Here is a 61048-nt window from a genome sequence, read left to right as displayed (position 1 = left end):
CACATAAAGTTCGAAGGGGGTGAGACCGCGAAAGCCTGGAGGTATGAGCTGCTTTCTCATGGAGAGATTTTGCACTGACGTCAGGTAAGTTTAATTCAGTGTTCAGACATGGTAACTGTATCCCTCCCACGTTTGCCATCATGCACACATATTTCCACAATTTCCCTGTCTATGCATGTCAGGCTCATACACCAGCAGATGTATCCACACATCTTTACTCCAGCTGAATCAACAGTGTTCCCATATAGCCAGCAGGACATCTTCTGCTGTAACAGCCTATGGGGCAGAACAGGACAAGAACAACCTGCACCGTTGGGGTCCAGAGCCAGAACCCAAATCAATGTAATGCCCCAGTGCTCTTGGATTAGAGCAGTGATCACACAGTGAGTCTGCAGCAAGCACGCCGTCCTTTGCTCTATGGGTCACAGAGTCCAACTGAGGAGAAAGCCGTGTAATGTGAACCATTGTGGCTAGATGAGAAGTGTCTGGCACTAAAGTCCAGAGATACAATCTGAAATGCGATAAATGCACTATGGCTATGAGGCTAGCAAATCAGATGGCCGTAGCTTTAGCAAATTTTCCCATTTTGATTGTCATCTTTTTTTGATGCTCCAATATCAGTGGGTAAAAGAGAAAGCTGAAGAAACAAGAAGACTTCTTGTTTTGTATAGCATTTCACCCACACCCAAGGTTTTCTGAACTTTGTGTGAAGTTTTAAGCCCCACTGTTACAGTTTGGCCTTCAAACGTGTGCTTAATCCTTTATCTCAACTTTACTGTCTCTGTCATTACTGTTCCACAGCCAAATGTGTTTCTACACATGTCTAGTGAATAGTGCAAGGACATTTAAGGGTATTTACAATTCAATGGGATGGTACAACAGTGTGCAACATCTTTCCCACTTTGTATAAGACCTTGAAATGGGGAATGTCTGGAGTCAGCAACCAGCAGACAGGCAGCACCACAGGGAGTGATGATATCACCAGGTTGAGCTGAAAAGCACAGCGCCAGTGTTTCTGTGTGTCTGTGCATGCAAGACAATATGCTACCAACATTCTCACAGACTGAAGTATATCTGCAGGTAGAACATTTTCCTGCAGTAATAAATGCACAAACAGCAGTGTAAATGTTGGCTACAGAGGCAGACAGAAAAAAGACACAGTTCAATCTTCTTCTTCTTCTTCTTCTTCTTCTTTTTTGCGGCAGCACCACAGGAGTTTTGAGTGTGTTTGGCCTCCTTTGAGACCATGCACATAATCTGACCTATATGCGAAGTCCTGTCGGCCAGTGAGCGTTCGATCCCCCCTTCCTCTGGCTTGGATTTCAGAAGCGCGAGGCAGAGCGTGTGACTAGCTCATGTGTGTTTCGAGGAGGGAGGGGGGGACTCAACCCCCAATTTGAATCAGGGGTGCTGGTGTTGGTGTTGGGGAGGTTGGGGTGGCGGGTACAAAGACGAGAGTGGCAACTGTGCCTTCTCTGCAGCTGTGGGCCTACGTGAGCATCAGCAGGAACGCTCTCGCTCTTCGTCTCAACCCCCCTCCCTCACTCGTTCCCTCGCTCTCATCTCAGTCTCCCTTTTCCTTTGCAGCTCCTAATAGATTTTTGACGACCCCCCCTCCTCCTCCTCTCCCTCCCTCGTGCCCAAATCCTGCTTGTTCTCTCTTTTTGTTTTCTTCTATCATAACTCCCTCACTTCTCTCCCACGTCATGTTTCCAAATGGCGGGGACCTTGACAGTGAGAAATGTGTCGTGTTCGGCCCGGCCAACTGATATCTGAGACGACTGAAAGGGAGAGAAAGGAAGGCAAAGATCCTCTTTCACACATACACATGGGCAATCTGGCCTGAAATGACCTAGAAGGGAGTGTGTGTGTGTGTGTGTGTGTGTGTGTGTGTGTGTGTGTGTGTGTGTGTGTGTGTGTGTGTGTGTGTGTGTGTGTGTGTGTGTGTGTGTGTGTGTGTGTGTGTGTGTGTGTGTGTGTGTGTGTGTGTGTGTGTGTGTGCATGCGTGTGTGTGTGTGTCAGCAAGTTTACTCTTGTCATATGTGCGCACATGCAGAGGCACGCATGCCAATGCACACACTCATGCGACTACGCCGGTATCTTAAGATTGTGTACAAACACAGGGTTTTAAGGCCAAGGTCAGAGGTGATACTGTGCACAAGATTTAGCCGAATGAGACAAGAGAGGAGGGGAATGGAGAGAAGGAAGGAGTGAAGGTGAGGATGCAAAATTGATACAGTGAAGAGAAATAGGATAAAGTGTGTGAGTGTGTGAAAATGGGAGGTGATGTCAGAGGAGACTAAACCATAACAAAGAGATAAAGGACAGAGCCGAATGGGCTGACTGTCCTTCTGCTTCTCAGCAGGTGCTTGTATTGGCAGTGGATGGGACTGGAATGCCCATGTTGGCACGTCCACACAGCCTGAAGAGCAGCGCTGACCTCTACTGGCTCAATGCGGACATGAACATGTATTCGTGTTGGCTGGATTATTAAGTTTTCCTCCTCTCCGTCTATATTTTTCTGTACATTATGCAAACTAATCATAGAGTTTAGTTTTAAGTCATCTGCATAAAAAATCCTCATGTATCTTTGCCTGAAAAACACATGATCTCAAATGGCGTCATGTTAAACAGGCTGTTGGCAAGCTGCTGTAAGAATGTATCAAAGATTATTATCTCCAATATTCTACAATGAACCGGCAGCTAATTTAAACTGAACATAATCAAACAAAAACGTTTGCCTGATTGAAAAGCGAAATATACGATTTATTTTGTTAAAGACAAAAACACATAATTCACCAAGTCATTTCTTATGAAAAAGTTATAAAAAAAAATCTTCACATTCAAACTTTCATATCAATAATCCTGAGCAATGCGGCATCTGGATCCTAAAACAATTATCCTTTTAACAAAACACAAATTAAATGTAATCATCATTCAGAAGCATATCCTCCTCGATAAGAAACACATTTGCATGTATCTAAAATCATCACAACTGTTCTGGACCCTTTTACTTTCATATCAGTGACATATCCAGATGCAAAATGTATCTCCCTGAGCTTACAGTAGCTGCACTTTTAAGACAACTCAATTTGGACATTTCTATTGGCACATTATGTTTAAGTGAAGTTACAACATATACAAATCAAATACGTTGAGCACCTGAAGATGTAAGATCTTGTAAATTAGCCGTTTATCAAGAGCCACAGCTCAGCACTGCAGAAAAAGTGATGTAATTTATTGTTAAAAAACGGTAAAGTTAAATTAAGGGAAGCGATCAGAGGAAGACACCGGGAATGGCATTTTCGTCACCGCCGTAGGCAGGTCCATGAGGTTTTCCCCCTTTGTAGAATTGGCGAAGGTTGAGTTTGGCCGGCGCAGAGACATACCACATGACCACGCCTGTGGGGTTCAATGACACCACGAAGTCTGTGGAGTCTTTCAGCGTCAAGGTCTTCTCCGTGAAGACATCATAGATCTGACGGAAAAGGGGAAAAATTGAGTGTTCGTCCTACCGTGTTGTAGCTAGTTAGAAATAAAAGGGGTATTATTAAAGGGGGAGTCGGAGATTCGGGAGAAGTCTTGTTGTCAAAATCACTTTTACTCAAAATCAGAGAGGAATATCTCCTCATAATCCACTACCTGTCTGTACTGTGTGTGTGTGTGTGTGTGTGTGTGTGTGTGTGTGTGTGTGTGTGTGTGTGTGTGCTAAAAAATATCTGTGTTTATGCACAGCCTAGGATCTGAAAATGGGTTTGTTGCTAGCTACGGTGGTTTACAGAGCCTAGGCTGCAGAAGAATTTTTTTTTTTGCATACACACACAGTACGTACAGGCGGCGGATCATAATGGAGATATTCACTGATTTTGACAACGAGTGTTCTCCAGAATCGCTGACTCCACCTTTAATGATGTGTGTTCGGTGAATTGACACGAGAATGCAATGGGACGCGGGCAGTATCCTTTTAGACAAACGTGCAACTGACTTCAACTCCTGCATTTAGATTTCAATAAAGGAGACGAGAGACGAGCAGAGATGTCACATTACCTTGCCTGAGTCTAGGGGGCTTTCGGAGACATACCTTGTAGCTGCCGGTGGTGTAGTTGAGTTTGCTGAGGGACGTCTGGTAGCGGTAGGGCATGTCAGTGCGACGACTGAAGAATACCAAAGCACTGGCCTTGTTGGACAGGGGGCGCCAGAACACGTCAATGCCACTCTTCTCCTGTAAATAGGAGATTGAGAAAGAAAATGAGAAGACGTCTCAAGCACCGCCAAGAAAAGCTGCAAAATCCCATGGCTAGAGTGTGTCACCTTCACAATGCGTCTTCCCTGGATGCCCATGGGGTCCTGGTTGATGCTGATGGCCACTTTGTTCATCAGAATGCTGCGGGCCCCGCTGCTGATGGTGCGCAGATCGTTGGACATGAAAAGGGGAGCGGCCATAATGGACCACAAAGCCATCTGAGAGCGAGACTGGTCCATGCTGAGGCCGAAGTCGCCGACAACCAGCTGTGCACCACGAAACCGCACAAAAACCGAGAAGGACGACAAAGGACGGTACAGTGTTTACTGTTAAAGCTGTAGTACTATTTAACTAATGTATTAAAAGGTTCCTATTGATAACTGACGGTGGACTACAGCTGGAAATTGGCCATGTAGGCTAAAGCTGCTACTCTTACTGCAGTTATGCCTTTAACACAGTTATACAATTTTTTCTTAAAGGTTAACTTGAGGATATTGTCTTAGTTTGACCATATACTGAAGGATTATGTTCAGAATGAAAAATACTTGACAAGTTCCATTGAGGACTTTGAGGCCTTTTTATTTAACTAAACTTAACTGTTGGTTAAGTCCTAACCTCATATATAGACCATATGGTAAATAGAAAACAGTAAATGTGTGAATATAACGTCAGTTATTATGTCAGTTAGACAGACCATATCTGGGTCATTCCACCTTCCAGGTCCGGCTGCAGGAATCAGAACATCCTGGTTGCCAAAGAACCAGTCAACAATGTTGAGGACACTGTCCCACGAGTCCTGGATGTCACCATAGTTACGCCACAGGTTGCAGATCTCACCCAGCTGAGTGTAGTTGACCTGAATTTCACATTACAAAAAGTACAGAAATAAATACAAAATAAGTTTTCATCACCAACATGAGGTAAGTAAAATGGTCATGCCTTAAGCTTCAAGTGGATAATGAAAACGTCATCATACCTTAGGTGGAAGGCCACCCTGGTAGGCAGGCCAACTGCAGGAGTAGCCAATGGGACGACCCGTAGCATTTAAAGCCTTTGACATGAGAGGGTAACCTGTCCCACAGAAAGAAAACAAGGATCAAACATGATCAAGGCAGGCAATACTACATCAAATACAACCAAACATTAGTTACATCCCCTTTTCTTACCCTGCTCTTGCTCTGTGGCATTAGAGTAACATCCGTCAAATTTGAACATATCCACCTCCCAGTCAGCGAAGGTCTGAGCGTCTATCGTGATCTTGTCCAGCGTGGTGCCTGGGTAGCCCCCACAGGTGTGTGTGCCAAAGTCCCCGTAGATCCCCAGCTTCAGACCTCTGTCGTGCATGTAGCGTGACAGTTTATGGATGCCTCCCGGGAACCTGAGGAAGAGAGATGAAAGTGGGCAGTTACAATGTAATACCATAGTGCACATTTAGGTGACACAAATACAAATACAAAAATTGGAAAAAAATAAAAAATAAATTATATTAAAAATACATCAATGGATGCTTCTATAACATGCAAAAACGTACTAAGAACCGTGTGAATGATCATGCCTCGACTACAACTGTATGTACGTCCTCAAATAGCAATAAGAAAAAGCCTACATTTGTTCATTTGTGTGTGTGTGTGTGTGTGTGTGTGTGTGTGTGTGTGTGTGTGTGTGTGTGTGTGTGTGTGTGTGTGTGGATTATTTTCAATTACACCTTAAAGGGAAGTCATTCTTATGTTGATGCTGCATAATAATATATTATAGACCACACACACAGCAGAACTACTGACTAAGATTTTTTTGTTATATGATTGCATGACTGTCACATTGGAATCGTGTGTGTGTGTGTGGGTGTGTGTGCGTGCGTGCGTGCGTGCGTGTGTATGTGCGTGCGTGCGTGGTTGAGCTCAGTTTGGACTGGGCCTTTACCTTTTAGGGTCAGCCTGCAACCGTCCGTCTTTGTCTCTGTCCATGGAGGACCAGCAGTCGTCTATATTGACGTAGACGTAGCCAAGTTCCCTCCAGCCGTCTTCTGAGAGCCTGTCCGCCATGTCCATGAACAGATTCTCACTGGAAGACAAAAATGTCTCATTGAAAGGAATGGACTAAAGAGGCAACACATCGGATTAGTACAATATGTAAACCTGCAATAACAGATTTTTTTTTGCACACCCTTTGGGCAATCGAAAGAGCCACTTATTCACAAACTCAGACATCACAGAGTAACATTAGCATTCACATGGAGCCTGGAAAATGTCATTTCAGTTGTATTTCAAGTTGTAAGATTGCATGAAGCGCCCGGTTCAGAGCAGATTGATCCTATTGTTGCGGGTGTAATTTCCTCATTTGAAACAGTGACATGCATTTGGCTATGTATACTTTGCTTTGTTACACACCAATATGAGACATCTCTTATTTTTTAATAGCTCCTGCTTTTAAAGAGAAGCATTCACAGTCACGGTGTTGTGTAATATCCGCTTCATGTTGCCTTGCCTGATGCAGTTCTTGGGGTCGTGCTCGCAGTCAATGTCACAGCGAAATCGCTCCCATGCCAGCCAGCCCATGGGAGGCGTCCTCATCAATCCATTGTCAAGGGCCAACGTGGCCACAGAGAGCGAGGATGCAAACAGAAGCACGGCCAAATGCATATTCTGGAGAGGAGAAAAAAACCATCGATCAAAAAGGTGTCCTCCTGACCTGACTGTGTACAAGGTTGAATACTGTCAATATGTACATATGGGGGATAAATGACAGGCATCTCTCACACACATACACCTGCTGAGTCTCAGCTGACTGGGTGTGGCTTGGTGTTGCCTGTCAGCAACAACCTGCCAAGCAACCTTTACATCAACTGACTAAATCAGATCCAGATCCTTTTGTGCAGACTTAAGAACATACAGTCCTTCCACAATGATGGATATGATTCATGTGTTAAAAGGCCTATGTCTATTAATTATAACATGTTTTAATACCTGGAACTAAATTGAACCTTTTCTATTATAATAAGTATGCAACAATAGACAACAATACATAAATTGTAGGCCTATCTTTAAAAAATATATATTTGAAATTAAATTTCTAAATGTTTGTCTGCATACTTTTAAACCTACAAAGTTAGTAAACAGATGATCGTGGGCTACTCACTGGTGTGAAGCTCACTGACCGGCTCTCTCAGCTATTGGGAGGAAGGTGAAGGTGGACGCGTTGAATTCTCCTCAACTCCCTGGGTCAGAGACTCTTCTCTTCTGTCAGCTCAGGAATTAAATGAATCCCGTGATGAACACCTGTCCAACCAACTGTAAAGCATTAATAAACCAGTAATAAACTGCTCTGCTCCCACAGAAAGGAAGAGAAAGTCACGTGGTGTCGTAACAGTTCAGTCAGCTGACACCGGAGCAGGAAGTACCGGCCGGGCCGCGTACCATTATTATTTTTTACTTCACTCGCCTCAGTTCCTTTCTTCCAATGTGTCCTTTCCCTACTTTGCCACTGCAGATATTTTTCCGAAAACAACAACGGTAAGCTGCATGGCTTTATTATTGGTTGATGAGTCATTTGCCGATGCTTTATATAGATCAGTAAGCCATTAATGAGAACACTGTCAGGTTGCCAGGTTAGGAGAAGGCCTATATCCTCCTCCAGCATGACAATTTGCCAGTATTTGTGCCCCTCGGTGCAGGTATAAATGTAGAGAAGATAGAGAATGGTACTGACAACCATAATTGAAAAAAATAAGGAGATTAAAAGTTGTAACTAGTTTTCATTACTTTTAATAAACAATTTATAAAGAAGCCTGCGGTCATTAATGCTACAGGAAGGCTTTCCACAATCTCTCAACCCAAAGTCATCCTTATAAATAAAGTCAAATGTTACAGTTAACCATATAAGAGCCATTAATGGCAGCTGTAGTAAACCATTTAGAAATTGTGGCTTATCAGAACGAGGCATGCATCATCACATAGGCTAATTACTATCATCTGAATTCAAACCTAGTCAGCTAGTTGTATAAAATCCATATTGATTCAGTGTCGTGCAAATTATTTCAGCTTGTCTTGATTGATGAGTGTCTCCTACAACACATCAAAATAAAAACCAAGAGTTGCCTCTTGAAAAGGTTAACCGTCACACAAAAAAACATGAGTGGAAAACACTAAGAAGCTGAACTGAAACTGTATAGTAGACAGGTCACATCTTGATAAACTGGTGCAGGCCTAATGTCAAAATACCACTGCTGAAAGTATGCCAGATAATATTACTTTGAACCATTTGGCCTTTATTGCCAAGTTTCTTGTTAATGTATCTCCAGTGAAAACATGATTTTGTACATGGTACAAACAACATGATCTCACTGATGGAAGTCCTTTATCAGGGCTGCTTTATAAACATTTATAAAATACCTGAAGAATAAGAGTGATCCTTAACCAGTGCACTTAGTCTGATAGTCACTGTACTTTACAGCAAGATGGTCCTTTGTTTTAATCACTGAAACAGAACATTATGTATGTAGTTTAAATGTCTCTAGGGGGCTGACATAGCAATGGCTCGGACACCTTTAGGAATAGCCAAACTCAGCTTGTGATGAATTTTTTACCTGACTAACCGTGCCAGCATTCAATGTATTTACTTATAAGTGTGTATTATTAACACATACAGAATAAGTCAATACTGACAGGCTTGTTAACACCCATTATTTACTATCTATGGTTAACACCAGTCATCTGATGCACTCTGATGTTGGTTCTGCCCACTGTGGTTTGACAGTGACATCAGACAGGAAAAAGGTGGAGCCTGTGTGAGTTCAGTGCAGCGGGAAGCCACAGGCAGCCATGGCAGAGACAGGCCAGGGTAAGACAACTCCGGAGACACTACTACACATGGCCACAGAAAGAGCTAGACTTTCACTTCACATTTCCAACACATGTATCAGATAGCCATGCAGCTGTTTTCATGTGATAGACTCAGTTGACTCCTGAGCAGGATTTAAAAAGCTGCATCTGGGTCACAGAGCCTCTGTAGTGATACCTTCCAATAAAGCAGGGTACAGGCAGAGAGCACATACACCAGTGCCACTGCAAAGGATAATACTGTATCAGGTCAGGTGTATTAGGTAGAGAGACAGTCCGTTGAAATGTTTGTTGATCTTTCGTGGTGCAGACAGACTTCCTGGTTTTAAGTTTCAACAAGTGGTTCAACGGTCGTCTTAAAGTGACAGGAGCCCGGTTACAGCATGTTGGAAACAGAAAGTAAACAAGTGACACAACTGTAAAGTAGAAGCAAAAAGAAGCACATAAGAGCTCCATTACAACTTCATGTCCTGTAGTTCATATTAAAGTACAGTTGTATTATGTAAATACACTCAAATATACTTTTAAGTACCATTCCAAAAAAAAAAGAGAAGTAGCAGTTTATTGCGGCAGCTCATTTTATGCTCTTCATATACTGTTTGGTAGTTTGATTAAATGACCTATGATATATTTTTATCATTTGATTTGATCACGATTTAGTTGGAAAAAATCTTACTGTGCAAAGTTGCTTTTAACTATCTCTGTCATAGCAATTTACTGAAGAAAAAAGTACACTTTTCATTGCTAATACACATACATTACTTTAATAATATAATGATTATAATTATGTTTATTAAAAAGCACAAGTTGTGCTAAGAGGCACATGTTTACTAAGAGGCACAAGAAATAAAATAATGAATGTGACAACAGAGATCAAATAGTACGGACATTGAAAATAAAATAAAAATAATTAAATAATTAAGCCAAAAACTCTGCATCCTCAATTTCCCACAATGCAAATAGGTAAATTATTTCATTACACTCCCCCCTTCTGTTAAAAACTTTATTCTCCAAGTCAATCAATCCAAGGTATACTTTCCACCAGCGGTGAACATAATCAACTAACATCCTTGTGTTTTCACCCCTGCCAGGTCATTTTGGTTCTGTGAAGACCATCTTACAAAGTGCGGCGGCGGGTTTTGCTTTCGGAGAAGCTGCGCTGTTTGCAGTGGATCCCGCGCTGGCCCAAGATGGCGTACTGCTGAGCGCCGCCACTCTGGCTGCCCAACGAGCCGGTTCCACGGGTCTGGGTGTGGTGGCTGCTTGCCTTGTGTTCACATCTGTGCTCATTTCTTTGGGAAGCGGTTTCCTCCTTGCTGCCATAGCGATGAAGCTATGGACCAAAGCTGGCATGAGGATGCCGTGGGTAGTAGAGGCCACGACGGGAGCCTCTGTTGTGGTGGGTGCTGCCACTACTGGAGTGCTAGCGGGCATCCTACCACCGTGGATCAACATGGCGGCCCAAAGCGTTCTGGTCCTTATAGTCTACTCCTACTCCAATATTAACGACATGACCACAGCACTGTTAATCATCTTCACCACTCTCTACCTCAGTGTCATATACGGACGAATGGGCTTAATGGTTGGACTCTTCGTGGCAGGGTTGACCATCTCTGTGCTCTGTGCCCTTCGAAAGGCTCTGACGGAGAGGATGACTCAAAGGCCGCCGTCGGAAAGAGGCTGCAGGCTCTTGGAGAGGATTTTCTTCTACTCTGTGTTCGTGGGGATCCTTGGGTTTTGGGTAGGTTTAGGGGCCGGTGAGGCGGGAGAAGGTTCCAGAGCAGAGGTGGTTGTGATGCTGGAGTCAGTCCTGTGGGTGGCGTATCTGTCTGCAGGGCTGCTGGGAGCTGGTCTGGGAACAGTGGTGTCGGTGGGGCTGGGTCCAGAGGCGGCCGGAAAGGTTGCCGCGGCATCAGCTGTAATATCATTAGTCGCCCTGAGAGCAATTGTGCACCTGAGTCCTTCCCTAGGGGCCAGGGGCAGCATGGGGGGGACGTTGGGAGTAGCTACGGCTGCAGGTGTGTCACTGGGAGCTGCTAGCGTGGCAGCTAAACAGGCACTCAGCGGGTCTAGAAATTCCGCTTTGGCAGTTCTGGGTTCAGTTGCTGGTGGGTGCTTTCTGGCAATGCGAGGTGCAACTCTACCGACATCCGAACTTATTACAATCGCCCTCGTCGCAATGGGGGCATTTGTTTTGGGTGCACCAAAGAGCCCGTTCCACACTCAGGTGAATCTACAAAGGGGCCTCCTCACGGGGCCAGAGCTAATTAAAGGGATCGGCATGGAGACGGTCACCGCAGCAGCAGCCCCTATTGGAGCAGGGGCACTTGGGGCGGCAGCGCTGGCTACAGCAGCTCTGGGGAGACTGGGGACTGTAGGAGTGCTGGTGGCTATAGTGTTGGCTTTAGGAAGCACTCTTAGTGGCATGATAGGAAAATCAGCAGAACCGACAACAAGTGCACACACAGACTGATTGAGTTTACACCATGGTTTACACCTGCTAGTCCTGCTAGTCACCAAAGTCAGGGCTGAACACTAAGGAACAGAGTATGTGAGATGAGGCAGACATCTTCGTATTACTGTAAATCTACAGAGAAGACAGAAAAGTATTTTTAATTAATTCCTTTTAAAAGTGAGCCTTATTTGAGACTATTATGTGATGCCATATTTCAAATCTAATCTTTTATCTTTTACTTAAAAAGAACATTTGCTTTGTGTTTCTATGTCTAAAGATGTATTAGTGTGGCTACAAGTGTTGAATAAAATGGGATGATAAATGTTAACCAAGCCCGCGTTTGTGTACTTATTCACTCACTGAAATACTGATTTCTGTAAAACGTTACAGCATCAAATAAATGGCCAGTTGTTTGACATTTTGTAGCAGCTTTTAATGATCCCTGTACCTAACCACTTCACACCATCATTGCCACATTTCCCAAGACATGATTGCAAGCTGGCGGTTACTTGGGTTTCATCTTAGCAACAGTGACAGAGGATTTGCTGGGGTGGGAGGGAGTGGGAGGAGAACAGATCAACATCAGAAGACTGCAGAGCATCTCTAAACAGATTCAGTTGTGCAGATTTTACCATGATCAAGAGAAATATGGATTTATACCTGAAAATCTGATATCCCATCTATAGGATACTCATATTACCCTCTTTGAAGAGATAGGGGGAAATCCACCTGGTTTGGTATGCCATGGCAGCGGACAGGACTTCAGCAACAAGAAAGAAGAGGTTGCAGGAAGTCTTTCCACTGAAACAGCCAGGGGACATAGCAGTGGCTCACACACCTGTGGGAAGCTGAGAATCTGGTACACTTTTAAGGAATGGCACCATGATGTAAATAAAACGTGGTAATCTTTCCAAAAGGTGAGTGATGTTTTAACTTTGGGTGCAGCCAATGGTTAAATGAATAATGAATACAGCTTTAAAAGTGTTACTTTACTCAGAGATGGGACTATGTTCTGCACTGAAATGTTTCCAAATCAAAACTTTTGTCTGACAATGGTCTCCAAAATGAGCACAACAATGTGACGCATCAGGACATTTCTATGGAGTATGGCATTCTGTGCTCTTCAGGAATACTGTATTATTTCATGAACCTTTATTAAAGATGTCAGTGAATCGGGTCCATACAGCAGACCCAGAGTGCTCGGTGGAGTATTCAGTGCCTGCTCCCAGTGATTCCAGCAACGGCGCGCGTGAAGTCACCGTGCTCCGACCGGGATGCTGCCGCTGCCTGCCGCGCGCACTGCGCCTCTCTTTTGCGCCAGAATCACTGGAGAGGCTTTACCAGAACTATTTCCGCCGGCAGAGGCAGGAGAACCTGCTCGTGCTGGCGATGTTCGCTGCACTTTTCAACGGCTTCGTCATCGTCATGTGCGCGGTGGTGTACACCGAGGACAAGCTGGCGATGGTGGTGGTCGCGGCAGTGGGGCTGGCCGCGGACGTTGCGCTCTACGCGCTGTGCTGGCGGCACAAGCTCCCCGCGTCCCCGGTCTCACGTGGAGCAGTGCCCTACATACTTTGGCTGATGGTCACCGTCCACGTTTTATGTTACATGGGTCTGAACTACCAGCGTTTCCCCCAAGCCAGTGACTCCGTGGGCTGGCAGGCCTTTTTCAGTTTCTCTTGCTTTCTGACGCTCCCACTGGACCTGCAGCCGCTGCTTCTGCTGGCGGGCCTCTCCTGTGGGACACACACGCTCGTGCTGGGGGTGACCGTCGTTCAAAGGTTTGAAGAAGACAGTCGGCAGGGGCCCATGCTGGTGAGACAGGTAAATAGATGGACCGCAGTTAAAGTGATAAACAAGCTGAAGACGCTGGGAAACACTGTTTGAGGGAATAATAGCCCTCTCAGTTGTGTGTGAAATACAGGTGGATATGTGTTTCCCTTGAAGAAAAATTAATTTGGGGTACATCATGCACAAAGTGTTTCATGCATGTACCCTAACTTTCTTACGTACACAATTTTGTAACTCTTCCCCTTTTTGTAAAAAAAAGTGAACTAAGCTTTAGTGCCACAAAATGTAAGATGCTCTCATCGTATCACTGTGGCCACTTTTAAATTAAATTGTCAATAATGACTTACCATTATCACCATAACTATTCAAAATCAATTGCTTTAGTTTTGCGGCACGAAAGTACATTCATGCAAGACAATTTACTGTATTTTGCATCCAATGTTGCACATATTGCTGGTGCCACAAAATGCAACCCGTGACCTAGGAAGCCCCCTTCTGATCTTAGCATTTTTTCAAGAGTTGAGTCTTTTTCCACGTGGCTCCACATGTTTATTGGCCCTGTGAATGAATTGGTGTCCAAAGTGACACATGTACACACACACACACACACACACACACACACACACACACACACACATCCTCTCTCCCCCTCACTCCTCAGCTCCTATCCAGCGTGATGCTCTACCTGTGCTCGGCCACGGTGGGTGTGATGTCATACTACATGGCGGACAGGAAGTACAGGACAGCTTTTTTGGAGGCTCGTCAGTCACTAGAGGTCAAACTCACACTGGAGGAGCAGAGCACCCAGCAGGTTAGTGGGGCAGACACACACACACACACACACACACACTCACAATCACATGTATACTTTGCTTAATGAGATAATACATTTTCTTATTTGGGACAAACATCCACCTGCACATACACACAAACACACCTGTGAGGCTGAGCACTCTGTGCTGCCTAATTATAGCGTGTTTTCCTCAGCTCATGGCTAATAGGTTGATTAGAGAGACACTTGTTTTCACCAGCAAAGTCTCTGGTGAGCTAATACTCTGTGACAACCAACATAACCTCCTCCAAAATCTGTGGGAGGATGTGATTTGATTTGTTTTAAAAAGCATCACCAAAAAAGAATTTTTCACCCTTTATATTGTATTTGTTTCATTCTACCAATTATAGGTTACTTAGGTGACTTACAGGTCAGTTCTTGACTCTGGTTCATGCTATCATTTGGGTTTCCAAAATCTTAGTCCCATAAGGTGATACATATAAAGAGGATAATACGTAAATGTTTATTCAGACTTTCAGTGCAATCAAACTGTGAATAAACTGGCAATGATAGCGTATTCCCAGCCATTTCAGGCTAGTGTGTGTTTCTGCTTGTGCAAGTGTGTCAATATCTCACAGCTGACGCAAATCCATTACTTCAATGTATTGAAGTCAAAGGTAATGTGACGTATGTTTTCCTCAACCTTGGTTCATAATTCACTTAATTCTTCTTTTCCACTCTCACCTCCTTTCCATCATTCTGATTGTGACCAAGAATGTGAAAAGAAGTGAGCAGGCCCCTGAGAATTGTTACTAGGGGGATGGAAAGGAAGGCAACAAGGGGTGACATGCGTTTAAAGATGGAGAAACAGAATATAGAAAGAATTCCCAAAGTACTTTTTTTCACTGGGGTTTATTTGTTTTGATAGAAGACAGGTAAAACCAGCCAACCAGAACACATCTGAACAGTTGATGTCTTGTGGGATACTACCTCAGTCATGCTTCACACACACACACACACACCTTCAAATAGAGGCCATTTGTTCTCTATTCTCAATAGTGACGTGCCAAACTCACTTTTTTTTTCAAATGTGTCTCCACATAGGAGGAGCTGCTGCTGTCCATTCTGCCCAAACACATTGCCGATGAGATGCTGGAGGGCATGAAGAACCAGGCCGATCAGAATGAGGTTCAGCATCAGCAATTCAACACCATGTACATGTACCGCCATGAGAACGTCAGGTCGGGATCTTACAGAGCTTTTTGAGAGGAATATTTCCAACTGAGGAGTTGTGATGTTGATTTGGAATTATTTATTTATTTATTTGTTTATTTATGTATTTGTTTGTTTGTTTGTTTTTTATACCGCTTGTTAAATATTGCAATTTATTGACTTCTGTTTCAGTATCCTGTTTGCTGACATAGTAGGCTTCACCCAGCTGTCCTCAACCTGTAGTGCCCAGGAGCTCGTCAAGCTGCTAAATGAGCTGTTTGCCCGATTCGATAAACTGGCAGATGTGAGTGTGATGCTGCTGGTAGGAGTACGACCATTGTTTTATTCAGCTGATAGTTTTCCATTGTCTAATGCACTTTGATTAAAGCATATGCATAACTTCTCTCGCTCTGGCCCTCATCTTGCAGCAAAACCACCAATTGAGGATTAAGATCCTCGGAGACTGTTATTATTGCATCTGCGGTCTCCCCGACTTCAGGGAGGACCACGCTGCCTGTTCCATAAAGATGGGCCTGGCGATGGTGGATGCTATCTCGTAAGATTTCATTATTTTTTACTTCTACGATGAAGAGAAATATATGACAATAATATGACTCACACACCCAAAGGAGAGCCCAGATTATAATATTCCTCTGCGAGACATACAATTGCAGAATGGTGAAATGGTGGTAGGCAATGCTTTTAAGGGGGTAGAGCTCAAAAGAAGCTTTAATATGGTACAAGGTGTAAGGTTGCAGTCACTTTTGACCTTTGACCTCCAAAATCTAATCAGTCATCCTCACGTGTAAGTCTGTGCTAAATTTGACAAAATCCCTCAAGGCATTTGTAAAATATTGTGCTCACAATTTTTGAGGTCACAGTGACTTTGGACCTCCAAAATCGAATCAGTTCATCCTCGAGTCCAAGTGTGAGTTTTAGCCAAATTTGATGAAAATCCCTCAGAGTGTTTATGAGATGCTGAGGTCACAGTGACCTTGACCGTTGACCTATTTCTAATGAGTTCACGCTTGAGTCAGAGTTTGTATGCAGATTAATGCAAACTAAATTTGAAGAAAATCCCTAAAAGCGTTGCCCTGATGGACGAAAGGACAACATAAATAACTCTGGTCTTCGGCTAAAGCTTGCGCGAAGGCATAACACATATATACATACAGTATAGCTTGAGTTTAAGACAACTGGGAATCACAATAAAGTAAGATAAGTTTAGCCAAGAAAAAGTATGAATTGAAGGAAGATATCAAAACGTTAGAGTAGGACGGTGGGAACTTAATCTTCAAATTGTATACTGTGAATATTAGGTTAGCAAGGGAGAAGAAAATAAAACAAGACAGATTCTCTTCTGTTCCCCTCTTGTCTCTCCAGGTACGTGCGAGAGAAGACTAAAACTGAAGTGGACATGCGAGTGGGCGTTCACACAGGCACCGTGCTGGGAGGAGTGCTCGGGCAGAAGAGGTGGCAGTTTGACGTCTGGTCCACAGATGTCACCGTAGCAAACAAGATGGAATCTGGAGGGATTCCAGGGTAACAGAACTACACTTACTCTGTCATGCTCAGCCATCAAATTCTTTAATGTGTTTTAATAGCAAGTGTTTTTTTTTATTGTTGTGTCATCCAGGAGAGTGCATATTTCCCAGACCACCATGGACAGCCTTCATGGAGAATTTGAAGTGGAACCGGGCGAAGGCGGAGAGAGGTGCGAGTACCTTCTGGAGAAAGGCATCGACACTTACTTGGTTCTAGTTCCTAAACAGGTGGAAAATCGGCTCAATGGAAATGTGAGTGCTTCAAACTGTTCACGCGCCACATTGATTAAAAAGCTAAATTGTTATCATCTTTAACATTTATCATCCACACATCAATGCATTTTATGGCATTTAATCGCATTAAGGTATGTTTTTTCCTGCTTGTCCACCCATCAGAAACCAGGCACATTGTCCAACAGAAATTCAAACCAGTTGATCAACACCACAGCCACCAATTGGAACGCGGCCTCACCTCAGTCCACACCCACCGAGTCTAAAAAGGAGGTGAATTGTTGTAACAATGTCTTCATGTCAGTTCACATGGGTTAAGAGTGTGCATTAGAGAGAGACACACACACATTATCCTCCGTAACCTTTAAGTGCACAAACATGCTTCAACAAATCTCATAAGTGCACTAGATAATTGTACCTCTCTGGTCTGATCTCTCTTGTCTTGCTGACGACCTCAGAGGAATAAGATGATTGAGGAACAAGTGATCAACAGACGACTGCAACAGGAACTGCTGGAGCGGGAAACTAAGCAAATGTAAGGCAATTAGTACAAGGACATGAACGTTTTGCAAATCAGACTGTTAAAATAGCTGAGATGAATAAATAATAAGTACATGAATAATAAGATGAATAAGTACACTGTACTGTATAGATGGCAAATTAATATGTCGTGAATCAGCCACCTTAAAGTCTTTGTTTTGCTCCTGTCTTGTGATTGTCCCAACCCTCTAGCCCTTACTAAAGTAGTTTCCCCTCTTACCATGTGTGCTCTCTCACAGAATGAATGATCATCAAATCAACCCGGCGTCATTGCGTTTTGTGGATGGGAAGTTGGAGAAGCACTACTCCTCGGAGAAGGAGAAACGGAGCGGAGCGGCTTTCTGCTGCTGCATCGTGGTGCTCTTCTTCATCACAGCAATGGAAGTGTTCATAGACCCACTGTGAGTTCACATTACTCCGGTTTACTACATCTCCCACAATGCATTTAATACACACTTGATGTTAAAACTAAATACGTACAGACATGGACATCTGTGAATTCATACAGTATATGAATGAATGGTGCCTAGAAAATTAAAATATCTGACCAAGAATGTTACCAACTGGTGTGTGTTGATACTCTAGGTTGGCTGTGAACTATGTGACTCTGGCAGTAGGAGAGGTATTGTTGCTTATCCTTGCAGTGTGCTCCCTGTCTGCCATCTTCCCCAGGGTGAGAAAACAACATTTGTATCCGTAGTTGGGGTGATGGTAAATAGAACTCATTGTTTTTTTTGTACTGCTTAACCATGTATGATGCTGGTGTACATGGTTAATAAGAAAGAGTACTCCAACACTTAGGGATTGATGGCTGTTTGTCACAGATGTTCTCCAAGAGGTTGGTGTCTTTTTCGATGTGGATTGACCGCACACGGTGGGCAAGAAACACATGGGCCATGGCGGCCGTATTCGTTCTTACCATGGCTGTGATCGCTGACATGGTACGACTTCACCACACTCTGACACCACATTGTGTGTATGTGGAAAAGCAAAATAAGTTGTCATATAGCAGCTCCTCTAATTTATATAATAGCTGGATGGAAATGAATGTTTTTGGCTAATGCAGTGAATTTAATACCTTAAACTCCTTAAATTAATCAAATGTTGCCGTTGCTGAGCATATTGCCATATCACCCAACCCGTGTGTGTGTGTGTGTGTGTGTGTGTGTGTGTGTGTGTGTGTGTGTGTGTGTGTGTGTGTGTGTGTGTGTGTGTGTGTGTGTGTGTGTGTGTGTGTGTGAGTATGTGTCTTTCCACTTGTGTGCTTCCACTTTGTCCTGATCAAACTATCACTGTCGTTTATGTGTCTGACTACATGTTCCCAGCGGGGTCCATTAGTCTTCTGTCTCGCTGCCTGCCGTCTCATGTGTCTCAGCCCCTCAGGAGCAGCCTGTTAACACACTGTTGCCTTCTGACTTCTGACAGGAATAGAGGACGCTAAAGTGAACATTCATTTTTTTTCTGTTTTAGCTGTTGTGTGGGGGTGACAGTTGTCCACGGAGAAAAAATGTTTGCCACATGTTTTGCTATTACTATTGTTGCTAGTCCACAGCTTGTGTCTCAACATATACATGATATCCAATATGCCTGCAGATCAAATTAGACACTTATTTTGACTCTGTCAGGTTCCGGTTTGAACAGAGAAATAAATCAATTAATTTGTTGAATTAAGATGCAATCACATCTAACTATGAATACTGGGAGACAAAATATGACGCTTACTAAAAAATGACATATGCAACCCATCTCTGACGTTGCAGCTGAGCTGTGTCCCACCGTTCCTCCGAGTCTTCAACAGCACCTCCGGCCCCGTGTTGGAGTCATTGGGTGACCGATCCTGCTCAGAGAATCCCAAGCACTACAGCTTCATGGCTGTGATGTCACTGATTGCCACCGCCATGTTGGTACAGGTCAGCCACCTGATTAAACTGGGACTCATGCTGCTGGTTGTCACAGCAACTGGAGCCGTTAACATCTACAGCTGGCGGGACATTTATGACCTGTATGACTACGTTCACTTTGCTTCATACAGGTGACTGATGGGTAGGATAGGTCAAGGAACTGTGTGTCTTTATGTAATTGTATTGAAAACACGTAAATACAGTGTGATTGACTAATAGAGATGGATTCGGCTATCTTTATTTATTCTTTAGTTATATTTTCACTTATTCTGCCTCGTATCTTTCTGTTTCAAGATCATCCATAGTGCCTTCCAAGTACCTCATGACCATGATGATCATTGTCATGATGATTGGCTTCTACTTCTTTGCCCGCCATGTGAGTATCACACACACTGTATCAAACTTTTTCTGACCCACAGCCTTTGTTTTTTTCTTGTTACTTTTTCCTCTTCTTCTACAAAATAATGAATACCCATTTAATCTTAAAATGACTTGACTTCCATTCCTTTGGTGTTGCGTGTAGCTGGAGCGTCAGTCCAGGAAGCTGTTTCTGTGGAAGATTGGCGTGCACGACCAGAAGGAGAGAGTGTTTGAGATGAGGCGCTGGAACGAAGCGCTGGTCACCAACATGCTGCCAGAGCATGTGGCCAAACACTTCCTCGGCACTAAGAAGAGAGATGAGGTACATGTGAGCGTGTGTCAGGTGTCAGTATCATTACATACATGGGTGTTTAGGGGGTGGAATATAGAGAAAAAATAAATGTGTGAGGAATGTCAAACAACATGATGCTTTTTAAAAGCCACAACAGTCTTCATCAAGGGGAATAGGAAATGACCAAAGCAACTTAATAAAGCTTTGCTAGCTTCATTGCATATCAGTGCCATCTTGTGGTTTATTCCATAATTACATATTACTGATCTCTGATGTATTCTAATAAGACAACATACTTTATTAATATTATACGTTATCAAGTTAGGGGTTCAGCACATTGCTCAAGGGCACCTCACTCCTGGATGTGAACTGACAACTAGTCCAGAACCATGACTTGTCCAGTCCAGGCTAGACACTTCAGTCCCCCTCCCCCCCCCCCCCACACACACAGACTGGTCTGACCTACTGCCAAAACAATCAGTCAATCAATAATCAGTCATCAGGAGCTTTTATTTTTTATAAATAACTATTCATCAAGAAAAAGGATTGCAATAAAAAGAATAACATCACATCATTTGTCATCTGTAGGAGCTGTACAGCCAGTCTTACGGTGAAATAGGTGTGATGTTCGCGTCCATCCCCAACTTTTCAGATTTCTACACTGAGGAGAGCATCAACAACGGAGGCCTTGAGTGTCTCCGGATTCTCAATGAGATCATCTCTGACTTTGACAGTGTGAGTCCTGGTGGAGTTTGCTCAGCTGGTTGCACATGTTGAGAACTAAATGGTACAACTATCATCAACCTGCAAGGGGATATAAGGAAAGCCCTCAACTCGCATTGCCTTACTACTGTATGTTTACTTTTCTCCACAAGTTACTAGACAGGGAAGAGTTCCGCTGCATCACTAAGATCAAGACAATAGGAAGCACCTACATGGCCGCCTCAGGACTCACACCAGAGAGCAACACAAACGGATACAGCAGCCTCAGGGTGCAATACTTTTACAAGTTTATCTTACAAATACACCCAGTTAGAAGTATTACAACCCGTTGTACCATTTTATTATCGGTGCTGCATATATTGGCAATAGTAACTGTGAGAGTTGTACTGTCGTTCCACAGCCAGAGGACCAGTCACTGATTGAGCGCTGGCAACACCTCTCCGAGCTTGCAGACTTTGCCTTGGCTATGAAGGTCACCCTCAATAACCTCAACAAACAGTCCTTTAACAACTTCATGCTGCGAATTGGTTAGTGTGTGTGGCTGTGTTTGTGTGTGGCAGCCTGCCGGTGTGCACATTTGAAAGTGTATACAGTATGTTCATGTTCCATGTTGATTCGTTTAAGGTCTGAATAAGGGGGGAGTGTTGGCTGGAGTGATTGGAGCTCGTAAACCTCACTATGATATCTGGGGCAACACAGTCAATGTAGCCAGCAGAATGGAGTCCACCGGAGTGATGGGAAACATCCAGGTAGCGCTCACACTCACACACACACACACACACACACACACACACACACACACACACACACACACACACACACACACACACACAAATTTGGACTCACACACACAACAGATTTGTATTGTCCAGCCCATCCTGCTCTACTGTTCCACCTGCTTCTTTAACATGCTCACTGTCAAAAACCGGGTCAAACTCACACGTGTCACAAACATTGCTGCCAAATTAATCGGTCTCCCCACACCCACACTGTCAGAGCTCAATGTCAAGGCCATCTCACGCATCGCACTTACAATAGCACAGGACAACACTCACCCACTCAACTGCCACTTCACTGTCATGCCCTCCGGACGCAGGTACAGGTCCCTGTTGTGCCGGAGGGCTCGCTATGGCAAAAGCCTGGTGCCTGCAGCCATAGCAGCCCTCAACAAAAGGCCAAGATAAATCACCCCAGTCCCACCCTGTTTATATATCCTGTATGTATGTTTACTTTGTGTCTGTCTATTGTCTGTCGGCGTGCAGCCCATAAATGTACATGTGATGTGGAAAAGAATTTCCCCTTGGGGACAATAAAGTCTAAAGTCTAAAGTCTAAAGTCTAAAGTCTAAAGTCTAAAGATTTTAACATATTGTGTTTGCTCAACTTTTTTAACTTCCAGTTTCAGATATGGTCTATCTTTTTCAAATGCCTGCTCCTCCGCCCTCAGGTGGTGGAGGACTGCTATGACATCCTGAAGGAGTATGGCTTCCGCTTTATCCGAAGAGGGCCCATTTTTGTCAAAGGGAAAGGGGAGCTGCTAACCTTCTTCATGAAAGGAAAAGATAAACCCAGCAGCGGTGGCGGCCCAGTGACCACAGCCCTTCCACACCAAGTTGGATGCCTTTCTTGACTCTTTCCACCCAGTGAATTAACACAAGGATACGCCTGCCAATGTGTCTCATATACCCAAGTTATTTAGATCTTTTTCATATCTTGTAGCAATGTAAAGCATATGGAAGTAGATCGACAACAAATAAATAGTACTAAGGTGAACATTGCAACATTTCAGCCACAAAGGACTTTAAGAACAAAAACTGCTTCTGTATAGTTTTGTATAATTCAGTAACACAATTCACCTCAGAGAATTGATATGTTACAGATGTTATCACTTAGCACCTGATCAAAATTATAATCTTGGAGCGGACATTCATTCCTTTCACTAGTTGTTTTACCTTTAACTCAGGTTTTGTAAAATAATGTAGCTTAATCACACTATGTTTATACTGTGTTAATAAAACATGTTTGCACTATGTTTTGAGATTGTTGAGATGCAACAAGATCAGTGCTTGAATTGGATTCTACACACATCATCTGCACATGCAGAAATGAGCCTCCAATTTCACACCTCAGTAAAATGTCTGCTGTGAAAAAAGGTTGAATTAGGTCATTGAATTAAGTCATAGATTTCAGTTGAATAAATTCAATAATGATGACGATGCTCATTATTAAGTTGTTTTTTAAAGTGATTGGAATGTAGCCTATCTGTATTTATATAGGCCTATGTATGTCACCTTACACTCCATGATAGGCCTATATTTAAATACATAGGTAACATTACATAACCATGTGTCTAATATTTTCCATGTATGCTAATGGTCGAATCAAGTAAACTTTTATCAATATCCTTTCAGAATAGGCCTTTTCTAAGAGATGATTACGCGGGGACCAAGTTAATTATGTTGTTTAGTTAAATGATACAGGTGGACACTGTGGAGAAACAATATGAGGTTTGTGTGTGCACTATGCTAATTTGAAATCCAGGATATATTAAAATCAAAGTCAAATCTCGAGAGACATTCAAATTAGTTGTAATGTGATGTATTATTGTTGTCAGTTCATTGTTACGCTAAATAGGACACCCTTGGATTATAATTCTACCCGGAAGCCTGGTAGTGTAGGAATTTCCGGTGACGTCAGGACGTCAGGACTCCATTAGAGCTGCAGCTGTTTAGAGAGAAACAACAACAAAAACGGGCGAACTGACAGCGCTCCTACAGTGACAGTCCGCTCTGAGCCCGACAACGAGGCCTCAAACCTGGAAGCTTCAACCTTATTTCCCACCCGGAGCTCCGCCGGCTTCTAACCACGGCCGCTCTCGGTGAGGAAACTCTGGCCTCCGCTTCCTCCTCCTCCGACTCGGACACCGGCGGAGCGTCTCCGCCCCCGCGGAAGAAGCACCGAGCCTCGGCGGCGGAGGGAGCAGGAGAGCCCGGGGCTTCAGCAGTTGTAACAGGCCTGTCCGGAGTTGCCTTGGGACTTGCTACACACTCTCCACTCTCTCAAGCCACCTCTACTATCCACTTTAACCGAAGTGTAGTCAACAACCTCAGCAGCAGCAGTATGCAGGCAAACGGAGCAGGACAGGGACAAGAATCCTCGGAACAATCCTGTCTGAACAGCGCACAAAACGGGGAGTCATCCTCGGCCGGCGGAACCCACTCCAACGGGCTTCTCTCCGCCACAGACAACGGGAACAGTGTCGGTACCAGTAACGGCTCTTCAGCCGGGCCCGGTTCGGGGACTTCGGCTACCTCTACGGCTTCGAGCTCGGAGGTCGGCTCGTTGAAAAAGAAAAAACGACTATCGCAGGCGGAGGAAGATGTCATACGATTAATAGGGCAACATCTCCACGGACTAGGGCTGAAGTAAGTTTATTCAAAGTCGAGGAAAACTCCGCAAATTCCTCAAGCGTTGGAGTTGAACATATTAAGTGTAATCTACACGACTGGTGTATTGCACTGAAGTGCTAAATAGCAGCTGGTACAGGCACTATTCGTGCGCCTGACAGACACAAACATGGGGGGATGGGGTAGTTAGCCTCTGAGCTCGGCTGTCGCTAGAAAGAAGGGGTCCATCTTGCACAATAACATTTAGCCTCATAGCTAACAGCACTAGCCTGCGTTGCTGTGATCGTGTGTACTGACAATAAAGCTTTTCTAAAACATAAAACACACTATGACATGTGTCTGCTCTACACGTCTGTGGTGGTATGTTTCATACGCGAGGAGCGGCATGAAGCGATAATGAACGTTAAAGATTCCGCACTGATCAAAGGCATTACATCATCAACCGTTAATAACGTTTATTCTGAGAAAACAACATCCGTTCACTTTTTATGGTTTCCATGCATGTAATCACTGTAAAGATGATGGACAATATCGATTTATTTTATTGTATTGAGTGCAAAAGCAGGATTATCAAGTTCGCATTTGACATGTTTGCGTATCGAGGCTATTGGGGGAAAAATATGCTGGTTGTCAACGTAGTTTTTTGCCAGTATGTTTGGTGGATTTCTTTATTTGTAAGCTCTGCTGGATCTTAGAAAATAACTTGATTTAAAAGGTGTTGTAGAAGGAAATAGATCGGCCACATTGTTATAACTGGCATGGTTATGAAAACTGTCCTGGTTATTTTGGTATTCTGAGCGCACCCTTTGCACGGCGTGAGCCGTTCTCTATCAAATAAATCCCCATTTTAAACAGCCACCTAATAAGCATGATAGATTTCGTCGTAGATAAGTATCTTAGTCTTTGTGTCACCGTGTCAGAGCAATGTGTCAACACTCGGTCACAAACAGTGACGTGCGAGTATTGGGGCATGTATTTATTCAAAGACAGCAGTCAATACTGAGGGCGATAGTTGAACTTGAATTGAAGAAAATCTGTTGGTATCAAGGCGGCTGAAGAATGCGCCTTCTATCAGCTCTTTTTGATGGAAGCCCGTTTGAATCTAATTATAGCATAGTAGGGTTTTTTTTAAGAAATGCATGTCTATCCCTCTCCTGGCTGTGGTAGTCACTGTTGGATTGCTCGACATCTGCAGATCTGTGGTATCCAGAATGTTTGTTGCTGCCATTACAAGGCATTGTAATAGACAGTCCAACATGGTAATGTTTACAGAGAGAGGAGGGTCAGGGGGAGACATGGCATTGCCTGGTATGCAAAGGAGTCCCTACACGTAAACCGGGGACATGCAAGAAAAATCAGTGTAGCAGCTCAGCTAGGTGAGAGGCTATGTATACACAGAGCTGCTGCGCCACTCCATTGATACCTGAGAATGATGTCATAATGCTGAAGGTGTCAGCCAACCCCCATCCCCAACCCCCGTTCATCATGGCACACATCCCAACAGATCTGTTTGTGGTGGTGGAGTGTGTTTTAGCAGAGCGGTGGGTGTTTGGACAGATGGTTACAGTTCACGGTTCACAGACTGAGAGGATGATGTCAACTGCAGTGAGTGGATGCTCGGTTCATGTTGGTGAACCTCCTACTGTCCACAAAAAAAAAATGCTCTGGTGACACAACCATAACATTTCCTTGATGCTATTCCATTGCTGGCAAATGGCATTGATATTGTCCATGTTGCTGAAATTGGTGTCCCACTCACTTATTTAAACACAGCCCAGTCCACCAACTGAAATGCCACAGGTGATTAGATCATTAAGAAAAGCTGGATAATCTGCCCAAAAGGGCTGCTTCATTAAATCATTTACTAACTTTGCAACGCCATACTGAGCTGACTGGTGCTCTAAAGTTTATCTTTGTGCACAATTCTTAAATGTAGTTTGTTGGGGGCGCCTTTAGCTCAGTTGGTAAGGCGTCCCCCCCCATGGGCCTCGGCCAGCAGCGGACCCGGGTTCGATTCCAGCCCGCGGTCGTTCTCTGCATGTCACTCCCCTCTCTGCCCCATTTCAACTCTGTCTCTACACTATCAATAAAGCATAAAAATGCCATAAAAAATATCTTAAAAATAAAATAAAAAATGTAGTTTGTTATTTCTAGAAACCTATCAAAGTGATCAGCTCCAGTCCCTTCTTATATTCCATCTGTCTTGTGTCTATATGTCAGCCTAACTCAGGCTGCCTCTCTTTCTCTGTGTCTCCATAGTCAGACAGTGGACCTGCTGATGCAGGAATCGGGCTGCAGACTGGAAAACTCCTCAGCTACCAGGTTCCGCAACCATGTCATGGAGGGGGAGTGGGACAAGGTGGGTCTTGGGTTTAGGTTACCATGGTTACATTAGAGCAATACTTCTGATTGGCAGGGAAACCTTTCTAGTGATCTGTTGTGCATAATGTACTTTCAGATCAAGATCTTGTGCGGTTAAGAAATGAGCAGCCGCACACATCCTTTGCAGATCATCTTATATGACAAAAACATGAAATATGATTCCTGTTAGGAAGCCTGGGGAATAAATGCCTTTTTATCCCTATGATTAAAAACACACAGCTCCATTGTTAAAACCACAGTTTACGCAGCTTACAAGAAAGTGACCATAAGATGTGTATTACTGCTCATGTGATTATTATTATTTTAGTTTTTCTGTGCATGCATTGAAACTGCTGAGCTAACCTTTTTATCTCTCTCCCTCTCTCGCTGTCTCTCCCCTCAATCACCCTCCCTTTGTTTTGGTCCAGGCTGAGAATGATCTCAATGAGCTGAGAGCACTGATGCATTCTCCCAATGCTATTGTGGTAAGCTCCCCTTGCCCAAACCTGAACTGCACTGAATGACGGCCGGTCAGTTAGGAGGCACAACTGGAGGTTCTAGAATGGTACCATTTAAAATGCAGGGCTGCAGGTTCTTGTTTTGGAACACTGAAAGCTAAAAATGTTCTGGATGCCGCCTCGGAAAGTGAAGCCGCAGGATTGGGACAGCACATTAGATTTAGGATATACATGCATGATACTGCTGTTAAAAAGCAAACTGGGGTTTGACAAGCGTGTTTTATTTTCTGTTCTTCTATCTTTTTACTTCATTGATTTAAAACTAATACACTCAACATAGGCCAGTTTTTTTTTTATTCAAAGAGTTGATTTACCCAGCTAACATTAGCAGACAAGGTGAGCTTTAAAAATGGCCACTCGTGCCCCAGCAGAGTGCCTGCCGCTATTTGTCAGAAGTCTGTCTTGACTTCCATTGCCAGTTGGGTTAGGAAGATAATGGTCTAGGCTGCTTGTTTTCAGCTCTACTATGTACTGCCATTTTAGGTCTTGAGGTGTAGCAGGTTGGTGTTTTCATTGTCAACAGGACTTCAACTGCAGTTCTAGGGGGCAGTTTGCTCTATCCTAGGCCTCGTCAGAGAGTTAGGAGATGTCTGTGTGTTGTTTTCACTCATTATTTGCAGACTTTTGTGGGTGGATGTTTTCGTCAATTTATGTGTAGTTAACTATGCCTGCACCCGTTGGCAGGGCTGCTAGCTCCTACTGCATACCTAAGATAAGGCAGAGACTCCTACTTAACACAACTGTTAACTTTGACCAGCAGCAGTGGTGCCATTTTTTATTTGAAGGAGGCTATTAATCATGTCATTATCATTTATTCTTTGGGCACATCTATATATATATCTATGTATATATATCTATATATATATATATATATATATATATATATATATATATATTATATATATATATATATGTGTGTGTGTGTGTGTGTGTATATATATATATATATATATATATATATATGTGTGTGTGTGTGTGTGTGTGTGTGTGTGTGTGTGTGTGTGTGTGTGTGTGTGTGTGTATATATATATATATATATATATATATATATATATATATATATATATATATATATATATATATATATATATATATATGTGTGTGTGTGTGTGTGTGTGTGTGTGTGTGTTAATGAAAAAAAATCTGCCTTGCAATACGCTACCACCAATTTATGTTTTAAGGCAAATAATAAAGGGAATACATTTCATATGTGAATTTTTTTTAATTGTAATTTTATTTCTGACAAAGTAGTTTTTTTGTCATTCTTTTCTCTTTATTTCTTTTCCTCTCTACTTTTATTTTCAGTTTATATAAAATCACTTCTCTGTACCTATGTCTCTGTTCTGCACAGCGTATGAAGTTCCTGCTGCTGCAGCAGAAGTACCTAGAGTATCTGGAGGACGGCAAAGTCCTGGAGGCTCTGCAGGTGCTCCGGGGAGAGCTGACGCCACTCAAGTACAACACAGATCGCATCCACGTACTAAGCGGGTACTGAAGACGTTAAATATTGCATCTTGTCTCATGGCACTCATCACACAGTTCACCCCATCTACACAAGTACACAAGCCTACACGCAGCTATTTACCAATGTAGCTCTGTGGTGAGCTGGTTAGTCAACGGAACTTACTGAACTGATTCCTCGAGTAACGGGACAGGTTTTAACCGGTCAAATCCACAATGAAATGATAAAGTATGGTAAATGTCTGACAGCTTTTCTATAGCAGTTCAATTTTGTTACACAGCTGCTATTTCTCAGTTTACATTAGAACATATACAAGTTGTGGATAGGATCTGTATTCATTTTGAATAGCTAGGGAGAACATGACTGTAGGCAGTAATCATTGGGCCTTTTTAAAAGCTAGTTTCAGTATTCACCTGTTGTTGTTTTTAGTCCTTAAACACACCAATGTAGATCGCTCTCACAGCATGCTAAAATCAATGGCCTTGATCAATACATCTCAATGATTTTTAGTTTGTCATCGAGTTGAATCTCCAAAATACATAATATACTACAAATTAGTTTCTCTGACATACACTATATTGTTGTCAGTACCTATTGGACCGTCTGATCAATGCACAGTGCCCCTGCTCTCAGCAAATGTATTCCTCTTACTGAATCAATATGTGTGCATTGATCACTATACACTGCCTACAAGCCTGTTCGCCCTAACAGTCTGTCAGTCAAAACACACAATAATGTATTGATCCGTCACTTGTCTTGGCTCAATCAGTCGGCTGTATCCAAGTGTGTCCTTGACTCTGTCGTGACTTTTCTGTCAGCTCAAACAATACTGCCATTAAATACACTGTGGGCCAGTTTCACAGACATGGTTTGTGCCTGGACTAAATGGAATTTTGAATGATGATTGTCCATTAAAAGTATAATTTAGTCCAGAACTAGGCTTAATCCATGTCTGCGAAACGGGCACTGTGTTTCCTCATTTAAGTCTCTAAAGCCTACGCTGATTGTCACATGTAAAGATCTTTGAACCTCTGTTTTCACTTTGCATTAAATATGTACCAGTTGTAGTGTTGGTAAGAAGTGTGCTACTACAGTATTAGTATAATGTCCCTTTACCACTATACTGATCACTATTTTGTGCTCCTGCTGGTCTTACGTATCTTCGTCGTTGTTTCTATTTTGTAAATTCTACTGTGTTCAATTGGTTTCCCTTTTCATATTTTGTTTAGCTTGAGCTGTGTGCCTTTTGTCTCCCTGCAGGTACCTAATGTGCAGCCATGCTGAGGACCTGAGGGCCAAGGCAGAGTGGGAGGGCAAGGGCACAGCCTCACGCTGCCGACTGCTGGACAAATTACAGAGTGAGAAAAACAAACATGTCCATACACTAACTTACGCAATGCATGACTATTCCACCACTGCACACACACACACACACAACCCATATGCAAAGGTCAAGTTGTTTTGATTTTGATCTCTTCCATTGTAGCCTACCTACCACCTTCTGTGATGCTGCCCCCTCGACGGATGCAGACCCTGCTGCGGCAAGCGGTGGAGCTGCAGAGGGACCGCTGCCTCTATCACAACACCAAGCTGGACAGTAGTCTGGACTCAGTCTCTCTCCTCCTAGACCACGTCTGCAGCAGGTGGGTTTGCAGCAAAACTAGCACACTGTCCGGTGTTATGATACTCCAGCTTCTGATATTTATGTCTCAGTTGACCTCCAGCTTACTAAAATGGTGAGGCACATGTACTGAAAGCCTCTCTTTACCTATCCAAATTCTTTCCTCCGTCAGAAGTCTTTACTCATTAACCCACTCTTTTATGTCTTTCCCCTGGTACCTTACTCTAATATGGCTGCAGCTCATTGTTCTCCCTCCTATCCTTGTCTTATTAATTTTTTTGTAAATTTGATTTTGACTGTGATTCAACGTGTTGAGGTATAGACAGTATAGGGATAGAAGACCTACTGATTTTAGCCTTTGCTCTTTCTCCATGTCGCAGGAAGCAGTTCCCCTGTTACACCCAACAGATTCTGACAGAGCACTGTAACGAGGTGTGGTTCTGCAAATTCTCAAATGACGGCACCAAGCTAGCCACTGGCTCCAAAGACACTACTGTCATAGTTTGGCAAGTTGACCCGGTGAGTGTGACACATGCCTAACTAAACACACATTACCTCCTTTTTCTATGACTAAGTCCAAAGCTCAAATTACCTCGCAGGAATGTAGTGGTCGGAATCGCTACATTAACAGACATTTTATATTTTTTATCTTGCGGTAAATAATGACTATAATAACAACTCTTTTATTTCCTGTCTCCTTATTGAGAAAACATATGGTAATCTTCATTGTATCCTTCACAATTAAATTTGGTTGTTCCTGTTTATGTAAGGGGAAGCAGCATTGGTGTCTATTTTTATATAAAGTGGAAAGCCTGTTTATCTTTTTTCTACTAAACAAGAACCCTTGGACAAACACAAGCTAGTCACAGAAGTGGCTTTTCTTCATGTTGACTTTTTTTTAAATACCTTTTTTTAATAAAGTGCACCTTCAGGACCTGGGATGAGGAAAATGTATTTTAATTTTGTGTGAAATTTAAATGACTTGTCAACCTTTTCTGGGTGAAGGAGAGCCACCAGTTGAAGCTGCTGCGAACCCTGGAGGGCCACGCGTACGGTGTCTCCTACTTAGCCTGGAGCCCGGATGACACCTACCTGATCGCCTGTGGACCCGACGACTGCTCCGAACTGTGGCTCTGGAATGTCCAGGTAACCGCCATTGTTTTGATCTTTCTCTTCAATATGCTAGACCCATTTTTTATTTAATTTTTTTCATGTGAACATGATGATGATGAGGAAAATGTGTAAAAAGAATAGATTGAGATGAAGACGTGAGGGATCTCATTAAAAATTCAGTCAACACAAGTAGAAGAGAAAGACATTCCTTCAGCCGTCCCATAGATACTGTGTAGGCTGTGTGTACTCAATGACCTCTCCTCTACCATCCCCTCCCCTTTCTTTTGCTTTTATCCACCCTTCCCCCCTTCAAATGTTTCTTCTTGCTGTCTCCCCCCACCCCTCCCCCCCTTTATTTTTTCTCTCCTCTGTTTTTCCCTCGGTCTCCACGCCAATCTCCTTGATGACCAGACGGGGGAGCTGCGGACCAAAATGTCCCAGTCCCACGAAGACAGTCTGACCAGTGTGGCCTGGAACCCCGATGGCAAGCGCTTTGTTACAGGAGGACAGAGGGGACAGTTTTATCAGTGTGTAAGTGGATGGAGGAGGGGTTTATTCCCGCTTTAGTTTCAGCAAACAGTTTTGTTTTGAATGGGTTTGTGTTTGTGAGAGTAAATATGATCAATATTTAATGGTAATTTTTTCCCTTAAGAATTATGTATCATCTTTGCATTCATTATCCGTTTTCAATCAACGCTGGATTCCTGGTGTGTTTTGGAGGCGCTGCATGTTATGTTATGGTATACTGTATGTTAAACAGCAGTTATGTGTCACACTGACCTTTTATACAGGCAGATCGTCCTGTTTGTTGTTTTTTCCAGCCATGAACCCGATGATCCCATTATGTTATAGGTGTATGCATGGGTCTTTGTGTGTTTTTGTTTAAGAGCAGGTCTTTGTAGTTTTTTTTTAGTAGTAGTTTTTATTTGGGACTAAGATATTTATAGTAGAAATGCCCAATTGCACATCTGTTTCATTGGTATTCACATTCTTCTAAAGGGATAGGAAAGACAAAGGTATGCAATTTGACGTTAGATTGTCCTCAGATTCTACTTTGTGGCTGAGCAAAAAAGAGAGGCCGCCTTTTATGGCCATGCTTTCATTCCCCTGTTAAGAATGAGAGATGATATCTCTCGCTGCTGTGTGTGTTGTCAGGACCTGGACGGTAACTTGTTGGACTCCTGGGAGGGTGTGAGAGTGCAGTGCCTGTGGTGCCTGGGCGACGGCAGAGCAGTGCTGGCCTCGGACACACACCAACGTATCCGGGGGTACAACTTCGAGGACCTCACAGACAGAAACATGTACGTGTTAAATCCTCAGTTGAAAGTACAGCACACTTCATGAAGGCCAGCTACATTAGTGGGATTATTATAGGTGCAGTGTGTTATATCTGACTATTTAGTGGCCTCTAGTGCAGAAAGTTCTAGAATGCAGGGAACCCCACCAATTTTGTGGCCTTTGTTAAGCAATACGTTTGTCCATTCTGTTCTACTGTAGAATCATGAACATGTACAATGCCGTCCTCCATGGTGGCAAGCCCCGCTCTTATGTAGATATAAAAGGCTCATTCTAAGGAAATAAAAGAAAAAACAACTTAGATTTCAAGCGGTTATACACTACTTATAAAACACTTTTGAATATTATATACCATTTCTACCAAGTCTGTTCTGAAAAATGCCAATAAATTCTACACACTGCACCTTTAAACCTCTAGCCACCGATCTCTGACTATTTGCATTATTCAGTACAAAGCCTGACTGGCTGTGTCTTTGTTTATATATCTTCAACAGAGTTCAGGAGGATCACCCTATCATGTCTTTTACTGTTTCAAAGAACGGAAGATTAGCTTTGTTAAATGTAGCAACTCAGGTAAGCTTTTTTTGTCCAACCACAACACCATTACAAGTGTAAATTGATTTTCTCTTGACACTTTATGTTGAGAAGCACTCTGTAGGGGCATTTTGATAGTCACTGGGAATTGTTCTACAAACTCCTGTGTAGGGAGTGCACCTGTGGGACCTTCAGGACCGGGTGCTGGTGAGGAAGTACCAAGGCGTGACCCAGGGCTTCTACACAATCCACTCCTGCTTCGGAGGACACAACGAAGACTTCATTGCCAGTGGCAGCGAAGGTACGGTCAGAGAACACTGCAGAGCAAAATGTTGATAATGAATAACATCAAGTCTATGACAGAGTCTTGTTCTTTGTGACAAAGTAGTACAATTTTAATCTCATGTGGATTTGTGGGAGTCGAGAACCTTTCTGGGCTTGCCATGTTTGGTTTGTGTTCAGTCTTCCCACAGTATGTTGTAACATGTTCATGTTTTAGTGTGATCTAAGTTATCCCTTTGTTATTGCCTGTTGCTCTAATCTGTAATTATCATCCATGTGTTCTCACAACTCCCCCTTCTCTGCAGACCACAAAGTGTACATCTGGCACCGGCGAGGTGAACTTCCCATTGCTGAGCTAACAGGACACACACGCACCGTTAACTGTGTGAGCTGGAACCCGGTCATCCCGGGACTCTTGGCTTCCGCCTCAGATGACGGCACAGTACGCGTCTGGGGTCCAGCACCCTTCCTCGACTCACAAGAGGCTGACGGACTCAACGGTAATTTCCTGAATATGTTTCCTTTACTATAGTGAAAGTAAGCATTGTTAGCTCAATAATAGTCATGGAATGCATCTACTTGCACCATCATTTTTCTAGGTTTTTAACCACTAACATTAAAGTCACTCTCTTTTTTCCTCCTCCAGAAAACTGCAGTAACATGGACAGCTGATGGTCACTTACGGACCGGATGACATCTCTTCTTGAACAACAATCCAAGAATCCCACAATAAGACAAAATCGGAAACGGGCGTATACAAATCTAACACCGACTTAAAGCAAGTCAAGAAACGGCAAAACGACAACGCCACCAAGACAAAAGAGAAAAAAACTAAAAGTGAGGGGAAAAAAAAAATCTCTCCTGACTGGCCTCAACAAAACATGGCGCGGAGTTGATGACGGACACTCTGAAATGTCAGGTCCTCATCCAAAAACCTGATCCTGACCCAGAGGAACAAAGCAGTCAGCCTCCAGAGGGGTATACAAAATGCCATCCACTGGTGAAGCTGTAATGGCTGTTCTCCTTCTTCCCCACCCCACCCCAGCCCCTCCATCACGCTCGCTGCATGGTCACTAGCCATGCCCGGTCCTCACAGAGTTTCTCCCAGGAAACCCTGTGCCTCCACCTTGAGCTTGGAGCCTCCTTCCAGACGGACACCGCAGGCCAGCCGTCTACTCGTTGGACTACACCTGTCTGCCTGTTTGTCTCTCACATCACCTGTATAATGTCTCCATGGACATGGGTGTTGGGGGGAGGATGGGCGGGTAGGGGGATATAGCAAGTCTACTGTGTTTTATGTTTTCCTCTTCCCCCACTCTCTTGCTATATTCTCCGCATCCGATCTGTTGGACAAACGCCGGAAGAATCCACCGTTTAAAAACACCGACCGACCAGCTGACGGAGAACACATGAAAAAAAAAACAAAAAAAAAAAAAAAAGGCTATGCTAAATGTTGGAATTTTTTTATTGATAGTCATAGCGTAATTCTCATTTAAGAGGTGAATCTTAGCTCGAGTAGTGCCCGTGGAAAGCTTTAGCGTGAAGATTCCACTTTCTGTTTCTCGACATTAGGAAAAACAAACTTTTTATTCCTTAATTTAACTTCTAACAAGGACAGTCGCCGTAATGTTTCACAAGCCCCCAGCCTCCTATGTTGAGCTAGCTACCGCACAACTCGCATTGCATCTGCCCTAAGAGGAGACGGACAGAGCTAATACACAGGTCACATATCAATGGCGAGGGGGGGGTGGGTCAGACGTTGTTGGTGAGGTTGGGGTTTCCTCTGTCAGGACATAAAGTTCAACCTTTCCTCAAACCAAGTTCCAGTGCAACTCTGATTGTGCACCGGTGACTGCTGTCCCTCCTCTGTGTGTGTGTGTGTGTGTGTGTGTGTGTGTGTGTGTGTGTGTGTGTGTGTGTGTGTGTGTGTGTGTGTGTGTGTGTGTGTGTGTGTGTGTGTGTGTGTGTGTGTGTGTGTGTGTGTGTGTGTGTGTGTGTGTATGAGAGAGAGTGAGCGATTATGCATGCACACATTAGTGTACGAGTTGACATTTTTGTGTGCAAGTTTAATTGGCGCGTGTTTTTTTTTTATGTGTGCCCAATTCACACCAGCAGAAGATCCAACATCTCCCTCCCCTATTCTCCTAATCCCATAGTGAAATTGTAAAGAGGATTTTAAACCAATTCTAAGTTATCCAAAGCCCCATAGGGACCTCTTATCTGTGGAACAGAGAATACTTGAGAGCCATTTTGTAAAAGAAAAACCCTTTTTCTTTAATCCGGGGCGTTAATTTTTACATTAAGAGTGTTTTTTTTTTTCCTCATTACCACGTGGCAATCAAACGGCACTGAGTCACTGGCGACGAATCATCTTTGCGGTGGAAAAGAAATGGAAAATAAAAAAAATGGAACAATCTGAGTAAGGCATGTTTTAGAAAAAGCTGTTAAGTATTGCGCTATTAGCAAAGGGTCATTTCATACAGGAAGTCAACAAATGTAATCAATGGACTAGTTGTCAAGAGAGAAGAGGCACCAATAACCAAGACCACTCAGTCGTATTTAGAACATTGTCGGGGAGTGTCATTGCAATCCTAAAAACACACACAGACTGCCTTCCTGTTCATTCAGTTGCACACAAACCCCTCAGTATGTATGACTGTACTTTGAGTGGTCCCTTTGCTCTCTTGCACCCACTGCAATGGCTTAAATCCATAAGGTCCTCCTTGTTTTATGGTCGCCACCCTTGCCGTTCTGATGGCTTAAGACTCAAAACCCTAAGCAGAGATGGCTTAAAGGGATCAGGCCCTCGCTATGCCTCTACGCACCCTAAAGCAGTGACTGATTATCTCGTACACGTTACAAAAAAAAAAAAAAAAACTTAACCTCGCGCATATAAGGCATAGCAGCCTCACCTCGAGGGTACCACTCTTGGAGCTTAAGAGAGTTCAGCATTAAAGCCCCGTTTTTTCTCCAGACAAGTTCTTTAGTGGTCAGTGCGCCATTCAAATCTTTTTTCCTCCCTATTTCAGGGTTTGTAATGACTATTTGCTACAGACTGATATACAGTAAAACATGTTTAAAATCAGTGCTTTTCTGTCTGTTTTTATTGAACTTTTTTGTTACTTAAAATTTTTGTTCACATTATATCATTTTTGGTTGACCTCTATCCCTTGTATGATCATATTAAAATATAACCAGACATTTGGAGTCCTCCTTTTTCTTTTCCCTTTTAATCATTATTAACCCCTTTTTGGTTTTAATTTACATATATATGTTTTTCAATTATTTGTATTCAGTTGATTTTATTTTTCTACCACTACTATGACAAATAAATATGCACAGGAACACCCTTGCAAAATGGAGTGGGAAGAGGTTTTTAGGAGGTGTGTTACCTACAATCAAATCAGGTTACAATCCACTGTCCACACCTCGCCTTTAAAGAGTTTCCTTCATGTGACAAATCTACGTCAACACATGTCTGTTTAAAATGATCCACAATATAGTCTCTCTCGTCGTGTCATTGTTGATCGGCTCCTGCCACTTTTCTGACACTCATCAAAGCCAATACTCTTGACAACACACAGGTGTTTTCTCTGTAGGTTACGTGTTTCTGGGTCTTATACTCTCTCAACCCCTGGACTCTGATCCTCCACACAATATAATATTTCAGAAGACTTGAGGCAAATTGCACACAACGAGAACCCATATATAGAGTTAAAGTAAAGTTATTCACCTGCTGGTGACAAACGCTATGTCTGTAAGCAACCTGGTGTCCACTTTTCTTTTGTCTGACTTTAACAAGGGGAGTTGTTTCTGATTTTACTGTCTTATTTCTCTCAGAGGTGTTGGGTGGGGGATACCAAGGGCTTACTGTAGTATCTCTAAGCTCCTTGTGGCTATGAGGAGGGGACGGGTGACGTGTGGCTTTATGTTCAATGTGTTATTTACAAAAGTGATTGTACTGTTTTGTATTGTTGTGTAGGAAAAGTGTTATGTATGCATATTTTCAATAAAGCATCCAGGGTTTTGAAAGAGTTTGATAGGGCAAGAGATTGTGAGGGCCCCTAAAACAAAGGAAACTAAAAAATCTCTCCCAGCGTTGAACACAGAAAGGGGATCCAGGTTGGCCCTGAATCACTGCTTTTGGCAAGGCATGTGTCAAGGGAGAAAGGGGGGAATGCAATGGGAAACGCTGGGTTGAATTTGTGTCAAAATTCAACTTTGTATTCAGTGGTTTATTTCTTGAAAGCCTTGTGTGGAGCCAGACCATCTGGTAGGAGGCTTATCTTCATGCCATTAGGAATTACAAATACAATTGCCAATAAAGTGATGTTATTTTGAGTAAGCTTTGTTGTTGGCCATACATTTCTATTCAAACCCTGTCATTTTATGAAGGATGCACTAGGCAAGAGTGCTTGTAAAATATGAAGATATCTTCGTTGTAAACTCACATGTTCAATATTTCAAGTATAAACAAGTTATGATGAAGTAGATAATCATATGAAGAAAATGTCAAACTGAATTTTGAATTTATCCAATATTCACAATGCAGTGGCCCTGGCTTATTTGTCTTGACCTGACTGACGACAGATAATGGCTGGGTGGAATTAAAACTGCTGGACTGAGATGAAAAGTGGATCTAAAAAAATATATTTATATCATAGATAGTATATAATATAATATATATACTATTATTTGTTGTGGTTGTATTATTATTTAATATTTCTATATATTTAATTTTTATTTTATATTATATATCAATTTTGTTTATTTAACAGTCCACTGTGGGTCGCCATTGGTCTAAAATATTGCGCCCTCTGGTGGTATAACAAAAAACAGACGTTTAGACATTCATTGCAATTTAGCTTACTGCTGATGATGAGAATAAAGAAGAAAAAGAAAAAGAACCAGCATAAATACAATATTAGCAGCCGTAAATACAATATTAGCTCATCAATAAGGGATAAAGACTTAGTGAACCTAAATGATCAATGCTCAGATGATCGTTGCAGGCACAGGTAGGCGTTGCCCTAGTCAATGGTGGACTCAACACGTTCAAATATTTTTTTTTGTTTTGAACTAAACTCTTTGTTCTGAAATTAGGAACATGCAGAAGGAGACTCTTGAGATGTAGGAAAACAGCAAGATTACTGTACTGCTGAAGAGATCCCAGATCATGTATGGGGCTGGTTGCCTAAAATGGCTTTTATAAATGTATAGTTAAGAGTGCATGCTTCTTTATGACTGACAGAGATAATACAGAAACTGTACAGCACATTGTATTTGCTTTGAGACAGCTATCATGGGTTTGTTTTGCTTCATCTGTAAAGGGGGAGGGGCGTCCGGACTGGCGTCACTGTGGTCCGCCCCCTTTGTCTCTCTCTCTCACTCCCTCCTTCTCTGCTCCAGTGTCTCGAACTCGAAGCAGAAAACAGAGCACTGTTCCGGGGACGACTAGCTGGCTGTCAACTCGAGCTCCCTACGGCAGTCATGGCGGCGCCGTTGGCCCACTTCGACGAGGACTGGCAGGATTTTAACGAATTCAAGCCGTCCTCGGCGTCGGCGGACCAGCTGGACCAACTGAACTCTAACGTGGGCGAGCCGTCGGCGGGCCCGGATGATTTCTCCGACCTGGACAACAGCTTCTCCGGGGAGATCTGCAGCTTCACGTCGATGGAGGACCTGGTCCACGACTTCGACGAGAAGCTGACTGTGTGTTTCCGTAACTACAACACCACGACGGAAAACATAGCCCCCATTAAGCCTATCGCAGAGGACGGCTGCCTGAAAGACGACGAGTGAGTGTGAATATAATGCTGGGGGTTTCATTCCCGCTAACTTTAATCATCTCTGAGCGAGCTAGCTTAGCCCCTTTAGCCTCACCGAGCTAACTTAACGTCGGTGTCGCTCAGTGAGCCGCAATCACTGTTGTCCAAAGTTTAGCCAGCCAGGGAGTGTTTGCGATACTAGACACATTTGCTGTATTTTTATAACTTATTGTGCTCCTCCACCCGTTTAATTAATTGACAAACTTAGTCTGTTGAATTTAAGTTCAGACCTGGAAGCAGCAATAACGCTGCTGTGTTACACCGACGATTATAAATGATTCATCAAATGAATCAAAAGTGTGTATTTTGGAGTTTGTGCGTGTGACGACTGACGAGGAGAGGGGAGGGGCTCGTGCCACGTTACCAGCAGGCTACTTGACTAAATCACAAATTAGTTTATGTCAGCTATTAAACCACTGATCCATAAAGTGTCAATTGAAAGTAAGTGATTGGCTTTTTATTCCTACATACTAAAAGTCGTGCACATGAGACAAATTGCGTTTAAAATATGACTTGAGTTCTAGGAGCCCTACTGTTCCCCTCTTGTTGAAAACAGACCCAATATAGCCTATCTTGTGTGTGTCTTGTCATGTAAGTCATCCCTTTCTGAAAGGTAACACTGTCTGCTTCTGTTCTGACCAAATCCCACCTATCAGTTGGAGGTCCTCTGCAGTTGTTGTCTCATACAGACACTCAAATGTCACCGCTACACAATCGCATGACAACATGACAATTACATCTGTGTGTGTGTGTGTGTGTGTGTGTGTGTGTGTGTGTGTGTGTGTGTGTGTGTGTGTGTGTGTGTGTGTGTGTGTGTGTGTGTGTGTGTGTGTGTGTGTGTGTGTGTGTGTGTGTGTGTGTGTGTGTGTGTGTGTGTGTGTGTGTGTGTGTGTGTGTTCTTCCCTGCTTTACCAAAAGGGAAGTTGGTCAAGCCCGTCCCCACTAAAGTGTTTCTCTACTTGAAACTAGGACTTAACTATTAAGTATGGGACTTCATTCGTGCTGCCCTATGTTATGTTGTATGTTATTACACGTTAATATTGTTTGCTATCATTTTTGGACAAAAATATGGAAACAATGATAACAAACTATATAAACATGTTATAACATACAACATAACACAGGGGAGCATGAAGATTGCATTGAAACTGATATTGGATAAATGTCTAGCCGCCGGTTGAGGTCTTGAGGCTGTTTATACAGGGACATTTTGTTACTGCAACTCTGCCTACTTCCACACTCACAGTCAATAATACAGTAGTGGAGAGCTTGTCACGGCAAAAGTCTTGGAGTCAGTCTTGCAGTTAATAGGGCTCTAAATGTTAAGGGGAATGTAGGAAGGCTGGTCCGACACACAGAGAGGCATCTATGGTTGTTGTGTGTTTTTTTTTTAAAGACAGCGCAACAAGGGGGATAGAATAATTGGACAGCAGCCTGGCGAAGCCCAAAGAGCAAGCGCCAGGCTCAGTGAGAGTCTTTTCTGGTTGACTGCACTGTGCAGGACGTGCCCAGGCGCTTAACAAGTTCTCCAGCGAGACCGCAGCTGAGACGAACAACGAGGATGACAAGGACGAAGTATGTGTGTGTGTGTGTGTGTGTGTGTGTCAATGAGGATTGAGAAATCAAAAATTGTTTTAAAGCCAAGTCGAGCACGTGGGTTATATGTGTCACGACTCACGTGTGCAAGATACAACAACATCCACATAAATATTTATTCAAGCAAGTAATTCAGACAAATTGGCACCGTTTGAACAAGAAAATTGGTCCCCTGAAATCTAGACTAGACGTGTTTTTTATATGTAAATGCTCTAGGTGAAACTGAAGCTCATGATGTGCCAGAGACAGTGTCTCTTTGCCCAAGGCACAATAAATATTTCCTGCCCGCTGTTGGCCTATTTAGAACAACAACCCGTCGCAACCCCCCACACCCCAAAGCTGTGCATGAACACTTCAGGGAGAAACAAACATGTGAGTTACATAAAGTGTGTGTGTGTGTGTGTGTGTGTGCGCTGGCTGGTATTACTCATGTTATGGGGACATTTTTCTGTTTACACAGTGATATTGTGGGGGCGTACTTTCCTTTTGGGGACAAAATGGGAGTCCCCTTAATGCAATAATGACATTTTAGGGTGAAGACTTGTCTTTAGGTGAGGGTAGACTTAGGTTTAGGTTAAGGTAAGGGTAAGGGAAGTAGTGGTTATTATGGTTGGGTTAAGTCTCCAGGAAATTAATGTAAGTCTATTTAATGTCCTCGCAAGTGATGAAAACGTGTGTGTGTGTGTGTGTGTGTGTGTGTGTGTGTGTGTGACGAAGCAGAGTCCCTCTGACACATGGGTTCACAGCATCCATCCTCGCAGCATTCAGGCCCAGAGATAAAAGCTTGGTGGCTCACACACACGTGTAACTGAATTTTATGTTCGGCTCCGACTGGATTTTCTTCATCTGTGTTCATTTATTGCACTACATCTTAAACCATCTCTCCAACCGATCCGGAATAGAACAACTAAGTCGAAGTGTGTGTGGGTTGGTGGGTGGGTGGAAACCAACATTTGGCCAAAACCTTATTCCAATTTTTTGTTTGTTACATATTCTGCAACAGATCCCTCAAATCTGGCATACCAGTACGTGTTTTACCAAGACGATGTATTTCACAGCTGAAGATTCGACTTGTTTATTTCACGGACTCGGCCCCGACAGCTGCTCGGCCAATGATACGTCAAGTTCTGCCAACTGGCAAACAACTCAACAGTCTGTTGGTATAACGGTGACACTGTTTCATGAGCCGATATGAAGACAGTTCTCGAATTGTGAGATAGTGCATTCCATATGGTGCCTTACTGCCTCTGAGATGTTGGCGGTGGCCATCCGCTTGCTGTCTGAGTGTTAGTGTACTGGGGGTACAAATCAACACGTGAATAAGGAGTTTTTTCATTGGTTAGTAGCAGGAACAAAGTGAGTGGGTGGTGTGGTCAGACTGAACACTGTATGGTAATGCTGTGTCATAGTAAAAAAAAACTGGGTACGTCTTATCTACAGTCACCAGTCTTCCGTTCTTCGCTCAAAACTTTGTTCTGCTTCTCATGCTATTGTGTTATTCTGCAATCCAAATGACATCATGCACCTTTTCTCTTGCTTTCTCTTCCAGGGTGTGGAACGCTCTGACAGATAACTATGGCAACGTGATGGCTGTGGACTGGAAGACATCGCACACTCGCACCCTACACCTGCCCACCCTCAACCTCACTGAGCAAGAGGTACCCCCCCCCCCCCCACATACACACACACACAGTCCATTTAATTTAACCTTTATTTATGTCTCGAGATCAATTGAGGGGTGAGCCTCATTTACAATGATGTTGAGTCAAATAAATGCAAAGCAAAAACAACAATACATACACAATAAACAATGCAAATACACAACACACTGAGAAAGCGACAAAACTATTGAATTTGTTAAAAGGATATGAAGGTATTTATTTTAATTTGTTGTTGTAAATTGTTCCAGGAGTCAGTGGGCACTGAAGCTAAAAATTATAATCGATAAAAGTTCCATCTCCTCTTCCCCTCCATCTGCCTAACCACCTGTTTGTCCTCTCTCTCTCTCTCTCTCTCTCTCTCTCTCTCTCTCTCTCTCTCTCTCTCTCTTTCTCTTCCTTGGTTCCATTCCCTGTGGACAGAAGTTGGACAACCAGTCTCTGGATCTGTCTGATGACGAGGAGCTGAGGGAGCAGATGGACATGCACTCTATCATCGTGTCCTGTATCAGCAACGAGCCGCTCTACACCGCTGAGCAGGTAACTCTTTCTGTGTGTGTGTTTGGCATGTTTTGCAAACAGTGATGTGGATAGAAGCTGCTTTGTTTTTTTCTGTGTTTTAGGCCCTGTCATATTTCCAACAAACTTACATAATATGCTAAATCCCTTCATGTTAAAACAAAGTCAAGTTGCTGCTTTTTTTTTCTCTCTTCTCCTAGACTTAGTTTATAGCCAAGAAATGACTCCAAAGTCTATCCTGTTGTTCTGGTTATGTTTACCATAACGTAACTGTGTTCATCGTGTTGTGAGAGCATGAGCCATTCATGCATATACAAACAAATGTGCACACTACTAGTCAGGTTCTGGCTGCTGATATTTTTTCTTCCCCAGGAAGCTTTTTAAGAAAACGTTTCTTGATGATCTGATGTTGATTTCAAAGGCGCAACGTCCAAAGAGACCAAAATAGCAACCTAGGGGAAAACAACAACGCAAAGCAAAAAAAGATCTATAAAACGAACACATCAGACACGGTCTTAAACGCAGTTCCATACCCTTGTAAAGACATTTGTATGTGTGTGCCTATTTTTTGGGGGGATGCTGTGTAGGTGATAGAGGAGATCGAGGAGATGATGCAGGAGTCTCCAGACCCAGAGGACGATGAGAGTCCCTCTCAGTCCGACCTGTCCATGCTCTCTCAGGATCTCCACGGTCTGAAGCGCTCCGGCTCCAACACCAGCTACGAGGACCGTGAGTATTGCCCGGCTGTGGAAAGGGATCGGCTAAACCAGTGGCTCCTAACCTTTTTTGTCTTGTTTCCATGTCAAAAGTATCCCCCACACCCATGTGGGATGATTCGCCTAAATTTGTCTTCACGGTATATATTAAACCATTTGTAATTGTATCGAATCCAACTTCTCATTAATGTAAATTTGTACAACTCTCCCTTAATATAACACCATTTACACTTAAATGGCAATTTCAATTCAATGACAATTTTTGTGAAAGGAAAAAATAAAATTTAGTGAAAAAATAAAATAAAATAAAATGGTGCTTGTAGTTTCTTATGGACATGTATTTAAACATGTTTTTCTTGTGTGGAAATACATTTAATTGCCTAATATTTCTATGTACCCCCTGCAATCCACTTAAGTACCCCATGGGGCCCACGCACCCCTGGTAGGGAACCACTGGTCCAAACAACAAGCGTTTAGTATTGTTCTGCTCTGTGTGTGTGAATGTGCTTGTGTCTCTGAGATGTTCACACTGCCACTTGACATTTATCTAAATCATTCAATGAAGTGTAATAGGCTGTGCACATGAATAAACAATGGCAAAACGATGGGCACACGTGCGTCAAACATTCTTATGTAACGTGTAACAAATGCAAAGAGACAGCATTAACATTGTTCATAGCATTACATAAGCAACATCATATGCACACTTTCTTATGCCACCCCATTGTAAATGCAGCATTTTCCCCCAGTTTGCCTTAAAGCCTTATAGATTTACTGTCCGATGTTTGCATATATTAACTACAGTGTACAAAGTGTAGTTACAAAGTGCACAATTTACAAATAAACACCGCAGCGATGACACTTTTCCATCTAAGTTTCCATCACTTTCACCTTTTGTTCTTTTCTTTTATGTCTTAGCGTGCACCTCACTATAACGTCTCTGTGAAACTTGTACAAAGATAGCTTTTGTGTATCTAAATGTATGAATACTCATCTTTCGCACAAACCAACCCACACACTTTGTACTAACATGCTGTACGTCACATTCCTTTTCCCTAATCTGTCTCCAACACATCCTCCTCAGGTCTGCGTCAGCTGTCTGTGTCTGAGCTCACAGACACTCTGGAGGAGGTGGAGACAGCCATCCGTCGCTACAGCGAAGAGCTGATCCAGGCTCTGGCATTGAGAGACGAATTGGACTATGAAAAAGAGGTTCTTTTGTTTTTTTGATTTTCTTAACTGCGTGGCCTCAGCATCACCACGACCTAAAACTGTGTACAACTGATGTGTTTGTGAAAAGCAATCAACAGTCCAATGATAAAAATGATTAACAGCATTATGAAGACTTAAAAAAACATAATCAGTCAGACAATTCCACAGTTGTTCTTGGTTTTATATGTTACAAACTATTTTTGAATATTCTGTACACATGAACATCTGTCTTTGAAGAGGTTTAGACTGCAGTGCTCATGGCAATCTGTAGACCGTAAGAGGTCAGTCAACTCACGAGCAGCTTTGTGTTTTATAATTCAATTAGCCTTAATGTCACGATGACTCTGTCACCGTTTTTTGAATAGAAAATAAGATAGATTTCTGCGAGAGCTTTACATGTATAAATAATTGACATTGAGGTTATGTACTTTATTTTAGGTGAAGAACAGCTTCATCTCGCTGCTGATCGACGTGCAGAACAGACAGAAGGAGCAACGCGAGCTGCTGCGGAAGAGGAAGAAAGTCAGGAGCACCACTATAACCGGGCCCAACGGCCAGAGGACCACCAGCACCCACATACCAGGCACGGTGAGTGGTGGTGACAGTAAACACACACACACAGCCTCTACACGTGACTAGAATGACAGTGAAGTAGACAGGAATATATGAGTAGAAATGTGTGATGCATGAGCGGATAGATAGTTTGCGTGTGCGAGCTGCTCTCTTCTTCCCTCTTACCCTCGATCTCTCTCTCTCTCTTTACGCTGTATTTCTCCTCCTTCCTCTTTCGCTCCTCGTAGCTCCTCACTCTGGAGGGACTCTCCAATGTCATTCAAAATGGCCTCCGACAAACTTTTGGCAACACAGGAGGGGACAAACAGGTGCCCCTGCTCTCTTAAAACTCACATCCTTCTTTCTTTTCAGATACCCCCCCCCCTTTTTTTTTAATCTGGCATGTTCGTTTCCTTCTCTTTTGTTTTAGAGGTTGATTTTTGTCTTTCTTGCTTTTTACGTCATCAAGCTTAACCTTTTATTTTTTTCTATTAATAACTTGATTTGACATTTTATTTGATCATATTTTGCAGCTTCAACTGTGTTGTTATCTTTTTGTTCATTTGTTTTGAGCCAAGAAGACACCGTTGCATCATCTTTGCTTTCTTGTGCTCACGTTAAGTCTCTGACAGGTTGAAAGCAACTAGCCCCTGCTTGCTCATCATATGTTCATACGTCGGTCTCCATGACACCGTCATATTTTTATGTTTTTTTTGGTTAGAAAACGAAAGTATAAGACTGAACAATGAGAATCTGTGTGTATGTGTGTAAATAAGAGATTGTGGAACATTTTCTCTTTTCCAGTACCTGACCACAGTGATCCCTTATGAGAAGAACGCTGGCTCCCCGTCGGTAGAAGACCTCCAGATCCTCACAAAGAGTGAGTCTATCTACACACACACACAGTAACTTGACCATAATGAAATACAATTTAGATGTTGAAGTCTCACTGTAGATTGTTTTCAAGTTTTTGTCTGTTGTGTTTTTAAACTGCAATGTGCTGCTCTCGCTCTGCTTAGTCCTCCACGCCATGAGGGACGACAGTGAGAAGGTTCCTGCCTTGCTAACAGACTACATTCTCAAAGGTGAGACACACAGACATCCTCAATCAGCTTTAACTGCTTCTCCATACATTTAAATACAGGATGAAAAGCTGAGTGTAACTTTAGTTATATCAGGCGGGATAAGCACAGAAACTACAAATCTCAAAGCGATTTAAAGGTGGTCCGCTCTAATAAAGTGACTCATATTTAGAGATGCGTGTGTCACAGCCAGATGACTTTTCGCTTGTGTCGGTCGGTTCCACCTGACATTCACTCATCCTGCCACCTGTCGTTTGAAAGAGGAAGTACAACATTCCTTCCTCTGTTTTTTCAGAGAAGCTGACTTTAGGGTCGGGCTGTATCCAATTTTGGATACCTTTTTTAAAACCTTCCCCAAAAAATTATACACGGTTGTACAGTTGGGTAATACTTATTTTCACTTCAACTTTAGCCTATTGGTTTTAGTTTGTTGCCCAACACTACATTTTATAGATTACATCGAAGTAACAGCACAAAACGGGATGCCCCAGAGAGAATCAATCGGGTAACACTCAACACAACAAACATTCATTAAAGGGACGGGGACGGGGGGGGGGGGGGGGGACGTGGGGGGTGGGGGGTTAAAAATGCTTATCTGGCCCGACCCTTCACTGTTGACCTGTGCCTTCCTTGTCTTTGGTCTGTGCTGCCTTGTCCTTTGGGTAGCTCTGGTATGAGAGCGGTGGAGACTGAGGTTTGTGAGGCACTGACACATTAACACAGATTCTTCACCTTCAGCCTTTTTCTTCTCGGCCCCTCGTTAAACGTCCCTTTCTCTCTCTCTCCCTCCCTCTCTCAGTACGTCTTCGTAGTATCACTTCCTAACCCCTAACCCTCTATAAAGCAGCAGTCTTTCCCTCCTTAACTCTTTGCTGTAGTGCCTATCGTGCTGGGCAGGGGGGGCTTGTGGCTGCATTACTACATCCACCCTCAAAGCCACGAACACACGCTCATGCACATAACTCCTCCGTACTGCGAGCTCCCAGTAGCAGCTGCTCACACATGTCTGCTTCTCACCTGTCTTTTGCTCACCTCACATTCCCCCCCCCCCCCAGTAGTAGTTTGCGTTTCCATGATTTCCAGCTCTCCTTGTCAAACACAGCATTGATCATCGCCCTTCTCTGCTCTTGTCTCCACAGTTCTTTGTCCCACGTAAAGCCAAAAGGCAGGCCTCCTGTTTCCGGAACCATTTCGTCATCCGAGGAGAGTTCTGGTTTAATCGGAGAAGAACTCAGATAATGGATTGAAAAAAATCCAAATATTTCCCTTTCTTCCTATTTTCAACACATAGACTTTCTTTCCTTGTGGCATTTTTTTTTTCTTTTTTTGTTTCTTTTTATAAACTCTGCCACTATTGTTGCTCCTAAGATTTTTAACTCTAGATTTAACTCCTCAGTCTGTATAGTTCTTCTGATTTGTAATGTTTTAAACTTTGTAATGCCTGAGCGCCACAGCCCTGTATACCCCCGACAGCATGATGTCTTGTCTATGGATGCCAGTAATCAGTATTAGTCTGAACATCTCCCTTCCTGATTCTTGAATGGAGAAGAGCCAGCTGTATTTAATTTTCTTTGGCTTCCTCTGCAGGCCTGCCCGAGGGAAATGCAGTCCAATCTTGTCTGTTTTGTAAATCGAATGCATTTGCATCGGTGCAGTTCATGCCTGACTGGGGAAAACAAATCCTGGCTGAATCTCAAAAGGGCAAAGGCTGGTGGTGATATCAAGCATAAATCTAGTTTTACCTGTATGGAAAATGTTGCTTTCCATGGCTTTTGTTGATTGGTTGCAAATAATGTCTAGGGATTAAAAACTCTACGGATCAAAGAGCGCAAACCCCTTTAATTTTAAAAATCCCAAACGGCAGGTCCACCTGTCCTTGCATGCTGGTTTTGGGCTCATGCTCATTATAAGCGCTTAGCTGAATGTTGAGATGAAATATTTTGTATACTATTGAGAGAAATTGCACAATTTTGTGAACTTTTAACTTTTTGAAAAAGGGAAAAAAAAAGTGAAATGACTTAAGAAAGTAATAGCTGGATGAACAAACACGTAAAGCTTATTTTTGGAGAATTTGTTGTTAGTGAGATTAGGGACTTTTCCAGTAGCAACTTTTTTGTGACCAGTTTGCAACATCGTTTTGTAAATGCTGTCCATTGACCTCCAAGCCCTCAAGTAGTGACCGCCACCCCCAACAACTTTATCACTTCCCCGGAGTCTGCAAATACCTCGTACCACATTTCTGCATTTATCGGCTCGCTAGATAAATATTGTTGTTAATATTATGTTAGCTTTGATTCATATAGTTAAGCTTCTGTTAAAAGCCTTGGGTTTTCTCTATCTGTTAACCCTTTAACTCATTTTGTGGTAGCACTTTAGTCTGTCAGTGATCTGGTCATGTAGTATCGGAATATATGGTGGAGAAACCTCAAAGTACATTTCAATAGATTAGCTTTTGTGGTGCCAAAAGCATGTCAACATGAAGAATTGTTGTCATGCATCTTGTTCCATCTGTTTACCTTATTGGTAGCCATGAGCATGATCCTTAAAACTTCACAGATTTTACACATACCATTCAGTTTACACCTCTAACAGAGTACAACTCGGCCATTAAAACTGTTGTATAATGCATCCTGTCGCCCTGGAGGAGCTTTTTTTAAAGTTGAGAAAGTATACCTGATGGTGTCTTAGGTCATCATGGCAAGGTAATGTCAGCTTGGCATTAATACATCTATAAGAGATTGCGAATGAGGCATGGTTTAAAGGACAATTCAATAAATGTACGCCAGCATGTTGCATCATGGTAATTGTAGGAGCCAGTGTTTTGGGATTTTGCTTGTGTCTCCCAGCTCAATAGTAGTGCAGTACTAAATCACTGAAGCAGCCCTTTAAAACTATGTCCAACCTGCCTAACAATGCATACCTGCCATGTCATCAGTGAGTTTGTACACTTTACATTCAGATCACCAGCTGAGACAGGTGCACCACACACACTGTCAGATCAGGTCTAGTCTGTCTCTCAGGTACGATCATCAGTGTTTAAACTAGTTCAAACTCTTGTTCTGAACGGTACAGACATTCCTGAGTCTTTGTATGTTTCTGGCAACATTTGATCAGCAAGTAGCCTCTTGACTTAATCAGGGTAGCATTAAACCATGTTGGTTATGTAGTCAATTGTTGAAACACAGTGTAATGCTTAAGGTCCTAGATTCTGCTTAGTGGGAACAGCAGTAGGTGTAGCCGTCTGCAGTAGCATCCGCTTTATATAAGCAGTTGTAACATCTAGTGGCAAACTTTTACTTAATTAGAAATTCAGTTGGTTAATATGTACGAGAAGAAGAGACTCTTGAAAAAGCTATTTTTACTCTTATTGGTTAAAATGTGAAGCATTTGTCTTATGCACTTGGCCAGATGGTGAAGGGTTGTGATGAAGTTAACGATGTTGGGGAAGATTGCACAAAAGGGTTGCTTCGATTTGAGGGTTCCATTAGTTATTTTGTAAAGGAAGAGAAGATCGTACTGCTATATTGAACTATTTATATGTAACTGTTATGTTCTAGCCTTCCTACCATTCAAAAACATTCACAACTTAGCATGTGGTACATGCACTTTACTGCTGCAAACACATTTCTAATAATGAATTTGTTTGTTTAAGGACGTATTGATATCACACTAAAAGGGACAAGTGCATGTTTTAAACGGAATACAGAAAAAAAAAATATTTGTACTGATCAAAAAGCGCAAAGTTAAACATCAGATTTTAAGAAAACTTTAATCGATTGTGATCTTAGAAAAGCTTGAATGAAAATGGTCATGACAACAACTGTAAATGGTATATTTTGTTTTATAATGAAATAGCAGTCAGATTGGAAGTCTCATCTGGTCTCTTTGTTAGCAGACATATCAGTGTAACTACAATTTAGAGATTTATATTTATATCTGTACAACAAAACAAGCAACGGAAAAAGACGCTGCCTTTGTAAAATGCCTGAAATCTTTTGTACATTAAACCACCTCCTTTTTTTTGTTTTTAATGCAAAATAACTCCCCAGTTTGGGGTTTTTATGTTTACTGTTTCTTGTGGTACTGCAGTACAGTATATTAATTTATTATGTCAATGTTTGTTTTGTAACCATATTATTGACTGTACTGGTACACGTAGTTTGTGCCCACATTGCATTGAAACTCATTTCAAATAAATTAATACGTGAAAACTTGCATGTTTTTTGGCTCACTGGTGTGTGTGTGTGTTTCTGACTTTGGGACAAACACTAGAATTAAGACTAGTTGATTGAGGACAGATTGTGCAATTGGGGTCCAGATCCGTGTAACTCATCGATACAACTGGTAAAATTAGATTTTGTGGTCAGTGTAAGCCGATAAGAGTTAGATTAGGCCAGTACTGGTTATAGTTAGTTTTCAGGAAATACATCTTAAGTCCCCAAAAGTGAACTAAGTCAAAGTGTGTTTTTTAACAAAAAAATGTATTAGTGCCCACAAACTTTCCATGCATATGAAAAAGAAATACTGTCACCATCCTTTGATGAACATTTATCTCCAAAACATTAACTTTTCATGACCTAAAAATCATTTATAATAGAAAATCAGTAGTGTTATTTTCTTTTTCCAACACTAAAGTCTCACATAACTTAAGGGACCCTAAAAAAGGAACATTTGATCAAAAATGTCACAACTTAAATACTGATGAATGTTTGAAAAAACACAGGACTTATAAGACTTGCCCAGTTGGATACCACATAGAAAAAAGACTGAAGAAAGCATGTTTAAGTGCCTGGTCCTATCGGTTACTGCTGACTAACTTAATGGCACAAGCTGCCTTCACCAGACTCATTACTGTGAGACATGGTGGGGTTTATGTAAAAAAAATTCAAACATCCAGGGCCTGTGTCTTGTCAGGTTCAAAGGTCATCCACCGGGGGTCACAGGTTGGTGTCAGTGAACATGGTGTGTTCCTTCCTCACTGTGCTGAACCCTTTGACGGTGTCCACGAATTCCTCGTCTTCCATAAACTGAGGGAGAGGAACAGAGCTTGTTAAACGGAGGATGCAAGACTCTGCCGCTGATTTCATGTAACTTTGAAGTTATTTTCGTCCATTTATCTCTCTAAAAATGATATTAAATAACAGCCTTGTAGTTAGTGCTCTGCACAAGATCAGCATACGTTTCTCACCATCCCACTGTCATGGCCTGAAATGTTTGGGTCCCATGCGTCGTCCTCTCCTGTGAGCGACTTCCCGTCCATCACCTGGCTGACGCTGCGCCTCAGAGAGTTAACACTGAGGATCTCCAGCTCACCTTGAGGGGGCACCTCATCCACCAGCTCGCATTTAGCTTCCAGCACTTCCTGGAGGGCGGAGAGGACAACGATACACAACTGTATGCTGCAGCTTTTTTTTTGCATGTGTTGGTGAAGTATTTCTTATTTTATTTATTTATTTTACCTCTATCTTCATAGTGAAGCCCTTGAGTGTTACACTGTTGGAGAAGCCTGTCGTGTCAGGAACAGTGTCAAACTGGAACAAGGAGAGTGGGTGAGACACTCTTCTTTTTGCAAGCACAAAATGTTTACGTTGTACAGATTTTTGTTTTTTAAATCAAGTTATTATTTGCATGATAGTAATTTCTCTTCAACTTCCAGTGATTGTGCTTGCTAAAATCTTTTCCTGAACTCAAAATGTCCAAGATAAGGGTTGATATTCACTTTGGATATGTTGAAAATCACAGGAGTAATTAATTACACCAACGATGGCTGCATTTCATTTAGGTGTTCCAGTCAAAGATCATTGAAAAGGCGTAATCTCCATGCATTTCGTAGCGATTAGTAAATGAATGTCCCCCTCACAAAAACAGAGTTGCTGGCTGGATAAACAGCCATGGGGTTCCTCTTCTGCATGGGCATGGCCACCAGTGGGGGTCTCTCTCTTGTGAAGGGGGGTTTGTTCAGGGCCTAAAGAGAGAATACAATTTAGGTTTCTTTACAAGAACAGAAGAATAATAATACAGAGTTGCTACATACAAGTTGAAAGATTGAAAATGTCCCCATGTAGGCTCACAAAAGTTAAGTCACACTGTGCTGACGCTTACATCATAAACGTTTCTTTGGGAGGACACTCATTGACACAATGCATTCCCTAGCCCTTTACCTTGACCTTTACAATCACAAGCTAAATGCCTAACCCAGACCTAAACTTAATTTTAACCTGAACCTTAATACCAAGTGTACCTTCAAACAACCCTTTGATGAAGTGAGGACCAGGAAAAATGTCCTCACTTTCCAGAAAATGTCCTTACTCTGATATTAAAAAGTTTCAATTTGTCCTCACAAAGCTGCAAACACTTTGTCTTAGGTACATTCTGGGGACTAAATAGATCTACTCAATTTGACTAGTGTATAGACGAACCCTAACCACTGACCTTAATATCAAGGTTTTAACGATTGGGGACACCACTTTTGTCCCAAAATGCACAGGCGTCCCCAATCAATTGGATAAAAATCTAGTGTGTGTCCCCAAAAGTCACTTAAGTTAGAAACACACACACAAACCTACTGTCTCTTACCTTATGAAGCATAACACCTAACACAATGGCCAGCAGCAACAGGGCGATGCCTGCCATCACCACAATGAACCACAGCTCCTGTACAACCGGCTGATCTCCTTGACCTCCCTCTGCCCGCTCACCACCTCCTCCTCCTCCAGGAGGAGTGGGGCTCGGTGAATCTGCAGACAAATACAGTAACATATACAGTACAGTATATACTCTATATATAAATGAAGTTTTTGTTTTTGTTGACATCAGTCATTTTTTCTTGTTACTAGGCCATCTTATTGATTTGTATGTGATTGTACGAACATCCAATTGTTAACTGAAGTTTTGTCATATATTTTCTGTCAAAACCTCCTTTTCCCAATATGTTCTCAGACTTCTGTTGGCTTTGCATCCGATAGGAGTACGTCACAAGTCAATGCTTTGCGAGAAAGAAAGAGGATCACATGCACGTACTGTGGAAGAAATAACACTGTAACCAGAGACACATTTGTTCTTGTGGCCTAGTTCCTAGCCTGGATATAGCAGCACCACACTCCCAAATCAGCCACATTCATCCGTTCATATTTCTACAGACCCCTGAAGTCTTAAACATGTCTACCCATGTATATTGAAAGATTATGCAGAATATACAATACTGTGTTGTAGGCCCTAACGGCAACCTGGAGATGTTCATTACATATTAAAGCCACTATAGATGGCTCCTTAGCAGCATGGTCTGATAAACACTCCCCAGTAGAAACCTTTTTGTGTCCAAGATGGTGACAGGTTTAGACGTTCTTGTTGTAAATAGAGAAAAGAAGTGCTGTAAAGTGAGACCGTGAAACAGAAGTGGAGTCAACCCAGAGACTCACCAGTGCTGAGGTCCGTCCTTCGGCCTGTGGTGGGGGTGCTGGCAGCCCCTCGCTGTCTGATGCATCGATCAGAAGGGGCAAACACCTGCCGGGCGTTTAGGGTCACACCTGTTGCCCCATCAATATTTTACACCTGATACTTTTACTGGCTGACTTGCATCCTTCAAAAGGCATACAGATGAGGACTCGCTTTTCTATGAATAAAAAAATTGATTTATTTTGTCTTCTCCCGATGCTTCCTAGAGAGCACTGTCGAAAAGACGCTCGATCGGACTGCATGTGTGCTCCTCCGCTTCAAAACTCCCATCAACCTTTGCTTTCCTTTGGCAGTGCCATGGTAACAGCCAGGTGTCAGGTTGCAGTTTACTACCTGAAGAGGCATTGGAGTCTCTCATCCATCTGATACTCAGGTGCAGTGTTTGTGTGTCCTTTATTATAAACAAATATTTGCCCCATATATGTTCTACTGTTTTATTACCTTGTTAAAACATGTGTTTACAATATATTGTGACGATGTAGGCCACATCCTGTTTGGTTTCTGTTTGAACTGGTCTGGTATACTTTACCGTCTTGACTGCGACGATGACCATAAGTATTATATTTCATGGCAGCATGTTGCAGCATTAAAAGGCAAACTCCCAAAGGATGACACCTTGTCCTTGAACATAGGAGCCCTTATATTATGTTACACGGCAACAAATACTATTGGATTCATGGATTTATTATCCTTATGACCTCATTAGCCAAATCAGTTAGCGTCTGTCTTTAAATAAAGGAGGAAATCCTCTTATATCTAACAATGATACTGCAACTATAGAGTATAGTCTACCTTTTATGTTTTCATGTATGCTGATATTGATATTTTATTGCATCCATATCATTAACAAAAGCCTAAAGATAAACCCTTAATGTTACAACAGTTGAGTCCTATTTATATATATATATATATATATATATATATATATATATATATATATATATATATATATATATATATATATATATATATATATGTGTGTGTGTGTGTGTGTGTGTGTGTGTGTGTGTGTGTGTGTGTGTGTGTGTGTGTGTCTGCTATATGCATGGCAGCTATGGACAGTTACATTAATTTAGTTTACCATAACAGTTATGGGTGCCCTTGTTAAAAAACTTTCTAACTTAAACATATCTATTTATTACCAACTATGAACTCTAACAGTTTGGGAGAATGACAAGAGCAGAATGTAGAGCATGTTGTGTTCCTTACAGTGACCACATGATGGCGCCAGGCAGCAGCTGCTGAGTCCAGCTCCAATGAGTCAGTAGCAGCAGAGGAGAAAGTCAATATGCACAAGTATAGCTGCAGTGCCCATTATCCTCAATCCCAGCGTTGACTGCAATGTGGTGCTCAGGTAGAAAACAGCTGCACACATCCGCAGGTGCACTCATTGTCATGAAAACACCCTATCAGGACAAAGCAGACCAGTAGCAATGAGCTGAGGGCCACGCTGTGAAAATAAGTCACTTTTCTAAGTACCGTCCTGAAGTGGCCTCTAATTGTACACACGTGCTGTTGTCCATGGGCTGCGGGGGAATGATTATGGTTGAGAATGACAGGCATAAGGTACGGCAGTGGATTTAAGTTGAGCACAGAGAAAAAGGTTGAATGCAAAAACAGCCTTTCTGGTGTTTAACTCTGCTCCACTGATGTATTTGATCAGTGAAGGTCAAACATTCAATTGAAGTCACAAATAAATAAGTGGTGGTGTACTCACCGGTGGGTGAGGACTAGGGGTGGGAAAAATAATCGATTTTCCGATTAATCGCGATTCTCTCTCGAACGATTCCGAATCGATTCATAAAAGTTAATAATCGATTTATATATATTTTTATATATAGATTTATATATATCGATTTATATATATATTTTTTTAATATTTAATATTTCCTGTGCCACTGCGCATGCACACCACACAAGTGCGAGTTGTTAAAAGTGGCGACAAAAGGGCAGAGAGCAGCAAACCCATATGACCTGCACTGGCTTTGTGTCTGTTTACGTTTTTGTATGAGAGCTGAATTCCAAGCCATACTTTTTGCACAATGTGTTGAAATGACATAGAAAATAATAGAATAGAAATCCTATAGAAACATGATTCACAAGAGTAGAAAGAAAATTTAACTGAATCGGTTTAGTTTTTACATACTTCCATGTTGTGTTGAAAGTTGCATTGATTATTGCACTGTTCATAGAAAGTCATATTTGTGACAAGAAAAGCTTTTCTCTTAATACAATATTAGAGAAGGTAATTCATCTGTTGATTGTATTTAATGATCATCACAAAAGTAGGAAGTGATTAGCAAACTCTGAGTAGCAAACTCAGATGTGTATATAAATATATTTTTGAAAATCACACATGGGTATGTACGTAAAAAAAAATTGCTATCGAGATGCATTGAGAATCGATTTTGAATAGAATCGTTGACCTCAGAATCGGAATCGAATCGTGAGGTACCAAGAGATTCCCACCCCTAGTGAGGACATAAATTATTATCATAAATGTGGGATTTTGTTTTGAAGGACAACATCCCCTTAAAATGATGGGCTCGCTGTGGTCATTTCAGGACCATTTATTGAGCTGGAACCCAGCAGGGCTAAGAAGCATTTCCTACAACACAACAACTTAATGCTGCTACATTCATTCTACAGAAAACAAGGTGATTATTTAACACTTTCTTGAAATCTGTAGTCATTGGTCACCAGTTTCATACATCACCTGCCTTTATAAGAGGGGGGAGGGCCCCACATTAACTAATAGCTAATTTGATTTTTTTTTTTACAGACCAGCTCTCCTCCGTCTAGTTCTCTAATCAGCATTCATACCTCGCCGTGATGATTCGGGACAATGCATTTTTATTGAGGAAGTGATCTCACCCTTGAGTGCCAGAATCAGCCTTTTTTACAGCCCATCTCCTCGGGGCCTCATCCATCACCAAGGTGTCTGGGCGACACGGCTGCTAGACACATACTAACTCATTTAAGGAGAGGGACATACGGGGATATATCACTCAAGATCACTAACTCACTTACCGACAGCTGATGTGGTGAAACATCTCCAGCTTGTTCCAAATCCCCTGGTGCATTCCCGGGGGGGTTACCCCACAGGTAAAGAGGGCTTATCATTTTGACTCTGCTGACAGATGAGGGGGTTATGAAGGAAAATGGGTTCCCTTTTTCTATCTTTTCATCCATCTTTATTCTTCAGGTGTAATTGTCATTGTCCCCTCTCCTCTTCTCCTCTCCTTGTGTATCTAAGCAAAGATCACATGCTTCATGTTACAGAACCAATCGTGACTGATTGCCTCTCCAAGCTGCCTGTCTCTCCAGTTAATACTTCCTTTATCCAATGTAAACTCAATCAAAAACCATGTTATCCTACAAAATATCTGTTGGTTCAATCACCAGTCTATCCAAGGCGAGGCGTTGCTCATCATCACAATAATTTCCAATTACATTTTGAAAATTGAGCAGCATAAGACATGGCTGTAAGCAATATTGGCAACACTTTATTTGAATCCCCGATTTAGCGTTCATAAGCCGTCTATAAACAGTTAAAGTGAGGCAATAGCGAAAAGTTTCAACTCTGCCTTCAAGTAATAATGATGTGATAATAGTGAATGCTTGACCATTAAAAGTAGCAGAAGCACAAGTCGAGAACTCACTCATATCAGTTACACAGCATTACCTAACAGTAGCCACCATAAGCTTACGGTCAAGGCCATGTGATGCTACAGAAAGAAATCTGCTAAGTGAACATTGATTCTGGAATTTTACGACAAAGCTCTTGTTTCCAAGGTCAAGAATGAACCTTGAAGCTCAACCTGTCTTCACAAGTTTTGAACATATTTACTTAAAGATCTCCTATTATACTACTTTTCTGGTCTTAATTTCTTGTTAAAAACTGCTATAGAGCAACCTGACACGAATCACATCACAAGAAAACATGTAGATTTTCGGGACACTCTTCCTCTCACCCTAGCGAGCACAGCAGTCTGCTCCACACACTGCCTTGAGCTTCTCCAAGTCTAAAACCAGCCTGTGAATGATTTGTTATCTTGTATGAACAATTAATAAATGTGCTACAACTACACTACAGTGTGTTTTAACATTTGTTTATATACTGCTTATAAACCCCCCAAAATGGCGGTTAAACGCAAAGCTTTACCAAACCATTATAAAACTATAAATAAATGTTGAGATGGAGTTTGTCTTTCTCAGGGTGATTGTATGATGAAGCAATGAGTCAACTGCTACCATCTCCCTCAACAGGCATCTGATGACCAGCACTCCCCGGAGCCAATGTTACAATTCCTCACATTATTGCTGTTAATTATAAATCTCCATCCAACTGGGCTCTGATGGCCTGGATGTACCATAATGGGCCATACTATGAAATGACAGTCCATTGTCAGACATGGCGGAATAAGACCGGACCCACTTAACCAGCTCTTAATGAATTTGTTTCAAAGGCTTTTCATGTTTCTTTAATGAGAAGGACGTCACTCGGGAGGATATGCGCTTTGCAATAAGGGGATCATCTTTATTGCCCAAGAATCCACCTGAGAATGAAATAGCACGGCACAGCTCATCCAAACAAAGCTTATTTGCATCTTTAAACATCTCTGTTGGCATAAGACATGACGTATATACAGCAGAACGTACAGTACATACATTTAAAACCGGCACATTGCTGCCTTCATCTTGTCACAATAATATGCACATCATAGCGTCACGGTACCCTCGAGTAAAATAAAGAGCGTTTTATTCACTGTACTGAGATTCCCTCTGAGTTTTATCCCTTCATTTAATGTGTGCGGAAAAAGACAAACTTCAAATATAACTATTCTTCACACAAAACACACTAACAGATTAACAAAGCGCCATCACCAAACATTATGGCTGAAAGGAAAAGTAGTGCACAAATTTCATCCTACACATAGACTTCTACCACAGAGAGGACATCAGATGCCTCCCTAATCCAGATTATACAGTATGGCAGCCATTTTTACATAGTTATATCTATAGGGTATACAACAACTCTACGACATTATGATCTTCAAGTACATACTTCATTATTAGAATCGCGTTGTCTCAAATTTCACAATATGGTTTACATACAGTAGGTATCAGTGCTGTAGCAGAGAAGCTAGTAAAAAAATTGTTTTACAATGATATAATTTAAAAATATTTTAGAAAATTATAAATCCACTGTAATTGCTTGAACCTACGCTTTATTTATGCCACGTTAGTAAATAAAAAGCAGCAAATGAGCAGAGCTACTGCTGAATAAATATCACTTTTCTGCCATACAGTCCTGTCACAAAAATGAAATACTCTTTCTTTCCCTGAAATGCTCTTTTAAAATCAGCAGGCCAGTTATAGTTTAATGAGATTCTGAGCACTTAATCGCTTCCCTTTAAATCGTCTTTATTGTAGTGGATAGATGCTTTTGCGATACATAACACAGCAAGTATGCAGGTTTATGTGAATGTCTTACAGGCCAGAGTATATTATTGTGGACGTATTGCTGGTATAATTCAATAGTATGAGTCTTTACTCTTTGGCAAGACTTACCTCTCTTAGGACACATTTACCTTGTCTATACAAAAAGGACTAACCATATTAAATCATTGAAAAGGCTTTCTAAACGCACTAGAATGCAGATTAACAGGCTTCAAGATGGAGGGAATAATCCATGGGGATCTTCAAGTATCAGGTGGTCTTTTAACAAAAGAAGCTCTACATTTGGCATGTAACTGTAAATATCTCTAAAAGGCGATTCCTTTTGCTTTTACGCTGTTTGTCCATCCTTCAATGCACTTCAATTAGTGTCACAAACAGCCTAGATGACAATGTCCTCATCGTCAAGACACTAAATGCAAATTAAAACTTCGTCATTCACTTCCATTCACACTTTCATTGGGAGCAGGGAGGAAGGGTTTTGTTCAAGAGATGTTTCAACTTCTTGCCTATTGAACAATCTTCCCCGGCGATAGCAGATTCAAATCCTTAATCGACAAAGCCGAAATGCACAAAAAAAAAAAGAAAAGAAAAAAAAACGTGTCAAACCACAACCATTACCCGTTATCCTTGGCTTCCTGTCATCCTAACCCTTTGCGTCATTGTGGGGTCAGTGTGAAGCTGATGGCAGTCTGTGTGTACGGGTCAGGCTTTGGCCTCCAGCAGTTCGAGGAACAGTTTGTGCATTGGCACGCGGCCGTCCTGTTTGATGCTGCAGAAGTGCTGCACGGCGCGAGCAGCCGTCTGACGGAGGAGAGGGAGGGTCATGATCAGTTTGCCCGTCCGCCTCAGGTCCTCTGGGTGCTGGCTGGACTCATAGTCCTGTAGGGCCCCGTGGAGGACATCCTGCAGTCTCTGAACTGCCTCCAAGTCCTCAATTTGCATAGAGTCTATGAGGAGAGATGGAAAAATGAGAAATGAATATAGGGTACGTCAAGGAATTATTGTTTAACTACAGAAGAGTCGAGGTGATTGTATCAAAAAGGAGTTTACAGTCAAGCTCGGAGCTCTTTGAATATAAAGTTAGATCGGGGTGTTTATACCTAAATGCTAAAACTAGCATACAATGACAATGCTGATATTAAACAGGTATAATGTGACCGTGTTCACCATTTGAGTTTAACATGCTTACAATATGTCAACATAAGCTAATATGCATTAAGCACAGCCAAGTACAGCTGAGGCTGATGGGAATACCACTTGTCTTTGAAGTATTAAGACATAAACCAAAGCTTGGAACAATTGCAAAGTCAGGGGATCACCATCGTTATTAGTATTCATCCTCTGGGGGTCATGCATGTCTGAACATGAGTATGTTAATGATCAAATAGTTGTTGATTTAACTTCAGCATGGACCTGAGCACTACACTGTCCAAGTGACATTGCTCTTCATAGAGCTGCGCCGCTAGTATGGCTA

The 61048-nt window shown here is 42.3% G+C and overlaps 6 protein-coding genes across 10 annotated transcripts in view; 4 read left to right on the top strand and 2 right to left on the bottom strand.

Annotated features, from left to right (window-relative positions):
• Window positions 1-2802: 2802 nt before the first annotated feature.
• LOC307265806 (alpha-N-acetylgalactosaminidase-like) lies at window positions 2803-7565 on the bottom strand. Of its 2 annotated transcripts, none has more exons than XM_080047613.1 (9): window positions 7380-7565; window positions 6729-6886; window positions 6165-6305; window positions 5411-5622; window positions 5221-5315; window positions 4939-5100; window positions 4313-4510; window positions 4083-4223; window positions 2803-3479 (listed from the first exon to the last, which is right to left on the bottom strand). In XM_080047613.1, the coding sequence occupies exons 2-9, from the start codon at window positions 6881-6883 to the stop codon at window positions 3279-3281; spliced, it is 1305 nt and encodes a 434-aa protein (XP_079903739.1). In that variant the 5' UTR covers window positions 6884-6886; window positions 7380-7565; the 3' UTR covers window positions 2803-3278. The 2 variants fall into 2 exon arrangements, with proteins under 2 accessions (XP_079903739.1, XP_079903740.1); XM_080047614.1 differs by having other exon boundaries at window positions 7399-7565.
• A 1482-nt stretch (window positions 7566-9047) lies between these two features.
• LOC307266193 (uncharacterized protein) lies at window positions 9048-11839 on the top strand. The gene is made up of 2 exons (XM_080048157.1): window positions 9048-9080; window positions 10171-11839. The coding sequence occupies exons 1-2, from the start codon at window positions 9062-9064 to the stop codon at window positions 11550-11552; spliced, it is 1401 nt and encodes a 466-aa protein (XP_079904283.1). The 5' UTR covers window positions 9048-9061; the 3' UTR covers window positions 11553-11839.
• An 856-nt stretch (window positions 11840-12695) lies between these two features.
• Window positions 12696-22529, top strand: LOC307265634 (adenylate cyclase type 3-like; the record flags this gene model as incomplete). The annotated part of the gene is made up of 20 exons (XM_080047410.1): window positions 12696-13358; window positions 13987-14136; window positions 15202-15338; window positions 15502-15613; window positions 15738-15865; window positions 16693-16851; window positions 16946-17105; window positions 17250-17357; window positions 17543-17619; window positions 17864-18025; window positions 18210-18297; window positions 18449-18565; window positions 19385-19656; window positions 19820-19901; window positions 20049-20207; window positions 20766-20912; window positions 21053-21169; window positions 21301-21427; window positions 21525-21649; window positions 22347-22529. 20 exons carry the CDS (start codon window positions 12696-12698, stop codon window positions 22527-22529), a joined length of 3273 nt encoding a protein of 1090 aa, XP_079903536.1.
• Window positions 22530-23698: 1169 nt separating this feature from the next.
• On the top strand, window positions 23699-36694 carry LOC307265668 (WD repeat-containing protein 26). Its single transcript, XM_080047459.1, has 14 exons — window positions 23699-24324; window positions 26566-26665; window positions 27096-27152; window positions 28537-28673; window positions 29908-30005; window positions 30134-30290; window positions 30649-30787; window positions 31274-31414; window positions 31793-31912; window positions 32537-32682; window positions 33172-33250; window positions 33383-33512; window positions 33799-33993; window positions 34140-36694. Exons 1-14 carry the CDS (start codon window positions 24020-24022, stop codon window positions 34163-34165), a joined length of 1830 nt encoding a protein of 609 aa, XP_079903585.1. The 5' UTR covers window positions 23699-24019; the 3' UTR covers window positions 34166-36694.
• A 2251-nt stretch (window positions 36695-38945) lies between these two features.
• fez2b (fasciculation and elongation protein zeta 2b) lies at window positions 38946-50857 on the top strand. The gene is made up of 9 exons (XM_080048353.1): window positions 38946-39291; window positions 42467-42575; window positions 42999-43115; window positions 43682-43823; window positions 44895-45022; window positions 45461-45610; window positions 46379-46454; window positions 46594-46659; window positions 47796-50857. The coding sequence occupies exons 1-9, from the start codon at window positions 38984-38986 to the stop codon at window positions 47810-47812; spliced, it is 1113 nt and encodes a 370-aa protein (XP_079904479.1). The 5' UTR covers window positions 38946-38983; the 3' UTR covers window positions 47813-50857.
• Window positions 50858-60276: 9419 nt separating this feature from the next.
• Window positions 60277-61048, bottom strand: part of LOC307266414 (estrogen-related receptor gamma-like) — a gene marked incomplete at its 3' end in the record, with an annotated part of 19261 nt that continues 18489 nt past the window's right edge. For all 4 annotated transcript variants that reach the window (XM_080048429.1, XM_080048430.1, XM_080048428.1 and 1 more), the window contains exon 8: window positions 60277-60521. In XM_080048429.1, coding sequence (XP_079904555.1) covers window positions 60277-60521 — 245 coding nt within the window. The remainder of the gene's footprint in view (window positions 60522-61048) is intronic.

Source organism: Ammodytes marinus, assembly GCF_949987685.1.
Source record: "Ammodytes marinus genome assembly, chromosome: 19".
Lineage (NCBI taxonomy): Eukaryota > Metazoa > Chordata > Actinopteri > Uranoscopiformes > Ammodytidae > Ammodytes > Ammodytes marinus.
Note: the sequence above shows the minus strand (reverse complement) of the source record. Positions and strands in the feature narration are given on the sequence as shown.

Excerpts from the sequence above, each read along its gene's own strand:
- LOC307265806 (XM_080047613.1), bottom strand. The coding sequence starts at position 6,883 with ATGCATTTGGCCGTGCTTCTGTTTGCATCCTCGCTCTCTGTGGCCACG. Across the intron at positions 5,623-6,164 it reads TTGCAGGCTGACCCTAAAAG|GTTCCCGGGAGGCATCCATA; the intron begins GTAAAGGCCCAG and ends TCTCTTCCTCAG. Across the intron at positions 3,480-4,082 it reads ACACCACCGGCAGCTACAAG|ATCTATGATGTCTTCACGGA; the intron begins GTATGTCTCCGA and ends CTTTTCCGTCAG.
- LOC307265668 (XM_080047459.1), top strand. The coding sequence starts at position 24,020 with ATGCAGGCAAACGGAGCAGGACAGGGACAAGAATCCTCGGAACAATCC. Across the intron at positions 30,788-31,273 it reads TAGTTTGGCAAGTTGACCCG|GAGAGCCACCAGTTGAAGCT; the intron begins GTGAGTGTGACA and ends TTCTGGGTGAAG. Across the intron at positions 31,913-32,536 it reads GGGGACAGTTTTATCAGTGT|GACCTGGACGGTAACTTGTT; the intron begins GTAAGTGGATGG and ends GTGTGTTGTCAG.
- fez2b (XM_080048353.1), top strand. The coding sequence starts at position 38,984 with ATGGCGGCGCCGTTGGCCCACTTCGACGAGGACTGGCAGGATTTTAAC. Across the intron at positions 43,116-43,681 it reads CGCTCTACACCGCTGAGCAG|GTGATAGAGGAGATCGAGGA; the intron begins GTAACTCTTTCT and ends GATGCTGTGTAG. Across the intron at positions 45,023-45,460 it reads AATTGGACTATGAAAAAGAG|GTGAAGAACAGCTTCATCTC; the intron begins GTTCTTTTGTTT and ends ACTTTATTTTAG.